Here is a 70,953-nt window from a genome sequence, read left to right on the forward strand (position 1 = left end):
GAACCTGGATGGGATGCTTTGACCACATGATCCTCCCTCAGGAGCATTTAGGTCCTCACCAAAAGTGCTCTTCTGGATAACACACCAGAAACAAAGGCACACACTGCCTATTTCCCAGTTAGGGTTGGCCCCACCTGGCCCTCAGGAATCTCTTCTGGGACCTTTTAGCCCCTTTGTTGAATTCCTCCAGTTGATAGTAGAGATGCCCCAACTACCATCTTATGCTCCAGACCTCCAATCCTGGCTCCCTGGGCCCTCATTTTCTTCATCTGTCAAAGGGGTCACATGCAGCCTTGGGTTTGAGTCCTGAGCACAGTGTTCAGCGCAGTCTATGCTCTGTGCTGAGAGGGGCCAACACCTTTGTCATGCCTGCTTCCAAGACTATCTCGAGCTTCCTTAACAGCCACTCACATATAAAGACAAATTTGTCATCATCTGCGTGAACATTTTTGAGTATGGTCTGAAACAGCAGGAGAAGCGGAAAATAGAGCTGGACACCTTCAATGAGTGCATCCAGGAGGCCATCCAAGAAAACCAGGAGGAGGGCAGACTCAAGATTGCCAAGTTCGAGGAGAAGCACTTCATGGTAGGTCCTCCCCAACCTCCTGCTCTGAGTGCCTCAAGCCCCTCCTGCTGTAGACAGTCTGCAACTCCTGTGCACTCTGACAGCCTCTAAGGTCATGTTCACTCTTACATGTGCTGGGGATCATATTGCAGCTAAGTGGCAGAGTCAAGGTCCAGCCTCACCCCCTTACCACCAGCCTTAGCTCCCTGCTGCTTGACAACAGAGCAGTAGGTCATCCCCACTCCCACCATCTCATCATTAGTTTTATAATGATTATTTGTACCACTACTATGATGACTATGACAGTCTTCGGGTCATTCATTCATTTAGCAGAACTGTGCTAAGCCCCACCTGTGCCTGGTCCTGTGATGCTCAGCCATGATGTATGTGGTTCCTGTCCTTGGTGAGATGTTACCTGCTAATATGTGCAGACTAGGTCCCAGGCCCTCTCCCCTGAGTGAACCAAGTGGTCAGTGTTCTCCCAGAGGGCAGGCAGGGAGCCTTGGGGATTCCCTGGATGCCCCTTAACTCAGGCTGAAGAACCTAGGGAAGGCTGGGGGTTAATGGGACAAAGAAAGAGTTGGCCAGGCATGGTAGAGAAAAATTGTCCCACCCAGAGGATCAGCAAAGAAGCAGCCCTGATGTTTAGGACCTTGCCCAAGCAGAGCCAAGCAGAGACCATGATTTGTACTTGATGGCAATCGATTTTTCAAATTATTGTTATTGTCATTATTTGAGATGGTGTGTTGCTGTGCTGCCCTTGAACGCCTGGGATCAAACCATCCTTTTCCTGCCTCTTGAGCGGCTGGAACTACAAGCACACTGAGTGCCCAGCACAGACAGCATCATTTTTTTTAAATATTTATTTTTTTGTTGTAGTTGGACACAATACCTTTATTTATTTTTATGTGGTACTGAGGATCAAACCCAGGGCCTTGCACGTGCTGGGCAAGCACTGTACTGCTGAGCCACAACCCCAGTCCCAGACAGCATCATTTTTAAAGACAGTATTATTAACTTCTTCTAAGTCACAGATCTCCATGCGACTCTAAGGAATGCTATGGACCTCTCTCCTTGAAAAACTGCAGGTTTACCTACAACTTCAGAGGTTTCAAGGAGCCCATAAAGTCACTCCTGGCTGAGAACTTAGTTTAAAGTAGAACAAAGTCCCCCAATAATGCCAGTTCAGATACAATGGAGGTGGCAACTGACTCCCATATGCTTCCCAACCCTCGGCTACCCCAACCCGCTTCTTACCTCATAAGCCTCTCATATGGGGCCTCGTGTTCTGAGTGAATTCTCAAGACCCTTCTTTTTACGTTCTAAGGAGGGGGGTGTCACTGCATTCAACCAGAAATTCAAAACTGCCAGCAGGGGGACACATTTGGCTCACATATGTGTTTTATTTGGCCTGAAGAGGTTGCAAACCATTTTAAGCATCCTGACATTGGAAATGTGAAGACTTGCCAGGAAAATCATAGCTGCCAGCTTCTTTGGAGGCAGTTACCATCAGGGTTGTCCTCTTTGGACTGGCCAGGTCATGCTTCAGTTCCCCTAGTCATTCAGCTGCTTCTGACATTTCTCTCTCTTTCTCTCCCTCCCTCCCTCCTCCCTCCCCCTCCCTCCATCCCTCCCTCCTCCCTCCCTCCATTCAGCTGCTTCTGACATTTCTCTCTTTCTTTCTCTCCCTCCCTCCCTCCTCCCTCCCTCCGCCCTCTCTACCTTCTCCTTCCTTCCCTCCTCCCTCCCTCCTCCCTCCCTCCTCCCTCCCTACCTCCTTTCTCCCTCCCTCTCTACCTCCTCCCTCCCTCCCTCCTCCCTCCCTCCCGTGATACTGGGAATTGAACCCAGGGGCACTCTACCACTGAGCTATAATCCCAAACCTTGAATTTATGATCCTCCTGCCTCAGCCTCAGCCTCCAAAGTGGTTGATATTATAGGTGTGTACCACTAACATTTCCTACCGGGTCCCTATAGCCACTAGGTTTGGGACATCAACTAGTAGCTCTTCCTAAAACCAGGGGTTCCTGACCCTCTTAACAATTAGTCTCTTTGGAGAAGCAAGACATGGGCCCATGGGCCCAGCCGAGCCTGACTCAGAATATGCCCCTCACTGTCTGGCTCCTCAAAGGCCAACTAAGCTGAAAAAAAAAAAAAAAATATATATATATATATATATATATATATATATATATATAATTTTTTTTTAAATTTAGTTGGATTACAATGCCTATATTTTATTTGTTTATTTATTTATTTATATGTGGTGCTGAGAATCGAATCCAGGGCCTCGCACGTGCTAGGAGAGCACTCTACCGCTGAGCCACAACCCTAGCCCCCTGAGTGCTCTTCTTAGAGTCAAGAGCAGTGATTCTCATCCAGTCTGCACATCAGAGCTCACAGGGCCTGGAAACAAGCTGATAGCTGCGCCCAGGTGCACCCAGTTAGGTATTTGGCCCAGCACTGGGCTTTTCCAGAACTCCCCACATGCTTCCAATGCTCAACCCAAATTGAGGTCACTGACTTGGAAGTTCCCAAGATCCCATGGTCCCTGAGGGCCTCAGCTTCCCCTCCCCTCATAGGTCCCCTCCTATAGCTTTGTCCTGCTCTTCTCCAGCTTCCTCATCATACATAGCACCCAGCAGAGTACATCTTGAGGTCACAGTGCAATCAGTTAAGGCTTGGGGCTCATATAGACCCCTCACTGGTGACCCAGAGAAATATCATTGACCAGCTACTAGCATACATATCTTAATTGTGAAATGGAGATAATCCCTCACAGAAATGTAGGGGGAGCTGGGCACAATGGTGCACACCTATAATTCCAGCTACTCAGGAGGCTGAGGCAGGAGGATTACAAGTTTATGGCCAGCCTCAGCAATTTAGCAAGACCCTGTCTCAAAATTTAAAATAAATAAAAAGGACTGGGGATGTAGATTAGTATTGAACACTCCTGGTTTCAATTCCCAGTACCACAAATAAAATAGAATAAAATAACAAGAACTGCAATGAGAATCCATCAAGACAGAGAGAAAGCCCTCGTGTAAGCAAAGTCAGCATGAAATAATGACCAGGCAGGTCCTTGTGTCATCAGATTCACTTTTGAAAAGGTGATACGTGCACATGGCAGAAAATGGAAATTATCCACCAGAGGGTCCAGTCTCCTGTGTGTGTGTGTGTGTGTGGTGTGACATGAAAACATAGCATGCACTGTTATGCACTTTGCTAGACTATCCATTTCAGAGAGTCTACTAGGACTGAATAATTTGCCTCATTTTCTAAATGGGTATAAGATATCTCAACGCCTAAATGAGCTGGAATTAGCCAGCTTGATAATTGATAATGGACAATTAATTTTTCCCCAACATTTTGCTCTTTGAAACAGTGTTGCTATGAATAAATTGGTGCAAATCTGACCTTTAGAATGAAATCCTAAAAATGCAACTATGCATTGGGTCTTTTAGTGGTTTCTGCCCAAATGCACCACAGAGCCTGTTCCTTCCAAGGCTGACAGCCAATACCACAAGCTTTGTCAACCTGGTGCACCCTGCTTATTTCTCTTAAGTGGGTATGAGCAGCTCCTACTGAGCTGTACCCTGGCCCATGAATTTTTTTTTTAATGTAGTAGAATTTATCAATCTTTTTTCAGGTTGTACCTGGAGAGAACTTCTCCACTCTGAGATTTTTTATTAAAAATCTCCCATGTTTTCTTCTAGTGCTTTTTTTGGTTTTACTTTTCACATTTCCATCTTCACTCCATTGGGAATTTGTCTTAATGCAAATGAGGCAGGGATGGAGCCTGGCTTCTCTCCAGATGGGAAGCTATCATCAGTGTCCTGCATCCCACTGAATCACACCCCTTTACCCCATTTACTTCATCCTTCATCATGACTAATACCAAGTATTGACAAAAACAAACTGACATTGTTCGTGTCCCCAGACCCTTTGGTGGTGCGCAGCTGGTGTTCAGGGGCTGTGCTGGCCCCAGGGCTGCTCTCCAGCTCCTAAGCACAGTCTCATTCCAAATGGTTCAGCATTTTACCACTGGCTTCCATTTGCTCCCTGGGATTCTATGTGGGTCCCACTGATTCCCTCAAAGACTGGAACTGTCTTTCTGCTCTGGTTTGAATGTAGTCTGTCGGTGCTGCAGTTCATATTGAGGCATGGTGTTGGGAGGTGGTGTCTTTAAGAACTGATTAGTTCAATAGGAGGGATTAATGCTTTTCTCACTCACATGGGATGGAGTAGGTACCTTGAGAGGCAGGTCATTATAAAGCAAGCTCTGCTTTCCAGCTCATTCTCTTGCACCTGCTTTTCCTTGTGACCTCTTCTGCACTTTTGTCACTTGCCAGTCTTGCATGCACTCATGCTATGTAATGCTATCCACCATGATGTCATGCAGCCAAAAGGCCTCATGAGAGGTCGAATAGATAGGGTCACCCAATCTTGCACTTTCAGCCTCTAAAACTGTGAACTAAAAGACATTTTTTTTTTTTTGGCAATGTTGGGACTCAACCCAGGGCTTCATGCATGATAGGCAAGCACTCACCACTGAGCTAATTCCCAACCCTAAACCTCTTTTCTTTATACCTTATCCAGCATCAGGTATTTTGCTACAGATATACAAAATGGACTAAGACACTTTTTTCCCAGTGTCTTTCCTGACTCTCATCTATTATAGTCATTTTATCAGAGCCTCTGTAAATCAAACCCCCACTTGTTTTCAGGTGCCTCATGTATAAAGCCTCTGTTTCCTGGGACTTTGTGAAGTTCAGATTCTTCTTTCCACTAACAGGGAGGAAACTAAAGCTTAGAGAACAAAAGTAGCTCTCTCTTGCTAATAAGTGATCCAGGACTCAAATTCAGGCTCACCTGACCCTAAAGGGCAGGTACAATTTCACACTTAGCCTGTTAGTGTGTTCAACTAGAACCAAGAATGAAATTGACTTACAACAGATTAAGGAGGAAAAGCATACTTTTTTTTGCAGTGCTGGAACCCAGAACCTTATGCATGCTAGGCAAGTGGTCTACTCTTGAGCTAAATTCTCAGCCTACAAATTTTATTTAGTAATTCACTGGTACATGGGAGCACTCCAAGAAAAGCTCCAAAGCAGCATTTAGGGCTATAGGGTTAATACATAGTCACATATCACTTAATAGTGGGGTCTATTCTGAGAAAAGTCACTTGGTGATTTCATTATTGTGAAATTAAGACTGCTATGACGTCACTGAGTGATAGGAATTTTTCAGCTCCCTCATAATCTATGGGACCACTGTCATGTATGTGACACATCATTGACCAAAATGTCATTATATAGCATATGACTATACTAAATGGGAAAAAATTGTGAAAATATGACAAGATTGGGCTGGGGATATAGCTCAGTTGGTAGAGTGCTTGCCTTACATGCGCAAGGCCCTGGGTTCGATCCCCAGTACCAAAAAAAAATGTGTGTGTGTGTATATATACATGACAAGATAAAAGGGTTAGGCTAGGCTATGGTAGAGAAGCAACTAAGCAGACAAGGGATAGTTTAACAAGGTTCAATGGCATGGATTTCCCTTGGCCTTTACTCCCCATCTTTAGTGATAAGAATGTCTTCCCTTCTTCTGGTACAGGAAGGGCACCATTCTTGTGGGATTTTAATCTCCTGCTTTTAGGGAAGAAGGGTCAGCATTCCCTTCTTGCATCTACTATTTTTCAAGCACCTATCCCCAGCACTGGGTTGGATCCAGGATTCAGCGGTGCTCTACTACTGAGTTATACCCCGGCCCTTTTTAAATTTTTTACTTTGGGACAGGATCTCACTCAGTTGCCCATGCTGGCCTTGAACTTGCAATTTTCCTGCCTCAGACTTCCAAGTAGCTGGGATTATAGGTGTGTGCCACCATGCCAGGTTTCTAAAGCACCTTTCACTCAAAATAATATGCTAACGTCACAAGCTCCCAGAACTGGCAAATGACAGAAGTGAGACTTGAACTTTAGGCAAAACCAAATTGCCACTTGCCATCAACTAATTATGCTTAACTGTTGATTCCTAAAGCACAGGCTTTTGTTTCCAGAATTTAAATAGCATCCGAGAAGAATCTGATCTGCTCAACATTGAGAAGAAGATAATGGAGTGCAGTGAGGATATCACTGAGCTATTCAACGTGCTCATGACACTGGAGATGCAGCTGGTAGAGCAGCTGGAGGTGAGGTTGGGCCTGGGTGCAGATGCAAGAAACTGGTGGCTCAGCTGAGAAACCGCTCCATGAGCTGCAGCCTCCATGCGTGTTGGAAAGGTCCAGTGTGATCTAGAGTGTCACACTGAAGCCTTCTTGCTCATCATTCCTGTGTTCCCCCTGGCCTCCCCACCCCCTCACCGGGGATGGAACCCAGGGCTTCATGCAAGCACTTTGCCACTAAGTCGCACCCCCAGCCCCTGCTTTTATATATTTTTAATAATTTAGATGGTAAGTGACTCTTGTGGAGAATGAGAGGTGAGCTCATTCCTCTGGAATGTTCCTCTCCTTCTGAAAGAGCCCAAAGCCTCAGCAGAGAGAGGTTTTTTTATTAGACCCAAAAGCAGTCCCAGGGCTTGCAAGACAAAGTAAACCCCCACTCCAGGACCAAACAAAGGCGCCTCCGCATCGCAGCCTGTGGTTGCTGTCTCCCTGGCGATGCGAGGAGCCTGCAACTCAGTAGCAAGATGTGGAAATGAAAAGCGCTGCTGTCTAAAATTCATTAGCAGCCAGGGTGACTTGTGTGTTCGCTGGCAGCAGAGGCCGGGAATCGGAAGTGGTGTGATGAATTGAACCTCATCTGATGCTGCCGTGGCTGGGCCAAGAGATAGCGCCTAATCAATTCCTCACACGTCAAGTGACACCTCAGACATGAGATAGATTTCGCCATCACATCCCGCAGCAGCCACTCGCTCCCCGCTGGGAAATGCTCAAGCACTGCAGAAGGAACACGCAGCGCCAGGGGAGGGCCCGCCAGCAGCCCACGACCTTTTCAAGCAGGGAGATCGCTTTTCAACATCCAAACGTTTCCCAGAACCGTGCACTGTCCTACGTGTATTACCAGTGACCAAAAGGCGGGGAGGACACTCATGCTTTTCAATGACCCTATTTTTATTCACCACAGCAGCACTCATACACACATTTGGAAAATGTCTCATTTGCTGGGCCTGCAGGCAGTCCTTGGCTTCCTGTAGATACCCTGTACCCCTAGCCTACCTTGCAGCCCTCGGAGTGTGGCAGATCAGGGCAGGGGCCTCCCAGAGCAACAGGCCTCACAATTGCATCTTCCATTATTCCCTTCATAACACTAACTTCCATTTAGGCCACAGGTGCTTTGCTAAGCACCAGGAAATAGCAACTAACAGTAACAGCTAACACTCCCTGAGGGTCTCCTCTCTGTCAGGCACCTTGCAAAGTATTTTGTGCAAAGCAGCTCATTTAACCCCACCCCAATTCCAGGAGACAGGCACCAGCCAGGAAACCCATTTCACAGATGAGGAAGGAGAGGCCCAGAAGATTAGGTGACTTTCCCAGAGTAATACACAAGGGTGGGGCTGGGATGCTGATACAGGCAGGCTGACTCTTTATAGCTCCCTCACTGTTTCTTTGGAAGTTGATAGATGACATTGAGAAACCCTAAATAAGGGTGTTAGTCTGTGGAGATAGTGGGGGTAAGAGGAATAAGACCAGGACAGGTGTTTCTGGCAGAGGGACCAACAGACAAAGCCCAAGAGAGCATTTAACCTTTAAAGTGGGGAGTTTGTTGATAGTGGAGAGTAACAAAGCTCTGGAGAGAGGAAAGGTCATTTCTCAACCATCTTCCCAGGGAGGTCAAGGTGGATAGTGTCCACCCCTAAAGATATGTGATTAAAGGAAGCACCTGCTAAGTTCTGAGCACCACCTTTTGCTCTGATGCAAAGTATCTAAATATACAAGTTAACTTTATCCTTTCCAGGAGACCATAAACATGTTTGAAAGGAACATCATTGACTTGGTGGGACTCTTTATCGAAAATGTCCAAGGCTTATATCCTTTTTGTGATGACACCTCCACAGGAAGATACTACATAGTTCCTAGGGATGTCCTGGCTTCTTGGGGAGATAGGGAAAAGGTGTCTGCAGTTCTAACAAAAGGTAAGGAAGGGGCTGGGGATGTGGCTCAAGTGGTAGCACGCTCGCCTGGCATGCGTGCGGCCCAGGTTCTATTCTCAGCACCACATACAAACAAAGATGTTGTGTCTGCCTAAAACTAGAAAATAAATATTAAAAAAAAAAAGTAAGGCAGGGTAAGCCTTCTTCAGAATCTTAAGCAAGATGCAAATAAGTGGGTTTCTCTTCCAGATGGCCATCTGCAGATCACCACTGCCCCTCCCACTGCCCCCTGTGCCCTAAACAGGTTGGCAGAGGTAGTAAGAAGTTAGCACTCCACATCATATTTCACTTTTTACTGGAAATACCTATTTGCCATTTGATTTGGAGAAAGATCTACACCTCCACCAAGAGGATATTTAAATTCACTATAGGATTCTATTTAATGGGGATCTCCACCTTTGAAATTAGAGGAATGTAAAACATTCAGTTTTCCACCAACAAAAAAGCTTCAAAGGATGAAGGCTTAGAACCACATAAAATGTTCAAAAGAATGTTCTTTAGGGTCCAAGGTGGTTTCCCAACCTTTAGGACAACAGTAGTCTTGTTAGAGTGACATTCAGATGCCCAGAGTGACTGCCGTACAATAGAGTCCTTGCCTGTTTTTTCTCAAGGTGGGTGATGTTCATGGGAAGATGACACCCCAAAATCACCATCTGCTCCTGTGTTGCAGCCTAACACACTCTGGGGCTTAAGTAACATCTACATTGAAGACACAAATTACTTACATTGTGTTTCTCAGGTTGAATGTTAGGGTCAGAAATTGACATATGGAGCATGTCAACCCTTCAGCCACCTGAACTAAGGGCCCTGTTACACTGGGGGAGGGGGGGGATGGCAAACTGTATGCAAGCCCTGGTTCTGTCCTCTTGGGGCTCAGATCCAGCAAGTGGACAGAAGTTATGGCAGTAACAAGTGGTACCCAATGCACAGGTGAGTAGCAGCCAACTTGGAGGCCAGGACCAAGTGCCTCCATGAGAGAGGGTCCACTAAGGCTCTTACTAAGTGGCCAAAGGGACCAGGAGAAAGGGTAGGGGAGAGTATACAGGTAGAGAAGGTAGCATGCACGAAGGTCCTGAGGGTGGGCCAGAGGAGCTTGGTTCTTAGGCCATGTCAGAGAACTGGAAGTTCCCAGGCACTTTAAGCAGGGGACAGATGGGTCCTGGCTACCCTTGTCCTTAAGCTCACTATGGCTGCTATGAGAAGAAGGGGCAAGAATGAGAGATTAGCTAGGAGTGGCAGTGCATGCCTGTAATCCCAGTGGCTCAGGAGGCTGAGGATGTTCAGGGGTTAAACACTCCTAGGTTCAATCCCTGGTGCAAAAAGGAAAAAAAAAAAAAAAGAGGAAAAGAAAAAAAAGAGTGGGGGAATTGGGGAGTGGCCTGGGGTTTGGTACGCATGGGTGACATCTGTGAGGATGATAATGCTTCCTGACATCTCAAGAGTTTGCCTTGAGCCTTAAAGTCTGCTCTCCTCTAGTTGAGATGAGATGGACTTTTGCTTGACAGAAGTTCAGCCACAGGTCAGGAAAGTGCCCGTCCTGCCCCAAACCTGGCTTTGCTTAACTCACGGTTGCACTATGGCTCAGTGCCGGGACCTTGAAAATCACCACCATGAGAAACTCCTGGAAATCGCCATCAACACCCTAGAGAAGACTGCTAAGGGTGAGATAGGCAACGACCTCCCTGAGGATGTGCGCGCGGTGAGCACGGAGAGCGGGGCTGGGCGCTCTGGGCGGGGCTGGGTGCTCTGGGTGGGGCTGGGCATGGAGGGCGGGGGTGAGCGCGGTGGGCGGGGCAGAGCGCTCTGGGCGGGGCTGGGAGCAATGGGCGTGGAAACCAGACAGCCTTCCAACTCCGCTTGGTGCCTCGGGTAAACTCGACAACCTCCCGGAGCCTCAGTTTCCCTATCTATAAAGGGAGGCAGTAATCCACTTTGCAGGGTTGTTGGTGGATGAAATAGGTTTACCAAATAAAGCACTCAGTAGGGCCCATTAAAGAGGAGATCCTGACGATTAGGTGGTTTCAACTTTCCAACAGTTTGGTTTCTGAAAGTTCAATTCTGTAGGGGCTTCTGACGCTTTCTCAGAGAGGCAGTTACAAATAGAAGTTAAGAACTGAGATTTCCAGCCGAACGTATCTGTTTATGAAAACTACTGGGATGTGGGAATCACCCCCCAAAGGGTGATGCAGCCCCAGTTCCCACCAGCATGTCCACCATGGGTGGACCTCCGGGAAGCGGGGTGGATAGGGCCCAGATCCAAACACTTTCTTATCAAGGGCTTGTTTTTTCTAATGCTTGTTCATTAGCAGCCAGCTAATGAACCTTATGGTGAATTTGTAGATAGGCTTATTCAAACAGCTACCAGAGTTTTTGGCAAAGCAGACAACTGAGCTAACCGGCCTCAAGAGCAGGAGGATTGTGGGAGGTGGAGAGAAGCTTGTGGGAGAGAGAGAGGCTTGTGGAAAGCCGGTGGTGGCAGTTGAGGCTCTGAGGATTTTTCCTGAGAGGCTGTTTTGTTTGGCGTGTGTGGTTCTAAAAATAAAGTTAGTTTCTTTTGACAAGTGGCTCCTGATTGTTCCCAGCCAGACTGCGGCAATTCCACTGCCATTCCCTTGTTTTCTTTTCATCACCATGTTACCATGAGCCAAACCACTGCTATCCGTTACCTGGCCCAATAGCCTCCTTGCTCGGCTTGCTTGTTTCCTGTGTATGTGTGTGTGTGTGTGTGTGCCTGCGCGCGCACACCAGGGCCTTGTGCATGCTGGGCAAGCCCTCCATAGTTGATCTATACCGCCAGCACTTTTTCCTTTTTTTAAAAAAAAATTGAGGCTGCGCCTCCCTAAGGCTGGCCTCAGCCTCCCAAGTAGCTAGGATTATACCCCAGCATTACTGTGCACATGGCCTCGCTGTTCTCTTATGGGCTGCTCTCCATACACAAAGGGAGACTTTGAAAATCCAAACCACATCATTTTGCTCTTTTGCACAAGCCCCCTCCCCTATGGCTCCCCATAACTCTTAGGATTAGTTCCTCCCCATAGTCACCCATGCCTCAGGACTAGGCCTGCCTACTTCAGCAGTATCCCCCCACACCACCCTGAAACTCCTGATGCCGGGTGCCCCAGCCTCTGAGCTGTTCCCCAGTCTCCCAGGCTTGCTCCTTTCAGATGATACTCCATCTGGCAGATGTGTTCTTTCCTTAGGTCTCCATATACCTGGCTAGTCCTTGTTATTCAGATCTCAGCTCAAATGTCAGCTCCTTTGAGAGGCCTTCCCTTATCACCTTCTTAAGAACCTGTTGTCTATCAGGCACCTCATTGTCTTATCAGGGCAGAGACTTATCACAGTTCCAAACTCTCTGGTTTGTGTTGATTTTCTTATGTGACTATTCACATTTATATAAGTTCCTGGGAGTGGGGACAGGGATGGCCTTTTCACCACCATGTGCATTCCAGTGCCAGCAACAATGTAAACTGTCCATTGTAGATACCAGGAATTGCCAGAGGGATGAGTGGGTGAAAGCCTGTGTTCACCTAGCCTCTGCTCCATCAGGTGCTGGGTGACGATTGGCAGTCCTGACATCCACAGCCTCTGTTCCGGGGCCAAAACAAACACCTACCACAGCAGGACCACTTGACATCAGCCTTTCTTCTCTATGCCACAAATGTGGCTAATTGTGGATCAGTCACAGAAAAGTGCCATCTTCCCCAAGCCAGAAAGTAATCTCCCCTGAGGGAGTCCATCCTCAAACACCCCAGACAGATCCTCACGGTGGCGTCCCAGTCTCAGGTCTGGGATACTCAGTGGATATAGGACTGCAGTGTGCTCACTCTCCCGTGCCTGGGACACATGGTGAAAGAAGGACCCTGGAGGTCAATAGCAGAGAAGCAGGCTGTACTAATGCTAGTGGTCAACCTTCCCTGCTACCCAGCTGGCCCTGCCTAATGCCACCTGACACCTATTCCCTATTGCTACCCAAACCGAGAACCTGCTGACTAAGCCCCAGCTAACTGTAGTGACTAGTGACACAAGAGTTCCCTCACTGGGGGCTTGCCACTGTCTAGGCTTGATGGTCACAAATCTCCTTTACTTCACCAAAGACTCCACAAAGGAGGGGCCATAATCATTCCCAGGATACAAAGGACAAAACTGGGTAAGATCTGTCCAAGTGGTACAGCCTATGAGGACTGGAGACTGGATTCAGACTCTGGTCTGACAGATGCAGAGCCCAGACCATTACTATAGAGCCAATGCTGTGCCCCTCACTGTAGATACAAGATGGCAGACATTCTGAGACTTCCACGGCTCCAGGCACTTGGCCACAGGGTTCTGCCTCTGAGCTAAGGGGTTGCTTGGGCTCACTGGCAGGGCCGTTGTGGAGAACTCTCCTCAAGGCCTCATAAGGGACAACCAGTGTGAGACTGTCCTCTTGGGAATGTCTGCAGTTACAACAGGGCTATTGCCTAAGATTCCTTCCAGGTAGGCAACAAAATGTGGCTGCTTGTTCTTGGGGCAACAGTATGCCCTTGACTGTAAGTGATAATCACAACCAGTAGCTGACATTTACAGTGGGCCTCCCTTTGAGAATCACTGGGCACCAACTGCTCTTTTAATCTCATTACCATGGTAAAATAGATACCATTATGGTTCTCGTTTTATAGATGAGGAAATTGGGGGCTGGGATTGTGGCTCAGAGGTAGAGCGCTCACCTAGCATGCGTGAGGCCCGGGGTTCGATCCTCAGCACCACATAAAAAAATAAAATAAAATAAAATAAAGATATGTGTCTACCTATAAGTAAAAAATAAATATAAAAAAACAAACAGATGAGTGGGGCTGGGATTGTGGCTCAACGGTAGAGTGCTCGCCTAGCACGGGCGGGACCTGGGTTCGATCCTCAGCACCACATAAAAATAAAGGCATTGTGTTGTGTCCATCTACACCTAAAAAATAAATATTAAAAAAAAAACAGATAAGGAAATTGAGGCTCAGAAATTAAAGCAAACTGTCCAAGCAGTAGAACTATGATATTAAACTCAGGCAGTTTGACTCAAAGACTTTGACAAAATATCTACTGAGCCTGAGGGAAGTGTTCAAAGGAAGGAATAGGGTCTTGGGTAAAAAAATCTGACTGCTGTTACTTGATGATCAATGAGTGGATCATGATAAAGTCACACTGATGGAGTTATCTCTAAAACTCTTCTCATTCAGTTTGGTGATTATTATCAGCTCCGGCCATACGTGGGCCCCAACATGTCACACGCCTGTATGTTCAAGTCCTTTCCAGCTTGGACAGGAAAAGCAGAACATAAGTGCTGAGAGAGCCTAGGGCTGGCAGTAAGCGATGGCCTCAGAGTGGTTCTGGCAGACACAGATGCCTATTTGAAGGGTAGAAGAATGTCAGATGCACTACCTGGCAGGACAAGTGCTCAGACCATGGCCATGGGGAGAACTTTCAAGTCCCCAGCATCTGCTCTAGGGTGGCTGCGATGAGATTCCAGCCAAGGGCTGCTCCTTGTCTGTGTCACCAGTATGACAGGATGATCTGATCCCACACAGCTGGGGCAGCAAATCCTTAAGCTACCAGCACCACAGTGATCCTGGGGAGGGGCACCACCTGTGCCTTTTTAAAAGTCCTCTTCAAGAAATCACTTCGAGGGGCTGGGGTTGTGGCTCAGCGGTAGGGCGCTTACTTAGAACGTGTGAGGACCTGGGTTCAGTCCTCAGCACCACATAAAAATAAATAAAAATAAAGGTGTTTAAAAAAAAAAAAGAAATCACTTTGAAAGAAACGTGTCTTTATAGCTCCTGGGGCCACCTCTGTGAAGTCCAGCAAGGTACACAGAATGGTTTTGGGGGGGGACAGCTCAGAGAGCTGTTGTTCCTCATGGGGTTTGCACAGCCCCTGCCTCTACTCCTGCAGAAACTGGAGGGGAATACAGAATATTCTTTTCTTTTTTCTTTCTTTCTTTCTCTCCTTCTTTCTTTCTATTTTGTACCAGGGATAGAACCCAGGGGCACTCAACCACTGAGCCACATCCCCAGCCGTTTTTTTTTTTTCTTCAATTTTTTTGTAGTTGTAGATGGACAGTATGCCTTTTTATTTATTCTTATGTGGTCCTGAGGCTTGAACCCAGTGCCTCACCTGTGCTAGCTAAGTGCTCTGTCACTGAGCTATAGCCCCAGCCCCTCCCCAACCATTTTTTATATTTTATTTTGAGACAGAGTCTCACTGAGTTGCTCAGGGACTCACTAAGTTGCTGAGGCTGGCTTTGAACTTGCGATCCTCCTGTCTCAGCTTCCCAAGCCACTGGGATTATAGGTGTGCGCCACCACACCCAATGGAATATAAAAGATTCTGCCCATAAGAATTATTTCAAGAGAGAAAACTGAAATGACCACCACCCTAGACCACCCCAAATCCAGAAAGAACTTGCCATTTGAATTTCTACAGAATCTCTCAGCTAAGCACGTTGGTACATATCTATAGTTTCAACTGCTTGGGAGGACAAAGCAGAAGAATTGCTTGAGCCCAGGAGTTTGAAGTCAGCCTTGGCAACATAGACCCCTTCTCAAGAACAAAAACAAAAAGAAAAAGCCATAAGAATTTCTTTAAGCCAGATTCTTTCTGTTTGCATTTTGCAAATGGCACACCAGTTTTTGATCACCAATTCTAACTCATGTTTCTAAGCAGACTTCAATTTCTCTTGCTTCTCAGAGCCTCCAAAGCCATTTTCTATATGTTCAAACTCAGGAGGATTATTTTCCTGTGTGGCCGAAGAAAATAGCTACAATTCAGACTGGGGATGTAGCTCAGTGGTAGAGCACTTGCCTAGCACATATGAGGCCCTGGGTTCAATCCCAATCCTTAGCACCAAAAAAAAAAAAAAAAGAGAGAGAACCATTATAACTCACTTTTATTTTTTTATTGTTATAGATAGACACGATATTTTTTTAAGAGAGAGTGTGTGAGAGAGGGAGAGAGAGAGAATTTTTTAATATTTTTAGTTTTCAGCGGACCCAACATCTTTGTTTGTATGTGGTGCTTTGGATCGAACCCGGGCCGCACGCATGCCAGGCGAGCTCGCTACCGCTTGAGCCACATCCCTAGCCCCTAGACACAATATTTTTATTTTGTTTATTTATTTTTATGTGGTGCTGAGGATCTAACCCAGTGCCTCACATGTGCAAGGCAAGCGCTCCACCACTGAGCTACCAACTCCAGCCCGACTACAACTCACTTTTTTAGAATGTTAGAGTGAGAAAATTTTAATGAGGAGTTGATATGGCTATTGCTATTTCTAAAATACCTGGCCTCTAACTCTTGAGCACACTGACGGAGGCTTATTGTAGGCAAGTTTTACACATCTCTGAGCCCTTCCCAGAGTCTGGCCTAGGACCTTGTACAAACAGGGTAAGAACTTAATAACCGCTAGTCATTTCTCCCATGGGACTATGCCAACTGGTCCCACAGTCACCTCTTTCCCCACATTAGCTAACCTGGCTTTTCCCACATGGGATTCTGTAGAAAACTTGCATCCCATAGACATTATTCTGAAATGGGGTTGGTGGTCAAATAAATAGGAAAACCAAGAAAAACAAAGTTAAAATGGTTTATTTTCTGCAGGCCTTTGCAGAGCCTTCAGGATACTTTGTCTCCTGTAAAATCTTCATTTGGGGCCTAGAGGTATTGGCTTTCTCATTTGTGTTTGACCAAAAAATACCTGCAAAGAGCAGAAATATTAATAGCTCAAGATTCCACAGAACAGTCAGAAGTGACGGCACATGCCTATAATCCCAGTGGCCCGGAGGCTGAGGCAGGAGAATCATAAATTCAAAGTCAACTTTAGCAACGTAGTGAGACCCTGTCTCAAAATTTAAAAAAAAGGGGGGGGGGCTCTGAATGTGGCTCAGTAGTTAATTGGTGCTGGGTTCAATCTCTGGTACAAAAAAAAAAAAAATTCCACAAAACATAGTTTGGAGACCATTATGTTAAATGCTACTATGGTGGTGGTGGTGGTGGTGAGAGGAAACAAAAAACCCAGTACAGGTTGAGCATCCCTGATTCAAAAATCCACAATGGGTTTTGGAGCATTTCGGATTTCAGATTTTCCAAGTGGGAATCTCAAAATTCTATGCAAATATTCCCCAAATCTCCATAACTACAGAATGTAAAACATTTCAGACAAGAGATACTCTGCCTGTATGCATTCCATCTGAAGCCCTCCCTATAACAAAAATTGAGGTCCTTTGCTATTCTTGGCATCACAAAGTACCTCTGATTCAAAATGGAAGCAGCTGCTTACTAAGTGCTTCAGCAACCTTCTCCCTGCTCTGCGCTCCATTTTCAACCACTCCAGGCACAGACAGCTACAGTTGTTGACACCGAAGACCAGCCAGGCCTTCTAGAGGATGGTTGGTTGTAACAACTTTTTACAAGGCAGTGAACAAGGTCAGGAACAAGAGAAGGCAGAAGGAGACCCCAAATAGTGTCCAAGATTTGCTTTTATTGACGCGAGAGGCAGTGAAATGACAAATAAGGGGTGAACGCCCCAGGTTTGCAGGGCCTGCTGTCCTTGGAGCAGCCTCAGGATCTCTGGCCAGCCTCATACTTCCCAGGGGTTTGGGGCAAGTCAGACTTGAAAACCCTGAGAGAGATGCTTTGTGAGAACAGATGTCCTGAGTGGGGTTGCCCTGGGCAGCCATCTGCCTTCTCCCTGGAGAAAACATGCTCCCAGTGAGGATTGCAGAGTAACACCTGCCACTGTCCTGGTCAGGGAAGTGGCTGCCACCTGAAATGAGCAGGCACAAAGCACACCGATACAAAGGTAAGGTTCTCTACCAGGTGCGGCCTGCACAGCCAGGAGACTCCCAGGGGTCCCTTTTCTATTCAACCCCCTCATTTTGTATTTAGGACATAATGACATGCACAGTTTCATTTGGGCCTTCTCATTCACCAGCTTTTTATCGACAAAGACACGGTTGTTAATGCTGTTGGGGCATCGCATGACATCCACCTCCTGAAGATTGACAATCGAGAAGATGAGCTGGTGACCAGGGTCAACTCTTGGTGTACACACTTAGTAGACAAAGTGAGTAAATGCCAACCCATCCTAGCAAGCTGGGCCAACTTTTCTAGCTACCAGCCAGAGCGAATGGGGATCTTACTGTTTTCTATGAGGAACAAAACGGACAAAGAAATAGTTAAGGATTACAGATTTCCACAGTGAAAACTTAGGGTTGCTCGGTCAGAGACTTTCAAACCCACGTGCTTCATCATTTCTCTAACTCCTACATCGAATATAGAGAGATCAGCTGAACACAAGGAGGCTCTGAAGTAAATGAGGCATGGAAACTATGGAGATTTCAAAGAACAATTTTTCTTTCCCTCAAACTCACTTCAGTAAAAGATATTAACCAATTATCTGATTGAAGGCCCTGGGCTTTGATTTCTATCCCCAGATTCACAAGGATGAGATCATGAGGAACCGCAAGCGAGTGAAAGAAATCAATCAATACATTGACCACATGCAGAACGAGCTGGACAACCTGGAATGTGTCGATATCGTAGATTAGATGCCAGGGGTCCTCTTCAAAATACGCGACAGCCCTACCTGAGGAGCGGGCTCAATTTACCAACCGTCTGGGGAGAGTTACTGGGAATTCCTAACCCAAGTCTCCTCTTGACATTACTCCTTCCCCACCCGTGGAAAAAGTTCCGAATACAGAGAAAAATAAAGGATTTATGTCACCTTTCTCCTATTCTTAGAGAGAGAGAGAGAGAGAGAGAGAGAGAGAGAGAGAGAGAGAGAGAATATCCACATCTATATGTGAACAAGAAAAAAGATGAGGGGGAATAGCAGTCTCTGGCCAGTCAATAAGAGTGGGTCCCAAGATGGCCAGTGGTTAGCTGGAGGTATGATTGTGACAGAATAGCAGATGTCTGTTGAGTGCTGTTCCCTTATTGGTACCCAGAACAGGCTGCAGATGTGCACATAGCCCTCCCCTCTTTGGGTGCTGAGGACCAGGGAGGCAAGGGAGGCCAAGGTTCCCACCACAATGCTGGGGGCTGGGCCAGCCCTCCAAGGCAAAGGACATGGCTCCCTATGGCTCAGTGCTTGGCTATAGGGACCCAATGACCCTCCAGGAGTTAAGGGTGCAGGCTGGCCATCCTAGCCCTATGACGTCACCTTTGCTGCCTGACCTTCATCTGTGACAGTACCTCCTTGGAGTATCGTTGAGGGGTTCAGAGTGTGTGTGTGTGAAATAGAGGAGCATGGGGTCAATGCCCTGTGACCAGGGGTAATGACATTTTATTATATAAACACGTGAAGACATGGAGCTCAGAGTCTGCTATGAGGCCTAAACTCTCCCTACTGCTCTTCCACTGAACCTGGTACCAGGAAATGGTACCTGCTACCACTCCATGGCCTGCTAGGACCATGGAGGTGGCGGTGTTGGGGGACACTCAGGACTACCATGTGGAAGATGAGCAGAAATGTGCATAGTTAGCTCTCTGTCACTATAACAAATAGCTGAGATAAACAATTTATAAATAGAAAAGGTTTATTTTGGCTCACAGTTTCAGAGGGTCCAGTCCATGGTTGGTTGGCCTTATTGATTTGGAGCCTGTGGTGAGGCAGCACATCGTGACAGGAGTGCAAGGTAGAACAAAACTGCTCACCTCTGGCCAGAAAGCAAGAGAGGAAGAGGAAGGGGCTGGAGTCCCACACCCCTCTCAAAGGCACATCCACAATGACCTAAACACCTCTCTCTAGTTCCCATCTCTTAAGGTTCCACCTCCCAACAATGCCACTCTGGGGAACAAGTCTGGAAAGCACGGGCCTTTGGGGGACATTCTAGAACCAGACTAAAAGCAGTGTATATCAGGTGGCCTTGCCAGAACCATCTGACTTTTAACCCAGAAACCACTATACTTTCTATTTTCAAGAGTAAATCTTTTTTTTCCCCCTAGAACAGTAGGAAAAAATGGAAACAACCAGTTTAGACCAAGAAGAACTCACTTTCAAAAGACTGTTTGATGAAAATGAGGGGGAAAAAAGCCTTTAGGCTGAGGACTGAAGACACAAATAGAGTTGTCTGTTGGTGACATGATTGTTTCCCCAGCATGAAGCTCCTGACCATGGGCAGCAGATATTAAAATGTGCCATGGAAGATAAGCTGTTCAACCTTGGTGACAAAACAAGAATGGAGAAATGTAGAGACGCAGATGAAAATGGGTGAAGAAATTTTTAATAAACTCAGGATCAAGAGAAAGTCATTTGTACAATTCATCCCCCTCACTCACAGCTGGCTAGGTCAGGGGCCCCCCAGGTTGCAATCAGGCTGACCTTCAGACAATCACTGTGTGTCTCGGGGACATCTCAGGGTGATGCCGAGCAAGGTTAAGCCCCAAAGGTGAGGGGAGCCCTGTAGGTGTGGGCCGAGATGTCCCAGGCTGGGGAAATGTGAACACGGCAGGCTCCATCCAGTAGTCCAGGCCTCACTCCTGCAGGAGCTTGTGCTTGACCGTGGAGCTCTCGGAGCAGAGGTGGACGAAGAGGGTGCCAGCAGCAGTACGGGCCCTCAGTTCCTGCAGCTCGTAATCATGGGCCCACTCAATGTTGCCCCATTTCTGGATCTGAGAGGAGGACAAGACAAGGCTGGGTAAATGGCTAGACCTGTAGCCTGCTGACCTAAGCCACATTTCAATCCCATCTCTGGGCTGAAGGCAGCAGGCTCTAATCTTACCAAAACAAGTGGATGCATGGAGTAACACCCAGTAAGCCAGGTGTGGTGGTGCACACCTGTAATCCCAACTACTCTGGAGGCTTAGGCAGGAAGATCACAAGATCAAGGCTATTGTGGGCGACTTAGAGTGAGACTCTATTGCAAAATAAAATGAATAAAGGGGTGGGGAGACAGCTCAGTGGCAGAGTGCTCCTCAGTTTAGTCCCCAGTATGGAGAAAAAATAACACCCAGGTGGCCAGGGCAGGCCCTGTTCTCTCTGGGGTGTGGGTGGTCTGGGAGTAGTATATCCAGTCCTAGGGCCAGTGGCTAAACCAGACCACACAGGTCCCGCAGAGGCAGCCTGACCTGTGTACTATCCCTTATCCCACACTTCCTACTAGGAGGTTTATGTGAGGTGGCCTGCCAACTGTCATCCTGCAACTCCCCCCCCTACTTCTTTTGGTCTGTGATGCTGGAGATTAAACCCAGGCCCAAGGCCTCATGCATGCTAGGCAAGCACTCAAACTGTCATCTTCTATGAGCTGTGTTGCCATGCAGGGCTGCAAGTATCCTCCATGTGGGTGGCATAAATAAATCAAGCAAGGCCACATGTAGCCTCAGTTCTGACTCCTGGAGAGCTACTATACTGCAGAGGTCTCTGCTCTGTACATGTTCTCCAGGACTCTGAAAAGAGGGAGGAAACTCTGGGCACACTGGGGCTGTCCAGACATCAATGTGACTCCAATCTGAGCCTGCTGGCTCCTTCCCGGCAGAATCTGCCACTCAACGCAAGCTATCTGCATTTCTGGCTTATCCAATCGCAATTTGCACAACTATAATATAGTAGCTGAAGGGCATTTTTACCTTAAATTTATACCATCAAATCCATAATCCTGGTTATGCAGGATTGCAAAATTCAGGACGATAGGCTGGCATGGGTCCCATGGTCAAAAGCAGAGCCCAGACAGGAACCCAGGTTTTTGGCTCCCCAGCAACCCCACAACCCTTACAGGTCACCCCTTTCCCATGAAATTGGTTCTGACAGCTAGAGAATGAGTAGGCTTTTCTGCTATACAGAAATGGCTTTGTCTCTGGCATTTATCCGAGCAGAAAACTAAACATTCCAAAAAGGTTTTTATCACACTAGGAACCAATTCATAATAGCAATTAACCTGAGGTTTGAGGAATAACATCATCAGGAACAAAACGACTACAAGGACCACATAATTTTCAGTTAAAAAATGCATACAACAGTACAGCAAAACCTTAATTCTGAGCCCATTAAATGAAAACTTGTGTACAAACAGTGGCTACCCCCATGCTCCTTTGTTGGTCAGATGAAATGTCAAGATGTAATTGCTTCACTGACTTAAGAGCACAAGCAGGTCCTCAGTCATTTCAACAGGGCCTGCTCTACAGGGCATATGAGGCCTATGAACTCTCAGGCACAGAGTGAGAGCTGAGGCCTTGGTCCTATAGTCACTCAGTCCTGGGTTCAAATCCCAACTAGAACATTTGCCAGAGGTGTGACCTAGTGCCTCAGTTTCCCCATATGTAGAATGAGAGAAGCACAGCCAAGCACAGCCTTCACCTAATCAGACTAATGAGAAGGGGATTCGAGGGGAATGCTGAGCATTTTTCACATTTTTTCCTTGTGGTGTAGGGGATAGAATCCAGGGCCTTGAGCATGGTAAGCAAGTGCTCTACCACTGAGCCATAAACCTAGCCCCAATAATGCTTTTATTGGTCCTTAGTTTTGATTTCTGTATGTACATAAAAATAATAAAGCCCAGGTTTACATAAAAATATTTCAGATGCCTGTAATCCCAGCTACTCAGGAGGCTGAGGCAAGAGGATCGCAGTTTAAGGCCAGTCTGGGAAATTTAGCAAGACCTTATCTCAAAAAAAAAAAAAAAAAAGAGGAAGAAGCAGGTTGGGGATGTAGCTCAGTAGGAAAGCACCCGTGGATTCAATCCCCTCTACTGTAGAAAAAAAAAATTCAGATAGGTTGGCCACACCCCACATAGGTTGGTGTGTATTAGGAAGGGGTGAGATGGGGACCCAAGATGTGGCACCTCACCTGGTATTCCTCCTCTAGGCGTGACAGCAGCACAGCCTGCTCCACAGTCAGGTGTAGGTCAATCAGACCCAAGGTCAGCACCATGGACTTGAGTTGGGCCACTACAAACTCAATCCCTGCAGGGACACAAACCACATCAGGATACAAAACAGGGCAGTTGCTACAGCCTAATTCCTTGTGAGTCCTTGCACCTTTTATAAGAATAGGAGTAAATGGGGCAAAGGTGCCAGGAGTGGGAGATCGACCCAGGGCCCACCTGGGATTTAGCCCACTCTTCTGGCCTTCCTCGAGGTGACCCACCTCTGCTCGTCCCTGGGTGAGAACATGACCTGATCCTTGCTAATCAGTATATCTCCCCCAAACTCCTACCCAATGACTTGTTTCACAGATGGTCGGGCCAAGGAGATGAGAACTTGAGGCTTCTGTTGGAAAATAGAAACCCTACTTTCTGCTGGAAGGGTGTGAGCCTGGAGCTGAGCTAACGGGGTGGTATCACTTGTATCACACCTGCCCTCAGGCCCATGGAACCTCAGTGCATACCTTGTAAGGCCCACATGTTGTAAGATGCCAGGTGGCTGGTGAGCACCTCCTGCGTCTGTGCAGGGATGCTAGGTCCCATTATGCTGGTGGAGGAGCCAATCTTCACACCATATCTGAAAGGAAAAGGCTGCAACATGTCCCTGGCATGCTGTGTCCCAAAAGTAGCCCAATTTTTCACTGCAAGCAAACTACTGAGTATGTATATACCCCTTCAGGGCATGTGGTCAAGGGGCTAGTCTTAAGGACTCTGGAAGTAACGTCCCCTATGTGGCCTCCTGGCCTAATTTTCTAACCCTCAAAAGCAAAGAAAAGCAAGCAAGAAACGACCCTAAATGAAGTTGCATTGCTGATTCCTGTGAACAGGAGCTCAGTTAGGTGCAGGGACCTGAAACACTAACTCAATTGCCTGGAATCTTCATCAAACGTGTAGGTAACCTGTTCTTTAAATCTTTAAAAAAAAACTTTTGCACATTTGAGGCCATAAAAGATTTCTTTTAAATAGCATTTTCCTTAAAATAATGTTTGTATATGTCCTGTATCGCTCAATTATTTTTTCCATATATTAAGACTCTACAGTATTCAAGGCTTTGGTTTTCATCTGTGATTTCGGAGTCATGAACTGACTTCAAGAGAAGAGGCATGTTCAGGAATAATCAACAACAGGCTGGGGTGTGGTTCAATAGTAGAGGCAGCACCTAGCATGCATGAGGCTCTGGGGTCCAGCAAACACACACACACACACACACACACACACATCATAAATATATAGAACATAGGAAAAACATACATAATGGAGTAAAAATAATTTTTGTAATTCTTTCATATATCACTGGATTTTTTCTATTGTTTAAAAAATATCCCTACAAAATTTCTAATAATACAGACTGAATGTAGGAAAAGGCTAGATTTTTCTGGGAACTATTAAAGATTGGATATCTCAACTGCCACAAACACTTGATGATTCTGTACTACTGCAAAGATCTCCAGGCACCTCAATTAGTGTTATTCTAAAATGGCACTATATTGTCACATTTCTTTTAACATAACTGCTACATTTTATCTGCTCCTAGAGAATTCCAGTTCTGCCTTTCCCTTTAAAACCTACTGTGAGCACACAGGAAACATGTAGCAGATGAATGTGACAGACTGGTGGAATGGGACAGACTGCTGAACCTCATCAAAAAAATACAAGATACTATGGATAAGGCCGTGCCATGGACATCAGCCCTTCCACATGTCTCTTGAAATGAAATGGAATTTATTTTGCCACCACATCAATATCTATTCAATTTTGCACTCAAGAGTCTTCCTGTCAAGAAAAAATATTGGGTATCATCAATTCCAAATCCACAGGATGTTACCTATAATTTTGTAGAAAACTACCCTGATTTTTCTCCATGTGTATACATAATCTTACAAACAAACTGTTTAGTATAGTATATACACATAAATGTATAGTAATTGCATTTACTGTGTGCCCTGCAGGACGCTAAGCACTACCTTTATCACTGACTCTTCCTGACACCTTGAGGTAGGAAAGACTAACCCCATTTACAAACAAGGAAATTGAAGATCAGAGAGATCAACTTACTAGTCCAAAGTCAAATGGCTAATAGTGGCAGAGCTGGGACTCAAACCAACACTGCTGGTCTGACATGTGTAGGAAGGGGGCCTGGGGTCTCTGGTACTTCCTAAGGACCCAGAGTTGCCCCTATGAGATACAATATGCTCTGTAATAGGTGCTCAGTGAATGGTGACTGACATGAATTTGAGGAACATATTTTTCCAAGGGGACCCTATCCCCAGACATCTAATGGGAGCTGACTTCTAAGGCACTCTGAACTCAGAAAGCTGGCTAGCTAAGGGCATTGGGTACCTGGGACACCTGCCAGCATGCTGCCCAAACCAGGCCCACTCAATGTTCTCTGTGGGGCTGTGCATCTTACCTTTTCTCGGCCCATTCTATGATTGGATCCCATTCATTCTTTTGAAGTTCCACTAATGTCTCTGGCTCTTCCACTCTGTAGCTAATTCATTGTAAAAAATCACTTAATAAAAAAGTACAATTCCGACATTCAGTGATAGAAAAGGAAGAACACAGGGCAACAGCAAAACCATTTCCACCACCAATCCAGTGCCCCAAGTCTTGTCCCCTAAAGCCGTGGTTCTCCAAGTGTGGGCCTAGGGCCAGCAGCATCGGCCTTCCCTGGGTACTTGTAAGCAAAGTACATTCTCAGGCCATTTCCCATATCTACTGAAATCAGACCTTTGGGGTGGGGCCCAACATTTTAGAAAACCTTCTAGGGCATCCTAATTTAAGTTTGAGTTTGTGAACCACCGTCCTGAATACTCCCCAATATTTTGACAGGTCCAAGTTTGCAGTACCACATTAGTGTTAATGGAAAACAGATGCAACCTAATAATTGCAACCTGGGATCCAGAGCCACTGGATATGAACACTATGCCAGCAACTCAATAACAGCATCCCTGCCTTCCCCCTTCCAAGACACCGTGCTCTTGGCCACAGGACCACAGGAGCCCACCCACCTCTTGGCATGGAGGCTTGACCAGAGAAAACCAACCTAGAAGCCAGGCTGTGCCACTTGTTTAAACCAAGGGATGCAGAGATGAGTCAGTTGAGGGGAGCTGAGCTGCAAAGCCTCATGGGACAGGAACCCCAGGGGGCACTATGGAAAGTCACATTCTCATGTAAGCAGAGGGAAGCAAAGAGGTCATGAGTGTGTGGAGGAGCTGGGCTTCTTGCTAGGAGGTGCAGATGAGTGGAGGGACTTTCCTGCCTCTACCCAACCCACAACCAGCAGGAGATGGTAGGAGCTCTGGCTTCTAGGATCCTCAAGCTGTTTCCCTGGTGGTTTGATATTCCTTCATTTCTGTCAGGACTCCTGTACAGTTTTCAAGAACCTCCCTTTTGGGGGGTCTGAAGATTATATCCCTAGCACCCCACACACACTTTTTTTTTTTTTTTTTTTGGTACTGCAGAGTGAATCCAGAGGCACTTGACCACTGAGCCACATCCCCAGCCCTTTTTGTGTTTTGTTTAGAGACAAGGTCTCATGAGTTACTTAGGGCCTCACTAAGTTGCTGAGGCTGGCTTTAAACTCGTAATTCTCCTGCCTCAGCCTCTTAAGCCTCTAGGATTACAGGCATGCACCACCATGCCAGCCATATTTATCCCTTTTTATTTTTGAGACAGGGTCTCGCTAAGTTGCTGAGGCTGGCCTCAAATTAAGTGATCCGCCTGCCTCAGCCTCCCAAGTCATTGGGATTACAGGTGTGTGCCACCACACCTGGCAAGAATGCTTTTTTTCCCTGAGCTAAGTTGAATGTTTTTGTTCTGCTTCCTGCACAATTAGCCAAATATCACTGGCCAATTAGTCAAAGAACATAGACACAAATGGAGAATTGAGAACTAGAGGAGTTTAGATCCCGACTATCACCATCTGTAATGGCAGGGAAGCCAACCCAAGAATGTGCTAGTGGGCACAAGTCAGGGTCAGAGACCCTGGTGGGGACTGGCAAGCGAGCTATGGTGCTGGAACCTGTAAGAGCTACATGCACCTCCTCCCTGCCGACCCCAACCCAAGGAACACTCCATGTTCTAGTAGCCTGAGAAGTCTTCCTCCTAAGGATCTGCAGAGCAGCTGGGGCCAGTCAAATAAGCTGGAACAGGAACCTGTCCACCTTGTGAGGATACAGGAAAGGGCCTGCCTCTTCTACCAAGAACTCTCTGGGCAAATGAGTCAAAATAGCCCAGGGGACTTGCATGGCCCAAGGGGACTGCTCATCTAAATGTCAATTACCAGAGGGTGTCAGTGTCCAGAAACTTCACAGCTGCCTGGATCAGCTGATCCTTGTTGCGTTGGGTTGGGTTGTCCAAGGATGTGTTGCACAATGTGGTCTGAATCAAAAGCAGAAAGTGCCCCATCACCACCTGCCAGTCCCAGACAAAAGCTCTGCTCTCCTGAGGACACTCCATATGATGCAGCAGAGTGAGAACCAAAGTGTTCTCAACCCCAAGTGTTTTCAGAGGCCTGGCAGCAGCATATTCATAGAGAGCATCCAAGAGCCAGGACCCATGCTTAAAGCTATGTGTGTGCTCAAAGGGACTCATGGGACTCTCATAGCCCTGGATTAGGGAATGTCCCCAAGGTCTCCTGCTCTTTATTGCCAGGCTCTGCTATGTTTAACTTAATCCCACAACAACAATTTGGAGCAGGTACTATTATACCCATTTTAAAAATGTGAAAACTGAAGCAAAGAGAGGTGAAATACATCCTCAGATACAATAAATAAGACATGTAAGCAATCAGAAAACTCAAAGCATTTACCAGATGGCTCCCATAACACCTTAGAAAGAAAAAAAAAATGATCCAAACGGGGATCAAGATTATTATGCCAGGTTTGCCTTACCAACAATAGGTTTCTTAAGTTACTCAAACTATTTGTTTGTAGCCCTAACACCCTCATTTCATCAGACAGCCAGAGAGCAGGTGCTAACTCAGAGGGCTGTGATGTTGCGGGGAAGCCCCCTGAGTTTGTATGTCAAGCAAACAATGACCACGATGAGAACAACTAACTCATATTGACTGAGTGCCTGCCCTACTTCAAGGACCATGCTAAGTGTTTTCTATGTGTTATCTCATCACAATCCAGCCCACAACTCTGGGGTGGGTTCTTTTACCACTCATCTTTTACAGATGGGGGACATGGTGCCCAAGGTCACAATGTGGGGGCTACAGAGGCTGAACCTAATGAGTCTGGCAGACTCTGTTCCCTCCTCTGCCACCCTTGTGCCTCAGTGATCCACCTGTGTGTGGATTGGGGGCTATCTCTACACAGAGTCTTCCTCGTCTTACCTACCTGCCTTTCTGGTTCCTGCACCCAACCAATATTTTTTGGTACCATCTAAACTTCCTGTTGGAGCTCGTGAATAAAAGAGACATGGCCCCTGCCGACGTGCAGCAGAAGAGAGAGACAATAAACATGCAAACATAAAGCAGATCATTACACACTAAGTGCTGAGGAAACAAATGGCCAGCTGCTGTAATAAATGGCCAGCTGCTAGAATCAAAAATAAGAGAGCTGGACAGTCAGCAAAGGTGACATCTGTCCTGAACAGAGGAGGAACAGGCCACCTAGCATGGTGTTCCAAGCAGAGGGAACCGCAGTTGTCCAGGCCAGATAGAGAAAGAGGTTGGCCTATTCGATGACTGAGAGAAGGTGAGTGTGGCTGCAGCCCAGGCCCACAGAGGCCTATCCCCAGGGACATGTCACAATTTGAAAAGGGGTCTGAATCTTGCCAGGTAGTCTGGAAGCCCCTCACAGGTGTCAAGGTGTAAGCTGGTGCTGTGAACTTGTTACCAGGTGCATGGTGTAGAACTTGATGGTATCCTGCTGGGAGTCCCATTCGGTGGCCACTGCGATAGCCAAGGCCTCATTGGGGACCGTAAAGAGCTTGGCTTGGGGAGTTTTCAGCTTCCTGTGGTCCAGATTTATCTCAAAGCCACCTTGAAAGATCAAATAAAACACTCTCAGGGATTGTGAAGTGGAATCGGGTAACCATTCCTAATTTTAGCCACTTGAATTGATGCAAAGACAACTCTGAGTCCCTTACAGAAACGTATCTGACAAAAGTGCGAAGGATAATCTCGCCACTGAACCAGCTGGAGATGAAAAATGTTTCCAACCATTCACACAAAAAAAAAAAAAAAAAAAGGAGGCCGTCAAAATTTTAGACACTCACCTTCACCCTGTGTGATGCTGACATTCTGATAAAACCTCTTCCTTTCTGTAAGAAAGATTTTTTAGAAAGGCATTTAAAATAACGTCAAGTGGGCTCACAGGGCTATAAGACCAGCTTGCACCATTACTGCTAATGCTGATTGATTGCCTTGATTTTCATATCACCATTCAAGGTCTGCCCTACTCTGCAGTGTAATCAACGACTTCTGATTAAAGCTGGGGGGGAGGGAAGCATCTGCTCTCTAGAGATGAGGAAGGAATGGGACATGCTGGTCATGCCTCTGCCAGTCTCCCAGCCCAAGGGCAAGTCTGATCAGGGGCTTCTTGGAGCTGCAGACTGTGTGACCTGACAGATTTCCAACACCTTCTGCTTTAGATAACAAGTACGCTCACCACCACCTCCCGCCCTTCTGGGACCAGCATAACACAACCAAATCTAAAGTTGGTGTCTAAAGCCAGAGTCTTTCAGACAAGACTCTGATGTCTGTAAGAAGGAATAACTGAGAAGCCAGAGTGTGTGCACATGTGCGTGTGTGTGGTACGCAGGCAGAAAGTAAAGCTCCCAGGAGCATTTCCCATCTTCCCTCTCCAATTAATTAACCTAATTAACCAGCTTGCTTGTGTATTCAACAGGAACTTTAAACATTTCCTTCAAGAATGGGGAAAGTCTGTGTTCTATGTTTTCTTTATGAAAATTCTGAAAAACCTGGTATGTATGCATACTAGGGGGAAAGGGTAATGGAGAGAAGGCATGTGGTTTTACTCCAAACATATTATTTTTAGGTTTTCCACATCATATTGGTTATTTAATTACATCTCATTTGTCATTGTTAATCCTTAAATATGGAAAAACCAAAACTGCATTTCCATTGTGACTTATAGTAAACTTAAGGGCCAAAGTTTTTCCCACAAAACTATGTCCACTATGTGTCAGATGCTATTCTAGGCACTCAGGATATAATAATGACTAACAGATAAAAATCTTTGTCTTTTTTTTTTTTTTTAAGTTGATCAGATCTGGCTGCCCAGGTGATCTGGCACAATTTACCACTCATCTGAAATCATAACACTGATCCTATCACACATTTGACACCAAAATAGGATTCTACCACCGCAGAGTTTTTTAGTTTCCCTATCTTATCTGGTGTCTGGTCTTATTCAAATTGCAGGTTAGACATGGGTCTGAGGCCTTCTTTCCTGTCTTTGGTCTGTATCAAGGTATCTAGGCTATGTCCCTTGTGTTTTCTGATGCCCTGGCTGGGCAGTGCTCTGACTCAACACTGGGAAGGATTTTCCCTAAGTAAGCAGGAAGTGCCAGCTGACAGTGCCACATGCCAGTGAGCACACAAACACACTGCCCAGTGCAGGTCTGGGAAATGGGCCTGAGACTGGCACTAGAGGAGTAAACCGGGGCAGAAGTTGACTGAACAGGGCTGAACCTCCAAAAACTGCTAGGGCATCTGAGTTTCACATAAGAGAAGTTTTGTTTTGTTTTTTTTTAAATTTTTTTAAAAATATCTATTTTTTAATTGTAGTTGGACACAATACCTTTATTTATTTATTTTTAATGTGGTGCTTAGGATCAAACCCAAGGCCTCGCATGTGCTAGATGAGCACTCTACTGCTGAGCCACAATCCCAGCCCAAGAGAAGTTTTTTTTTATTCTGTTCTGCTGTCCAGCTTTGCTGTATCTGAATGAGAAAAAACTGGAATGGAGTAGGATGAATTAAGGGCAGGGAAGGAAAGACCAAAACTGCTCAACATGGGAGAAAACCACACAGTAAAGAGATGGAAGAAGGGCAAAAGGAGCCCAAAGGCTCCTAGTCCTCAGATTTGAAGACAGGTACATGTGTGGTCATGTTTCAGATGGGGTTCTTCTGAAAAAAGAACTGACATTCAGAGAGGCACACTCCAGTCTTGAAGTATACTTCAGTGAGTACTGATCACTGTCCAGGATATGAGACAGTCCTGGGGATGGGATGTGCCCTTGAGGCTCTTACTGTCTAGTGGAGACACTAAACCAGGCACAATGATGAGAGCACATGGGATGACAGACACACAGACTGAGGAAGGCTGATCTTATCCTGGGCTGCAGGAAGATCTCCAAGCAGTCAGATTTCATCTGTGACCCAAAGAAGAAGCAGGAGTTACCAAAGCTCTTGACTGATTTGTTTAGGGAGGACGTGTGTGGAAACAGTTTCCAAAACTAGAAATAACTTGCATGAAGGTGCAGACCTTCAAGATAGCACCGAGGTTAGGAGAACTAAAAAGATGATCAGAAGAAGACTGGAGCTGTCCAGCAGAGAATGGTTAGAAATGTCCAGAGAGGGTGGTGGAGGCCAGACTTGCAGAGACAAGGGGACTTGTAAGTCACAGTAAGGAGAACAAAGACAGCCAAGTAAGGAGTTCATACAGGCAAAGATGAATGGAATCTGGACAATTCATCTGGTGGGATTCATGAGACCCAACAACGTCAAAAAGACAGAGACTATTCACCTAGGCTCTCAAAGGCCATGGGTCACATAAGACAAGCTGGGAGCCTAGGAAGCTTCCAAATGCTCATTGAATACATGATTAGCTGCCATCAACAGGAATGCTACCTTTAAAGACAAAAGAAACAGCAAAGCTTTGTAGGATCCTACAGAATCAGGATATACATTGAGTATGAAAGGTCCCTTTACAGACATCTGTGGCAAAAACATACACACTGCTTTTTCAGAGACAGTTTTGTGTACTATGTAGATGCAAAGAAATTGGTATGTGAAACAATGCTGAATTTAAAAAGATGGCCACAAGAAAATAGGTTAGTTAAGCAGAGAATAACTGTTAAAACTGCCCCTATGAAGAGGGATGAATGGGAGATTATTGTCCTTTTGGGTTCCTCTTTCCTGTGAAGTTGCTGTAATCCACAGAGAGACAAGCAGTCTTCTGTGTCACTTCCCCATACAAACCTCTTATCTTAGTCTTTATGGACCAGTGAGTGATCTTTCTGCGAGTCACAATTTCCAGGATGGCCTTTTCTTCAGAAATATTCAAAGCCTCAGGAACTACAACTACCACAATGCCCCAAGAAGAGGAAGTGCTGGTCTCAGAACTGTGGCAACATCTTTTATCTTTTAAAACAGTGCCATCTGGTGGGCCTTAAGCCTCAAAGCTGAAATTTTAAATCTAGACATCCCTCCATCTGTAACCCTGGGACAGTTCCAACCAGCTGTTTTCAGGTATCAAAATTCTTCAGTTAAAATTATATAAAGAAATCCTTCAACACAATAACAAAAACGTAAATAACCCAATTAAAAATGGCCAAATGATTTGAATGGATATTTCTTCAAAGAAAATACACAAATGGACAAGTACATGAAAAAATGCTTGCTCTCATTAGTCATCAGGGAAATACATATCAAAACCACTTCACACTTTTATGATGGCTATAATAAAAAATTATGCAGGGGCTTGGATTGTGGCTCAGCGGTAGAGCGCTCGCCTAGCATGGGTGGGACCCCGGGTTTGATCCTCAGCACCACATCAAAATAAAGGCATTGTGCTGTGTCCATCTACACTTAAAAAATAATTTTTTTTAAAAAAAAGATATGCAATAACAAGCATTGTCAAGGATGAAGATAAATTGGAACCCTAATATTGGAGATGTAAAATGGTACAGCCACTTTATTTTTTTTTATTTTTTATTTTTTTAAAGAGAGAGAGTGGGGGGGGGGGAGAGGGAGGGAGGGAAGGAGGGAGGGAGAGGGGGAGAGAGAATTTTATATTTATTTTTTAGTTTTCGGCGGACACAACATCTTTGTTTGTATGTGGTGCTGAGGATCGAACCCGGGCCGCACGCATGCCAGACGAGCACGCTACCGCTTGAGCCATATCCCCAGCCCGATACAGCTACTTTACAAAACAGTCTAGCAGGTCCTTAAAAAGTTAAAGGGTTACCATTTTACCTCGTAATATACTTTAGGTATATACCTATGAGAAATAAAAACTCACACAAAACTTTTACACAAATGTTTACAACAGCATTATCCATAACAAATAAAGGACAGAAATAACCTACATGTCAATAAATGGATGAATGGATGAAAAAAATGTGGTATACTTGAACAACAGAATGTTACTTGTCAATAAAAAAGAATGGAATATTAATATGTGATATGACTCAGATAAGCCTTTTTTGAAAGCATGCTAAGTGAAAAAAGCCAGTTAAAAAAGACTACATTCTATTTATATGAAATGTCCCAAACAGGGAAATCTACAAAGGAGGGAACAAAAATAGTGGTTGCCCAGGACTAGGGGAATGAAAGGGGTAAAGGCAGATTTCTTTTGGATGTGATAAAAATGTTCTAAAATTGTGGTAATGGTTGACACTCCATGAATACACTAAAAACTACTGAATTTATACTAAATGATTGTACTATATGGTGAGTGAATTATATCTCCATATAGCTGTTAAAATATTCTTCTGACCAAATGTATAAAAGTACCATTTTCCACACTTGTACATTGCTGGTGGGACTGCAAATTGGTGCGGCCAATTTGGAAAGCAGTATGGAGATTTCTTGGAAAGCTGGGAATGGAACCACCATTTGACCCAGCTATTCACCTTCTCGGTCTTTTCCCTAAAGACCTAAAAAGAGCATACTACAGGGACACTGCTACATCGATGTTCATAGCAGCACAATTCACAATAGCAAGACTGTGGAACCAACTTAGATGCCCTTCAATAGATGAATGGATAAAAAAAAATGTGGCATTTATACACAATGGAGTATTACTCTCCATTAAAAAAAGACAAAATCATAGAATTTGCAGGGAAATGGATGGCATTAGAGCAGATTATGCTAAGTGAAGCTAGCCAATCCCTAAAAAACAAATGCCAAATGTCTTCTTTGATATAAGGAGAGTAACTAAGAACAGAGTAGGGAGGAAGGGCATGAGAAGAAGATTAACATTAAACAGGGATGAGAGGTGGGAGGGAAAGGGAGAGAGAAGGGAAATTGCATGGAAATGGAAGGAGACCCTCAGGGTTATACAAAATTGCATACAAGAGGAAGTGAGGGGAAAGGGGAAAAAAAAAAAACAAGGGGGAGAAATGAATTACAGTAGATGGGGTAGAGAGAGAAGAGGGGAGGGGAGGGGGAGTAGAGGATAGGAAAGGCAGCAGAATACAACAGACACTAGTATGACAATATGTAAATCAGTGGATGTGTAACCGATGTGATTCTGCAATCTGTATACGGGGTAAAAATGGGAGTTCATAACCCACTTGAATCAAAATGTGAAATATGATATATCAAGAACTATGTAATGTTTTGAACAACCAACAATAAAAATTATTTTAAAAAATTAAAAAAGAGAAAAAAAATAAATAAAAGTACCATTTTCCAAATTGCTCTCAATATAGCAGAGGTTGTCAAACGTTTTCTGCAAAGAGCCAAACAATATTCTAGGCTGTGCAGACCATATAGTCTCTATTGCAACTTAGCTCTGCCACAATAGTGAAAGCTGCCATAAACAAGATGTGAAGGAAAAAATGTGGCTGTATTCCAGTAAAACTTTATTGACAAAGGTGGCAACCTGGACCTCTGACCTAGACTACAAATCTCCCTTAATCCACATCACCACCCTCTGCAAATGACAGGGCAGGAATGCCTATAAAGTGGTAGAGACTCAGAGGCTGTCTTGTCCAATGATAAACAACTTATAAATGGTAGAAGCAAGACTTCCAGCCTTGACATCACTGGGTGTTTGCATGAGCTAGAAATGCTGCTTCTCCAGAATATCTCTCCCTCCAGATAGTCACCAGATCTCTGACAAACTGGTACAGATCTGATGGGCCACAAGAGCCTCACAGAGGTCTCTTCCTCCAAAGCCTCAGGGATCCTTGTCTAAGCCCTCCCTCTCTTTTTTTTTTTTAATTTTATTTTTTATTTTTCTTTTTAGTTGTAGATGGACACAATATCTTTATTTATTTATTTTTATGTGGTTTTGAGGATCGAACCCAGTGCCTCACACATGCGAGGCAGGCGCTCTACTACTGAGTTACAGCACTATTCCTAAACCCTTTCTCTTTTTGATGACTTTCAATGGTACAAACATGTCTAAGGTACCACATTCAAACACCTTGTCAACTTCAGTTTTCATCAAAAAGGACCCACTTAGGTTTAACCTTCCACCAATCCAAAGACACGCAAAAATCTCACAACTGGTAAAGCCTTTGCAGAGCATGAGGCCTGGTTTATGTACCCCTCTCCCTGGGCCTCATGAGTGCCTTCCTGGGATGCCCTTCCTTTTTTTTTTTTTTTTTTTTTTTTTTTTGACATTCACTAAGTTGGTTGTGTAGGCTGGCCTTGAACTCCTGGACTCAAGTGATCTTCCTACCTCAGCCTTTGAAGTAGTTGGGACTAAAGATGCATGCCACCACACCCTTCTTCCTCTTTACTAGCTGTGCATTGCCCATTCTAGGTCCTTCGATTAAGGATAGATGAAACCTCAGCTTCCTGCTACATCCAAACTCCTTCCCCATTTGTATGAAGTTATGGAACTAACAGACAGAAGGATCCTCACAGGCCACTACAGCTTCAACTCACTGAAAAAAAGGAGGAAGTAGTTACATGCCCAAGATCACAGTACTTCATAAGTTAAACAAGCACCAGACCCCCAATTTGTATTCCTGTCACAATGCCAAACTGCCTGTGAAGTTCTGAATTTCCTAAAGCAGGTAGTGTTAGGGCAAGGTCTCATACAACCTGCTGTCACTCTGGATATGCTATAGACACCCAACACTCTTCCTCCTTCTCATCACTGAACTGTTTCTCATAGAGCAATGCCCAGCTTAAATGCCCTTTCACCCCAGGCTCTTTCTAGACTCTGAACATCCCCAAGACAGGAAGAGGTTCTTCTTTGTGTTCTCACAGCTTCTTTGTACTTCCCTTATCAAGTATATTATAAGTCATTGGGTAGTCAGGATAATGTAGCCTTCTGCATTTGACAGTGAACATCATTCAGGTAGATATCACATCTGTCTTGAAGATCATGGTGCCTCCTGCCCCCAACACAGAAAAACTAATCAAATGGAAGGAGAGTATTACTATTTTTCATTCACTAAAATCAGTCACTTCCTTTCTTACCCTCAAGTCTCTTCTCCAGCGGCAATGAAAGAGCCACTACTTTCTTCTAGGCCTTATCACAGTCACAGGTGGACAAAGGAGGCATGGTGTCAACTCCCACTTAAGAGAGAAGGCTCCAAAGAAAGCAGGGGTTGTGGCAGGGCACTAGTACAGAGGACCTGGAAACTGCAGAGAAAAGTGCATTGGATGGGGTCCATCTGCGCTAGGGACCCAAAGTACAGGCCAGCCTTTGCCCTACACAAAATTCAGAGTCTGCTCCGTGACCTTGGGAGTTCTGACCCAGAGACCAAATTTCCTGAGGGAAAACAAGAAAGACACCTACTTCCCTCATTAAAGAGAGGAAAGCCATAAGCTCCGAGAAAAGCCGCACAGGCCAAATGTCAATCGCAACCTCTGCCCCGACTGCGCTGCAAATCTTCGGGCCGTCTCCTTTCCCATCTACAACAGGATTAGATTAGCCTGAATGACCTCGAGGGCCTAAGCCCTGCCTCAGTCACCCGACACTGCCCGGCCGAAGACCTCAGCCCAGTGTAGCCCGGCTTGGCCACTGGCCAAAAGGTAACGTCCTGGCCTCACCTGTCGGGGGAGCGTAGGTCCGGACCGGGGGCTGGGGACTTGGCCCCGGACTCGCTGAGATGATAGGGTCACTAGGGGGCCGGTTCAGGAGGTAGTGCCCACGGCCTCGCAGCCGAAGGCAACTCCTCCACATCGCGCCGCGGGACCTGGGAGGACACGCGCAGCGAAACCAGAAAGCAGGAAACAGCGAAAAAATCCCTAAGCCGCAAGCCGCTGGGGCTGTACGGAAACCTTTCACCACGCTCCCAGAGCCCTCAGCCTCCCCTGGACGCCGCCATCTTCCATATGACACCTACGGCGCGCCGTCGCAGCCGCGCGCCCCTGGCGCACACCCCCAGTCAATCAGCATCACAAACGCACCTCGCCCCGCCCCCTTCGCGCGCGCCTCCGGAAGAAGACTACAAGTCCCAGAAGGTAGCTCGCGCACCTCGCCACGTGTTTTCTCCGCCCGCCAATGGGCGGAAGCGCCGCGTGAGCCTGCTCCCGCCCCCTCGGCGATCTCGAGCCAATCGGAAGGGGTAGTGTGTGTGTGTGCGAGGGCAAGTGGGGAGGGGGACCCAGCTCAGGACAGGGGCCCTGCTCGCAGGTCCCGGGGTCCGGGTGCCGGCCCGAGAGCTTGGTCCGCAGGCAGCGGGCGGGTGGTGCCCCCTCCTGCCCCCACCCCGCGCGTGCGCGCCCCAGCCCCTCCCTCCCCGTCACCCTCCTCAGCTCCCGCGCGGCGGCGGCGGTTCCTCTCCCCCTCCCCCCAGCCCTGGCTCCGGGGGACCCCGCGATGCCGGTCCGCACCGAGTGTCCCCCGCCGGCCGGTGCCTCGGCCGCCTCCGCGGCCTCGCTCATCCCGCCGCCGCCCATCAACACCCAGCAGCCCGGCGTGGCCACCAGCTTGCTCTACAGCGGCTCCAAGTTCCGCGGCCACCAGAAGAGCAAGGGGAACTCGTACGACGTAGAGGTGGTGCTGCAGGTGAGCGCCGGGCCGGGCCGGCCGGGGCCCGAGGGCCTCCTCGCGGCGCTCACGGGCCTTGCCCGCCCTCGGCTCCTCGAGCCCGCAGCCGCGGACCAGGCCTTCACCGCCCTCACCGCCGGGGCCTCCTGCACCCGGCGCCTCCCACCCGGGACCTGCTCCGCCGGTGTCTCACACACTCCGAGCCCCAGACCTGTGCTGCCCCTCGGACCCAGAGCCTGTGGTGACCGGCTCCTGGCAGACCCTGAACACTGTCCAGACTTGAATCCCGGGGATCCGGAAGCCCTGCCTTGTCTGGCCTTCCTCTGGCCTGGGTCCTTCCTCCCCAGACCTGTCGCCCTACACCAGTCCCTCTCAGACCCTGAGGAACTCTCCATTGGTTTCCCCAGACTTGGGGCCCAGGCCAGATTCTGCCAGACCTGAGACACGATCCCCTATTCTCAGACCCTGGTGGTTTCCTCTGTAGGAGAGGTTGATCAGCCTCCTGAGACGGGGGAGCATCCTCCCTCCTTTGGCTGAGAGCCCCGAATCCACACTGATCCCTCCCTCGTCCCTGTCTCCAAATAAACCAGGTATTCACACCCTGGGTGCCAGAGTGGAGCTCTTCACCAGTCTGTTAGGATCTTACCCCTTGGGGTCCCTGATACCACCTCCTACTTCAGTTTCTTAATGGTCCAGGCACCCAGCTGCCCTCTTCCCCCAGGCTTCTCATAACTTCCTACCCAGTTCTGTGGCCACTTCCCATCAGCTCCAAGTCTTCACTGGCCTCTACCCAGACTTTCATCTAGCTCATTACTTGGTCCAAGGGACCTTCTTTCAAAGTGTTCTTAACTTTATCTACACAGGCATAGGGCTTCCTCCGAGTCTCTGATACCAGTATACTGGGAAATCTAACTCACCCAGTTTTTATTTTGTGTCCACTCACCTCCCCCTGTTTGACCTGGATTTCTGAGTACCTGCTGCCAGTCCCAGATCAGCTTTGGAATTACAGCTTCACCTGCCCAGGGCCTTTCCTATGCCTTACCTCTCTCACCCAGATGTTGGCACACTTGACAGTTTTTCCTAGCCAAAGGAGCTTGGTGGTGATAGATACTCCCTTTTATCTCCCTTCCGCACAAACTATTCTTCCTCAGTTTTCACCCCTGCCTACTTGAGGACCCACTTTCCCCATTCCTTTACCCATTCTTTCTGATACCAAAAGCCCCTCCAAACACCTGTCCTTTGAAAACCCTCCCAGAAGCTTAGAGGCCCTATATGCTGCCTCACTGCCCTCCTTTGTGAGGGTGGACAGTACCTGTTCCTCATGCTCACTCTTTGCCCTCTTAGTCTCTCTTCTGAACAAGTAGACTTTCTACTCAAAAGACAGTAAGGGTGCCTCTTCTTTCTGCTAACTGTAGAGCATTCCTTTTTTTCTTACTGCTTTGTGAGAGTAAATAGTTTTTCTTCTGGCTTTGGCTGAGAAAGCTGCATCCTCTTGTTAATTGTGTCTTTGATCTGTAAATTTAAAAGTTCTATCATGAGCTGTGATATTTATTGTAATTAAAAAGCTACTGTAGCTGGGATATTTTAGTCTCATAACTCTATGCCTAATGTGATTCCCTTTTTTTTGCTTAAAATGTGAGACTTTATGAAGGTCACACTGTTTTTGTTTTTTCCTGGTGTTGTTTGTTTTGTTTTAAATTCAGCTAATCATAAAATTCTGAAATGAGATCCCTGGGTCATGTTTGGACAGTCCCAAGTTTGTGCCCATTTGATGTTTTCCAGTGTGGTAGTCTACCGACAGGGTAGCTAGGTGTCTAAAGGAGTCTGCTTTGGTTACTTCAGTGACTATTCCTTTCTGTGATTATTGTGTTATTTCTGAACTCTCGTCAGGTGCCAGTCTCCTTGTGAACCAATAAAAGCCGTGATTGAGTGATTGGTAGGTCTCAGGCCTCCCAGACCATCTGACTGATGGTTGGAAGACACTTAAGTAGGATGTCTGATGGTGGGGGCAGTGGCCATGCCAAGGAATGCCACCCTACATCTGGATTGGTGAGCTGCTTATTCACATCATTGCGACTTGTTAGTGGCATGTGAATTGCCCCACCATCTGGTTTTTCAGCCAGGACAAGTTTCTTAGACTTAGCCTTCTCAGAATATTTCTCCTGTCTTTCATAAGCCTCTTTCTTTTTCTTTTCAAGCACCTTTATTCACATATAATTCACATACTATATAATTCACCTATTAAAGTATACATTTCAGTAATTTTTAATATATTCAGAGTTGTGCAGCCATCACCACTACCAAATTTTAGAACATTTTTATCATCCCCCAAAGAAACCTTCATACCTTTCGCTACCATAGGCAACTGCTAACTTTTTAAAATATATTTGCCTGTTCTGGCTATTTCATATAACTAGAAACAATATTTATCTTCTTGTGACTGGCTTATTTAACTTTGCATGATATTTTCAAGATTCATGAAATTCATCCATATTTTAGAACGTGTCAACATTCATTCCTTTTTATTGTTCCAGTGTTCATTGTATGGATGTAACAACCTTTTGTTTATCCGTTGATAGACATTGATGTACATCAGTTGGTAAACATTTGGGTTGTTCATACTTTTTGGCTATAACAAATAATGCTGCTATGAACATCTGTGTACAAATTTGTTCATTTATGGTTGTTTTTGAGATGGGGTTTCACTGTATTGTCCAGGATAACTTTGAACTCGTGTACTTAAGTGATCCTCCTGCCTCAGCCTCCTAAGAGCTAGAATGTAGACTTAGCACTGTGCTCAGCTCATGTACAGATTTTTATGTGGACATGCTTTTACTTCTTTTGGGTGGGTAGACAGACCTAAGAGTGAAACTGCTGGGTCATATAGTAACTCTATATGTAACATTTTGATGAACTACCAGTCATTTCTAACGTGGCTGTCATTTTACATTTCCACCAGTGACATATGAGGATTCTAAATTTGCACATCCTCTCCAACACTTGCTATTGTTCATCTTTTTGACTGTCATCATCCTGATGAGTGTGAAATAGTAGCTCAGTGTGGTCTGTGTTTGAATTTCTCTGGTGGCTGGTGGTGATGAGTATCTTTTGTGTGCTTTTTGGAGCATTTTCTATTGGGATATTCCAGTATAGTGTTCCTCAAACCTTTATGGGGTTCTGACTGGATCTTTTTTACCCTTACTGCGACTACTTTTTCCCTCTCCTACCATTCTAGAAGCCACCAGTAGAGTGAAGCCTGGGTCCCTTTAAAAGGAATATTAAAAAGAGCAGCTGTTGGACACAGCTGTGCTGTGAGACTTCCTTGCTGAACATTTGCCTTGTTATCTTTCTCATTGAGATTCTGCCCCCTCATTTGGTGAAAACTGTATGTGTTGTGGGGTTATTTTGAGTTCATCAACCATCATCAAGATCAATTTGGACAGAATAGGAGAGACACGTGGTTGAACGGAGGCCAAACAGAAATTCTGATTCTTGAGCATGTGATAATCCATGCAAATACAAGCCAATTTACAGTTCAATTTTAAATCTTATTAGCAAGTATCCCTGCCACCTGATACCCTTTCCAGCAGCTGTGAAACCCCAAACTATACTGAATTCAATGAGAATTGCATACATGAAATTTAAGGCCTCAGGTTAGAACTTTTAATAAAAGTTCTTTGCTGAACCATATTAGTGTGAATCAGCTGTTTTCCATAATGTCCAATGCCAAGGTCAGCAGATGAGGACACATAAAATGCTTTGGCAGTTTTCACATGGAATACCTTTGTCACCAGCACCAAACTGTGAAGGCACTTTAGCTTTATTGAAGCTCAATTGCTTCGGTGCTGACATCATCTGGCTGACCAAGATCATTACAGTTTTTAAGGACTGCCTTAGTATTTCATTTATGGTATAATCGACCAATATCTGATAAATGCCACAAAACTTTGCAAGTTTCTTGAAATGAGCCTTAATTTAAAATGAAAGTCTTATTGTGCTACAGGTACCACTAAACCTTGTTTTGCTTTGATTCAAAGGTTATTAGGCAGAGTTCCAGAGTTCGTGACAATTGGATTCATTTTAAGTCACAAACTCACACTCTGCCTGTTTAGGGTGAGTCTGTATAGATTTGGATAAATGTACTAGTTAGTATGCTTTCAGCCATGAGTAACCATATTTTGCATTTCAAAATAGTTTACAGAACAAATGAACCTATTATCTCACATTGTAAGGCGTTTAGAGGCGACGTGGTCCCAGGATAGTTAATTAAGGGGCCAAAATTCTTCCATCTTACTGGGCTGTCATCCCTAGCATTGTGTGGCCTGTTTCTCCTCCTGATCTCTTCTTAATGGCTGTTCTAAGATTGGACTCTGCATACAGATACTACCACCACCAGGGGAATGAAAAAGGCCATTTCTTCCTCATGTGCCTCTTTGAAAGCCAGTGCTCTTTTGTGGGTGCACCCAGGAGATTTTTCACACCCATCTGATTGGCCACAACTGAGTCACTCACCCCTAAACCAATGACTTGTAAGGAGAATGGGGGCTTGTGCTTATCCTAGATCCATCAGGGTTGACCAGATCTTTTTTTTGTGGGGGTAGGGTATGGAGGATTGACCTCAGGGGCACTCGACCACTGAGCCACATCCCTGGTCCTATTTTTTGTATTTTATTTAGAGACAGGGTCTCACTAAGTTTTTTTAGCACTTCACTTTATGCTGAGGCTGACTTTGATCCTCCTGTCTCAGCCTCCTAAACTGCTGGGATTATAGGTGGTGCACTACTGCACCCGGCAGTTGACCAGGTCTTTCAGGATAGGGTAGCTGCCAGAACAAAATCTAAACCCTGCCTGCCTGAAAAAAGAGGAAATTGGTTGTAGGCACTCGGCAGAGTCTCAGCAACCAAAATAAGTGGTGGCTACTAAACCTCAAAATTTACTATGTCTGTTATTCCTGTTTATTTTCGGCTCATGACTCTTCTCATTAAGAAACTCAAGCATCTGTATGTGAATAGACAGGGCAGAAATTTACAGTATAATCGGAATTTTGATTGGTATTTTGGTTCAAAACTAAAATTATACCATGTAAGTCTTCATAAGGTTCTGTTCCTGAATATTATTCTCATTTCATAAAGAAATAGTGCAGCATGGTATTTTGGATAAATACCAGGGCAGGAGTACATTTTTTAGACTAGTGATTGAGTAGCAAGGAAATAAAGGGAAACTAGTTAGACATTAGAAAGTCAGACCCAGGTTTAGGGATGATACCCATGTGTACAGGTAAATAGACCTGGTGCTCAATAACACACAGTGTAGATGAACTTGTGTTGGAGACTGCAGAAAATGAGATTTGAGAAGTGGGCTCACTGTTCCCAAAAGGCACTTCAGTCCCAAGATTCCAGCTTAAGGAAGTTGAGAGGGCCCTGAGATCAGTTTGCATTGTCAGAACAGGCACATGTGTAGTGGTGCAGTCCCAAAGGCTGGTAGAACCTTTGGCTACACTGTCCTTGCACTGACCACCAGGTCTACCTCTCTATCCTAGCCTCACAGGGTTTCCAAAGTACTCTCCCAGCATTTCAGGGTGTATTCATCTGTGTATATAATGGTCTGTGTGTCCTTTTCTTTTCAGCACGTGGACACAGGGAACTCTTATCTTTGTGGATATCTGAAGATTAAAGGCCTTACTGAGGTAAGCACTTGCTCACTTGAGCTAGAACTGGGAAGTGGGTGGCATGCTCAGCAGTCCTGCAGGGTTGAGGGCGGGCAATCTCAACTCCATTTCTAAGCATTGTTATCATACAGGGAACATACAGTGCAGTTCTGATGTGTCCTGCAGAGAAGTACACACATCCACAAATGTTTCCCCCTTTGGTGGTAAGGATAGAAACTAGGACCTGAGGTGTGCTAAGCACACATGCTCTACTGTAGTTCTGCCCCTCATAAATCATTTAAAGAAAAGTTTGTAAATATGTCACAGTTTGATCAAAACTATTCATTTTGTTATATTTTTTAAGTAAAAATGTGTGTATATATATGTGTGTTTAAGTATATACATACACATAAATATATACATGGTGAGAATATAGGTACTATAAGTACCATAAGTTTAGTAGTCTCTGAGGTAAGCATCAATCATTCAAAAACTGAACTTTATTGGAACATTGAAAAGTGGCTGTCCCATCTTCAACCTGATAGGTAAAAGTAGAGTGTTTTCCTTCCTTAGATCTAAGTTTTCAAACTTCAGAATTCCTGGTATTTAGAAGGTAAGAAAGAGCATCCCTTCTTTTCCATTAGTGGGTAAACAGGAAGAGGAAGGAAGGACTGACTGACCACTGAGCTCTGCTGTGAGTGCCTGGATGTGACCTTTCTGCAATGTCCTGTGGCCTGTTATCACTTCTTATAGTTTTGATGACCCAGCAGTATTGGGCTGTGTCCCTTTCTCCCTTAATTTCAGTTTCCTCATTTGAAAAGTAAGGATCAAAAATCTGCTCTACGTTTTTAGTGAACTTTCTAACAGGAGGAAGCCATGTTAGAGTAAGTGGCAGGCAAGAATATGTGAATAGAGGATGATTCCCTCTGGTTCTCCTGCTTTACTTTGCTTTTCTTTCTTTCTTTTTTTTTTTTTTGGCCATGCACTACCACTGAGCTATACCCCCAACCTCTACCTACTCTTCTATATTAGGAGATGAATTGAGGATTTCCTGTGAAATTTGTTGTCTTGACAAAAGGTATCATCAATCAAGTAGGGGTAGAAAGTGACAGTAAAGGATTTTAGCCTAAAACAGAAAATGCTCAATTTGTAAGGCAGTAGGTATGTTTGTTAGTGGAGCACAGAATATAAATATTTAACTTCATAAAGAATCCAGCAAAATGTATAGCACATTGGAATGTTAACTCCAAAGCCAGTCATTTGGGTCATAGGAAGCTGCACAGAAATGATAAGTAACATTAGAAATCTAGACACAGTAGAGAGAAATGCTAACAACTGTGATCTCTCCATTGGAAGCAAGTTGCCTGAGTAAGGGACTTACTGAGGGAAACCCCTATGAGTCAAGAACAGCAGTGCTCCTTTAGGAGCAGGCACTAGCATGGCCCTTCACTGGGGCAGCCAGCCCACTGGGAACTCTAGGCTCTTTTTCCCCCCCATACTTTTGTGGTATTCGTTGTTACATATTCATACATGCACACAATTTTACAGTATTTTTCCCCAGTATCTCCTCTTTCCCTCTCTTCCTTCCTCCCCCTGGTAACCTTAGGCTCTTAATAGAACTGTAGGGACTCATTCCTCTTGGCAAAACTGCTCTTCAGATAGAATGACCTCTGAAGGTCACAAGTCTACCCCTATCAAGGTCAAGCGATGGACCGATGCTTCCAGTTAAAGAAAGGTCCATCTTTTTCCTAGGGTTTGCAAGTCCTGCTCAGGCCTCAGATGCTTACAATTATTATTATTTTTTTTTTTTTTTGTACTGAGAATTGAACCCAGAGTTGCTCTACCACTGAGCCACATCCCCAGCCCCTTTATACTGTTTATTTTGAGACAGAGTCTCATTAATTTGCTGAGTGTGTTCTTGAACTGCCATCCTCCTGTCTCAGCCTCCTAAATCACTGGGATTATGAATGTTTACTACTGTACCTGGTAGAATTTTTGGGGGGTGGGGAGATTTTTCCCCCCACATTTTTTATATTGGTGCATTATAATTGTACATAATCAGAATTATTTTTTAAAATAACTTTACTAGTAGCTTTATTGAGCTATAGTTCACATACCATATAATTCACCCACTTAAATTAGAATTCTAGATTTCTAATGTTACTTATCATTTCTGTGCAGCTTCCTATGACCCAAATGACTGGCTTTGGAGTTAACATTCCAATGGGCTATACATTTTGCTGGATTCCTTATGAAGTTAAATTTTTACGTTCTGTGCTCCACTAACAAATGTACAATTCATTGACTTGGTATATTCACAGAGTTGTACAGCTACTTGATAACTTGTAAAAATTACATATCTGATGTATGGTTGCTGTAGATTATTAGTAAAATGCAGAAAAAATGTAATTAATACGAATGAATTTTTTACCTATATTTTTTGTTTGTTTTATCATTTATAATTGTTAGAATATCAGATTTGTCCTTTATTTGAGTTAGACCATGTAAATGGTATGGGTCTTAGTCTTAATAGTCACAATGTGCAATATTAAAAATTAAATTGAAGATAATGTGCCTCACATTTACAAAAGCACAGCTTTATGGTTTATTCTTGTGCCTTTTAGAAATGAAATCCCAGTATCATAAAGAATGTGTGTTAAATAACATCATGCATGCCTGAGCCAGCCACCATTATACCTTTCCCAGGAGCCCAGCAACTGGCAGGGTCCATGGTCAGCCCCTTTACTAACTCCTTAGATGAGTTTGGAAGCTTCAGTCAAGGTTATGCTCGACTTTTTGGAAGCAGAGAGATGGATCACACACTAACCAAACTCACAAGACACTGTTATACAAACAAAAGTGCCCATTTACTTTTGGAATGAGGTGCTTGCCTATTCCAGAAGTGCTCATTGACATACTGGCCAAATGAATGTTAATCCCTCAAAAGACAAGTCTGCAGGAAAGCCAATGCACACATGATCTGACAGTTTTAGGTGAGCCTTGAATCAGTGAGAGCTGTTGGTTGATGACTTCCATGACTGAAACCCATTGCCTGCCTGGGGTTAGGGGCTGTTGCTGGCTACCTGTCTCCCTCTTTGATTTTTTTTTCCCCCTAATATTCTTCCTGCTGGTATGTGTTTTTCTTTGCCTCTGTAAATTATCCCCCATTAGGCTACATAGTCAAATGCTTGAGTTTCCTGTGCTGATCCTGAGAATACTCAATCTTTTTTTTGTAGCTTCTGTACATATTGAATCTCATTCACTAAGCATTTATTTAATTTACCACAGTTTGCGGGTATCTTGTAGTTACGCTGACACACTGCCTAAAGTATTTTAATATTCTGTCAGTGCAGAATCATTCCTTAGGAAAACTAGTAGTTTAAATCATAAGGTTTTTTTTTTTTTCCTTTTTTAGTGCTGGAAATGGAACACAGGCCCTCATGCATACAAAGAAAGCACTACAGTACTCCTACCCCTAATCTATAGTGCACACACAAAAAAAAGGTCAAAATGCTCATTTTGGGTCTGAGGATGTAGGTCGGTGGTAGAGCAACTGCTTCAGTGTGCTAGGCCCTGGATTCAATCCTCAGCACAAAAGTATTTTTTAAAATAAAATCACAATATCTTATTTTGATATTTTCCTTTTGCCATAGGAGTATCCAACCCTTACGACCTTCTTTGAAGGAGAAATAATCAGTAAAAAGCATCCTTTCTTAACTCGCAAGTGGGACGCCGATGAAGATGTTGATCGGAAACACTGGGTAAGTAGGACTCTGCTCTCAGCCGTCCAGAGTCGGCTGGAGAGCTGAGGGACTCTAGGAGCCAGAGACCTTGTCCCTTACCAAGAGGCATTTGGGGCTTTGCAGCCAGAGGGTAACTGATTCCCACACACAAACTCCAGTTGTTTCATCTTCCTTTTTCTCCCCCCCCCCACACTTTTTTTTTTTTTTAATGGTGGCGATGCTGGGGATTGAATCCGGGGCCTTGTGCATGCTAGGCAAGTACTTTACCACTGAGCTATCTCCCCAGCCCTCTATCTTCCTTCTGAAAAGTTTAGCTACTGACCAAACTCCTCTTAAATAGCACACAGCTAATGATGGCAACCCCTGAGTTCCATATACAGCTGTGGATAGCTGTCAGAATCTCAGCAGTATCCCTGTTCTTTACTACCTGTGTCCATCCTCTAATTACCTCTGCTTGGAACACCCCTGTGAAACAGACAGCAGTCTTCTCTGATATTGTGGTTGACCTGAGATAAAAATACCAGTGATGGAAATTTAGTAGGAACTTAACCTTATATTGTTTTGTTCTGTATTTGCAGTACTAGGGATTTAATTCAGGGGCCTTTTACCATTGAGCTACATCTCCAGCCGTTTTTTTTTTTATCTTGAAACAGGGTCTGGTTAAGTTGCTAAGGCTGGCCTCAAACTTGCAATCCTCCTGCCTCAGCCTCTTGAGTTGCTGAGATTACATACAGGTGTGTGCCATGGCACCCAGCTAGAACATTGTTTATTTTCATCCTGTCAGGACAGATACAGAGCAAGTTTAACCTAAGGACCAGCCAGACACCATGGAAAAATCCAGGCTCCCCACTTTTTATCTGCCAAGCATACCATGTTCTTATTCCCCAATAGTGAACACTTAAAAACAACATAGGACTACTGTCCTGGCATCTTTTCTCTGGTTGTCAAGTCTTGTGTGTTCAGAAACTGTTTCTCAACTTATCATTGAAGCCTTTGGCTTAGTTGACATGGTGATGATACGTTTTTGTTTAATATGGAGAAAGTCCAATGTTCTTATCCATTGTAAACCCACCAGAGATGACTCGGTCAGTAAAGAGGATTCTAGAACTCATTCCTCCTGCTGCCACACAACCCCAGCAACTAAACTCTCCCTGATTCTGGGACCACAGCCTATGGCAGGGACTGCTGCAGACTCTTGTCTGTGTCAGCCTCACTGTGCATCACCACTTTGCTTATTGATGCTTTTCAAAATTTTGGGTTTCAGTTCAATTTAACTTTAAACTTGAGCCTTTTAAAACATTTTTCTGAAAGTTATATGTTTTGAGTACAGCAAGTGAACACCAAAAGCTAGATAGTCACTTATGTGTTTTTAAAATATGAAGAGAAGAGCAAGATTCAGATATCCAAAAGGTTGGGGGGAGCCCAAGTAGTGTGTGATGGTGTCCCTCAGAGTTGGTAGGCTCCTGAACCCACCCTTGCCCAGGGCTGGGCTTGTCTTACTTGGCTTACCACCTCACCAGATGGCTCCTTCCTCACCTGGAAAACACCAGTGTACAAAGTTTATCCTTGTAATAAACCATACTCTCTCTCTCATGCAACTTTGTTTGCTATTTAAAATTGGTCCTGCAAAAAGCATAGTCTTTGAGGCCGGTGACGATTCAGTCCTCGGCACAAATCAAATACCTGGAAGCATCTGTTAGTTGCCACATTAATTTCCAGTAGAACATTGGACCAGACTTTGCTAGACTGGATTGAAATATTCAGGGTGAGAGAGAAACGAAGAAGGCCACGGGTCACCCCGGCCTGAGCATGGAACCCAGAACTTCATACACAAGAGGCAAGTGCTGTACCCCACTGAGCTACATCCCCAGCATCAATGTGATATTTTGATTCATGTACGCATTAGGTAATGATTAATTCAGGATAATTAGCATAGCCCTCACCTTAAACTTTTATCACTGGTTTTTTATTTAAGGTGTTTTTAAAAAACAAAATAATACATGTTTATTTAAGACAAAAAACTACAGGGAAAAAATTGTGTATAATGACAATACCTAAAGCTAAAACAGCTGTTAGTCTCTTCCTGAATCTCTTTTGGGTATATACAGTCAGTCTCTCTATATGTGGGTTCTGAATTCATGGATTTAGCCAACTGCAGATAGATTTGGAGAAAAAATTACATCTGTATTAAATACGTGCACACTTTTTTTCTGGTTGTTAATAATGACCTAGTTAATACAGTAAAACAACTATTTGTATAGCATTATATTAGGTATTAGAAGTAACCTGGCTGGTGCATGTCTATTATCCCAGTGACTTGAGAGGCTAAGACAGAAAGATCACAGTTTGATCAGCCTTGGCAACCTAGTGAGACCCTGCCCCCCACCCCCCAAAAAAAGGACTGGGATGTATCTCTGATAAAGCTTCCCGGAATTCAATCACCAGTACCAAAAAAAAAAAAAAAAAGGTAATCCAAAGATGACTTAAAATATATGGGAGTATATGTGCAAGTTGTATGTAAATGCTATCCCATTTTAAATAAGGGACTTGAGCATCCACAAATTTTGATATCTGCAGAGGGTCCTGGAACCCATACTCTGCAGATACCAAGGGATGACTATACCTTCTTTTGTCTTTTTAAAAATGGCATCATAAGATTCAGTTTTGTAACCTGTTTTTAGTCTGTTTTTTCTTGGGGACTGGTAGGAGAAAGGGTCTCACTATGTTGCCTAGGCTGGCCTCAAACTCCTGGGTTCAAGTAATACTCTTGCTTCAACCTCCTGAGTAGCTAAGACTAAAAACATATGCCTCCTCACATAGCTGTACAGTCTCCTTTTAAAATTTAACCACATTATATCTGTTTGCAATTTCTACCTAAATTGCTGTCCCAAATTCCTATATTATGTCAATGGACCAATTTTACTATATCCTCTCTCCTTTGTGGCTATGCTGTCTAGTGATTCTGCACAGTTCGTTTTGTTCCTGTGGATTTACTTTCAGAGATCTTCTCATTAGTTACTGGTAGCTTTCCTGTGTTTGTGATAGGGTGTTCTAAGAGGCCCTTGAAGTTGCAGTCATTTCCCATCCTTCAGCCATTTCCTCAGATTATGTTAACTGGGCAGGTGTAGTTCAACTGTGCCTCAGCTGGAGACCTGGTGTCTGCCTCTAGTTCAGGTCTCTGTTCACTGAGGATGAACACAGGCTCCTTCTCTACTACCTGGAATTAGTTGTCCTTCAAGCCATTAGTTCTAATACCAGCCCCTCCCTCTGTTGATCAATATCGTACTCTGTTTTTTTGCTTTCAGGGCAAGTTTCTGGCTTTTTATCAGTATGCAAAATCATTTAATTCAGATGACTTTGACTATGAGGAACTGAAGAATGGGGATTATGTCTTCATGAGGTGGAAGGTAAGGTCCTATCCAGGCCTCTTCCAAAACTTCCATGTGTGCTCCATATACCTCTCTGCAGAAGGCAGGCCTCCCAGTCAGGGGCCTCTGTGCCCTGTGCTTGTAACAGTGTCTTCATGGCAGGGTCTTTATACACTTGTAAAAAGCAGCCACAATTCCAGAGCACACACTGCTGAGGCCCCAGCTGGCTTTTCCGGTCACACTGACAGCAAGTGGGCTGTGCCCAGGTGGGTACCCTCTGACACTGTTGTTTGCATCTTCTTCCTTTCCCTTCTCCCACCCAGGAATCCCTTTGAACTTCCAGGTTGAATCATCCAAGTGTTGTGTGGGTTCAGGGCAACTTTCTTTGAACTTAGTCATCCATTGCACCCTGTACTACCACAGGCTTAAATGCCATCAGAGTGACTGGTCTCCTTACCACATCCCTTCCCCAGGGCCCTCTGCTTCCTGCAGCTCAGGAAATGAGGGACCAAGAATGGAATGTAGATTCTCCCCTCACTGCCCTGGTTGATTCAATGGTTTGTCCCTTGCCCGAGGAGTCCTTTTGCTCCCTGCTCTGATAGCAATATAGGTATAGACACAGGATAGCAAAATCCTGGAGTAGATCTATTAATTTACTTTGGGGACATGCACCACTCTCATCCCCTAGTGCCTTATTGTAGGAAGAAAGCTATTTTAGCATGAAATCTTGTTGACTTTCCTAAAGACAAAGCATCTAGAATAGTGGTTCCCCATTTTTATTTTGTGAAGTCAATAGTTTGCGGGATGGGGATCATGACTCTTTTACCAGACAGGTACAAGGTTTGGTGAACAAATGCTGAGCCCTGCCCTCCCAGCTTGCCATCTAACAGGACGCAGGCCAACTAAACCTTTTAAAAAAAGCATATTTTGTCCTAATTTGAAATTAAAAAAAAAAAATTGGCAGGGCTAGGGATCAAACTCAGGGTCTTGTGCATAATAGGCAAGTGGTCTGCTACTGAGCTACATCCCCATCCCTAAATTATGTATAACTTCAGAGGCTGAATAAGAGTGTCTTTAAATTTGGAGGTGGGGGCGGATTTGGGAGCATAGCTTAGTGGTAGAATTTGCCTAGCATGTACAAGATCCTGGGTTCCATCCCAGCACCACCAAAAAAAAAAAAAATTGAAAGCAATGGAGTTGTCTCTGAAGAATTTCTCAGGGTGACTCACCAGTGAGCCTTTGGTTGATATCCTGAGGTCCTGGGGCTTCTGACCTAGGCTTTCCAGGAGAATAGTAGCAAGGACATGGCCTTTCAACTCTTGGTGCCAATACATTAGCAAACTTGCCTCTCTTCGTAATGCACCTGGTCAAGATCAGTGCTGTTCTGGTTGTTTGGATGAGGTGTAGAGCTTTGGAGATGTCACAGGGTCTCCTGGCAATCAATCCACCCCCAGAACTATCACAGACCAGAAGTGACTCACTATTCTAAAGCTGATCGAGAGCCCAGTGACAGTTCATGGGAACTGGAGCAGAAACATACTCCTTCCAGGTCATTTCTGTCTGTGGTCTCTGAAATATAGTTGAGCAGGTTGACTGTCATTGATTTATCTATTAGGTGCTTGGGGCTGTGGTACTTTCTTTAAGTCACTAATCCTGGTGAGCTCAAGACAGTTTGCCATGTAAGTACATAAAATGCTCCAGCCTCATGTGGGCACTATCCAGAAGTCAAGCCAAGACCCAAAGGCTTGCTCTCACCCAACAAGTCTGGCTCAAAATATAAAGGTCATACTTTTTTCTCATGTGGTCCTTAGAACCCCTTGATGCTTAACAGGGAGGCCTCAGGGATGGTCTGAGAACACTGTTACTGACGGATCCCTCATCTGTGTGCAGGAGCAGTTCCTGGTCCCAGACCACACCATCAAAGACATCAGTGGTGCTTCCTTTGCCGGCTTCTATTACATCTGCTTTCAGAAGTCAGCAGCCTCCATAGAGGGTTACTACTACCATCGGAGTTCAGAATGGTAAGGCCCCCAGTGGCCAGGGGCCATGGCAGATGCTGCCTGCCTGCCCTGGCTCTCCCCTGGCTCTCCCCTGGCTCATCGCACCCAAAAGGAAATCTCTCACCCTGCCTCTGTATGGATTTCATGCTCTATTTGGGTGCTGAGGCCCTATTTAATTGACTTCAGTTGCTCAGAATAGGGCCTTATTCCCAACACAGAGCAGACTAAATGAAATAAGACTGAAATATTATATGAAAAAGTTCATTTCTAAAATGCCTTCCTTTTTTTTTTTTTTTTTTTTTGGCAGTGCTGGGATTGGAACCCAGTGCCTCATGCATACTAGGCAAGCACTCTACTTTTGAGCTATACTTCCTAAATACTTTTAATACTTTAATTTTGGCAATATTCATCTCATCTTTCTGACTTTACATTTATTCCTCCCAAATTTAATCAGTAACTAAAATGTAAGTTACTCCTTTGTGAGTTTTTGGCAGCCAGTATTCATCCTACATGCACTAGAGACCATGTGACTTGACAGTCCTGCTCTGTGTTCCTCCAAGGTGAAGCCGGAAGAGCACCTCAGTTGCTTGCTTTCGCTACCTTTTGGGGGACCCTCCTGCCTCTTTGCTGCTTCTTTAAGTACCTTGCTATACCTGGCTGGTGAGCCCTGTCATGAAACACCTGATTTCCTCTCAGAGGGTGGAAGCATTTTATTTTCTTCGAAATTTTTCATTCTTTGGTGACTCGAGAGTGACCCTAGCCTAGATAGACTGAAATTCTTAGTTCAGTGGCCAATCTTGTAGTCATGATCACTGGGTTTTTAGTAATCGTTGCTTTTTAAAATCAGATTGATTGATTGATTGATTGATTGATTGATTGATTTTTAGTTGTTGATAGAGGTTTATTTTATTTCTGTGAGGTGCTGAGAATCAAACCCAGTGCTTCACACATGTCAGGCAAGTGTGCTACTGCTGAGCCCCAGCCCCTGCCCAGTAATTATTGTTTTCATATGAGTTTATAAAACTTTTCATAATCCTTTTTATTAAATAACAGCTTTATTAAGATTATTTGCATTTCATACAATTCACTCTTTAAAGTATACAAGTCAGTGATTTTGGAATACTAACAGTTGTGCAACCATTAACTTTAGAACACATTCATTCTAGTGGGGCACAGTGGCACATGCCTGTAATCCCAGCAGCATGGGAGGTGGAGTTTACCACTTGGGAGGAGGATCACAAGTTGAAAGCCAGCCTCAGCAACTCAATGAGACCTTATCTCAAAAAGGGCTGGGAATGTGGTTTAGTGGTTAAGCACTCTAGTTTCAATCCCCAGTACTAGGGGGATAGGAGGGACATCCAATGTCCTTCCTTCCTTCTGGGGATTAAACCCAGGGTCTTGCACGTGCTAGGCAAGTGCTCTGCCATTGACCCTTATGTTCACCCACCCAGCCTAGAACATTTTCATCACCATAAGGGGAAACCCATCCCCCTTAGCCATCACCCCCACTCTTTTTCCCCTCCCAGCTTTAGTCAACCACTAATCTTTCTCTGGGTATAGATTTGCCTGTTCTGGATATTTTGTATAAATGGAGTCCCACAACATGTATTCTTTTGTTTGGTCTCTGGCATTTTTTGCTAAGAATAATGTTTTAAGGGTTCATACATATTGTAACATGTATCAGAACTTCATTTTTATTACCAAATAATTTCCCATTGCATGAACATACAACATTCTATTTATCCACTCCTCAGTTAATGGACACTTGAGTCATAGCCATCTTTTGGCTATTCTGAATAATGCTGCTATAGGAGTATGAGTGTACAAGTTTTTTTGGTTCCTGCTTTCAGTTCCTTTGATTATATACCTAGCAGTGAAATTGCTGGGTCATACAGTAGTTCTATATTTAACTTTCTGAGGAGCCGCCAGACTTCTCCACAAGCAATGCATGAGGGTTTTGGTTTCTTCACACCCTCCCTAATACTTGTTATCATGTCTTTATAATTATAGCTATCCAGAAAGCCGTGAAGCAGTATCTCATTGTAGTTTTGATTTGCATATTCCTGATGGCTAATGCATATTCTTTTTTTTTTTGTTGTTTGGCAGTGCTAGGGATCAAACCCAGGGCCTTATACATGCTAGGCAAAAGCTCTTTTATTATTATTATTTCATTTTTTTAATTGAGGTTTTGTTGTTGTTGTTGTTTGTTTGTTTGTTTTGGGGCTTGTGGTACTGGGTATTGAAACCAGAACAGTTTACCACTGAGCTATTGCTAGCCATTTTATTTTATTTTATTTTATTTGGGGAGGGGTACCAGGGAATGAACTCAGGGGCACTTAAACCACATCCCCAGCCCTATTTTGTTTTATTTAGAGACAGGGTCTCACTGAATTTCTTAGTGCCTCACCATTGCTGAGGCTGGCTTTGAACTCTCGATCCTCCTGCCTCAGTCTCCCGAGCCACTGGGATTACAGGCATGCTGCACCACACCAGGTTTAGGGTGCTTTTTTTAATAAGACATGCTACAGTTGCTTCATAATTAGAGCAGAATGTCTAAAATCTGTTCACCTTACACATAGTTCAGGAGAATTAATACATACACACACAGAGATCAAATAGGTTCAGCTTATGAACTGTAAATGAATTAGCAAAGCCAGATGTTGTAGTACCCATCTGTAGTACCACTACTTGAGAGGCTAAGGCAGGAAGATCACTTGAGCCTAGGAGTTCAAGGCCAGGCAGAACAACACAGCAAGAGCCCATCTCAAAACAGAAACAAAATGAATTGGCTTGTTAGGCAGAATTTGATTTGTCAGGCACTCTGGTTTAGAGGTTTTCTAATATCCTTTGCTCAGTGGGCATGAAGTAACTACTTCTCATCTTGTCTCTTTCTCTGTTACAGGTATCAGTCCCTCAATCTGACTCATGTCCCTGAACACAGCGCGCCCATTTATGAATTCCGGTGACAGCGGTTCAGAGCGGCAACCAAATAAAACTGAACTTGGCAACAAAGAGCTTTGCCAAGAAAATTGTGTACCTGCCAGAATCAGGAGAGGTGTGTTCCTGTTTCTTCACAAGCAGACTTGCATCAGAAAGCATGAATGTTAACTCACAGAATCCAAGGAGTGTGGCTGACCGGCGGGGCAGGTGGAGGAAGCCACCTCCCTTCCTCCTCCCTCTCTGTGGCAATTTGGTCGTCATCTGTCTCTAAGCTACCTTAAACGCACTTTTCCTTCCTGCACAGCTAACTTCTACATCACTGAAATGCCCATCCCTTCCTCGGCCCTTGCCTCCAGCCGAGTAGAAGGTCAGCTCCCGGGTCACCCTCAGCCTTGGTGCTCAGTGGTCCCCGCCCAGGCCCCTGTCCCTCCTCCAGTTGCTTGTCCGGTAGCCCAAGGAAAGGCAGAGCCCCAGCGCACTTCTGTGCCCCCAGAGCTCTGTACAAGGAGTTGGCCAGCTGTGGCAGCATTTGCTGCCAATGAAATGAGACCTCATCAGTCTTCGGTCCCAGTGCTTCGGGGGTCAACGGGCATTCCTGAGCCCTGTACTGTTAACAATGCAAAGCTAGCGCGTGGCTGTCAGGTTCCCTGGGCCTGCTGTGGGGATCACTAAATTTAAGGCTTCCAGATCCCTGGCAGGAACAGATCCCAAACCTGCTTACTCAGTACGTTTGCTCCAAACTTTTGAACTTGAGGGCAATACTAAACTTAAAAATAAGAGTTTTTTTATTACAAAATTATTTTTATGGTCCCTTTAATGAGGACCCAATGGCAAATGCACAATTATTCAGAATTACATTTTATCGTTTTCACATTGAAAACAGCAAATGTTGACTTAGTAATTTTTATATCTATATCTATATGTATATGTATATTTAATCAACCAGCAGTTTTGAAACGAGTCATCCTGGTACAAAAGTTTTGCAGTATCGCATAAATTATAGTGCTAAACACAAGAGCTGTTTTGGGGCCAGTTTAGCCTTTGTACCTCCTCCTTTTGCTACTCAAAACAACAGTGCTTCGTGTTGACCTTTCCACGAGGCCAAAGGGGTCTTCGTTCTCCAGAAACAGTGACTGAAATGGTGGGATGAGGGAGGGGTGGGAAACATGAACATGCTCAAATAACTCGAGGCTCATGTGCCAAAGTGTGTGTGTGCGCGCACACGTGTGTGTGTATATGTGTGTGTGTGTGTGTGGTATGTGTGTGTGTTTTGTTTGTTTTGTCTTGTTTTAATTTTTCTAAATGTTTAAGAAGCTTAGTGTGTTGGCATCAATTGTAGCCCACAAACATGGGCAGGGCTTTGAGGAATTGGCATTTTTCTGGTGATTTATAAGACAGTCTGAACACAAGAGGAAAAGCTTTAAAAACAAGATAGCATTGGAGCCGAGGATGTGGCTCAATGGTAGAGCACTTGCCTAGCATGTGCGAGGCCCTGGGTTCCATCCCCAGTACCCCAAGGAAGAAAAAAAGCATTATAACCCATAGGAGCAGAGCAACCTACAGGTTGCATGTCCATAGGCAGCATAAAAGAACGCACAAAGCCCTTCAGTAGGATGAGTGGTAGGGAACGTTTTTTATTCTTAAGAAGTGACTTTCCTTTTAATGACTTATGTACTGTATGTTACTGAGACTGAATGTTAGGGGAAGCCTTAAAGGAGCAGATTTTGGGAAAGTAGCCAGTGGGCACTTGTGACATGTAAATTTGTAGTCCTAAGACCATTCAATAAGATCAGGACCTGGCAATCCTAAAAAGTTACTCTGGTAACTTTGATGGAAAAATCATTCACATCTATTTCCATAAATGAGTCCAAAATATTTTTGGACCTTAAAACTCAAGCTAGGTGCAGTGGTGTGCACCTGTAGTCCCAGCTGCTTGGGAGGCTGAGTTAGGAAGATCACTTGAGCCCAGGAGTTTGAGACCAGCCTGGGCAACATACTGAGATCCCATCTCAAAAAAATAAATTAAAAAAAAAGACCTACCAAGACTGGCTCTGGTCACACTTGTGAAATGCTTACTGTCATTTCAGTTAAGCTGAGGGACATCACAGAGTAAAGGAGGACAAGGGGCTGCACTGGCTTTCCTCATGTGACACACCATTCCTCTTTGCCTCAACCCTCCTCTCCCAGCATCCTCGAGGGATACAGACCCCACTCAACCTGGTAGGAGGGGGTCATCCCCAGAGCTGGGGCTTGTGTATGTGGCTCATTTACAGGAACTGCTGGTGTCCTTTTGTAGACCAGTCAGGCCAGGTTCTGTCGTAGGGATTCTTCCTTTTTTTTTTTTTTTCTTAGCTAGGTAATGAAGAACTCCAGTTGTACTGGGGGAAATAAAGATGTGATACCTTTACCAGACTCTTCAGGCATGTCTTTAAGGAAGATTTGTCCACTAAAAGTCTGCCCACTGATCACAGGGACAGGACTAAGCATTTTTCCACCTCCTCTTAGTAACTCCCAAATGTTCAACATCAACTCCTTTCTCTCTGTCCTTGAGGGACCTGTGGGGAATCATCTCCACCTGTAGTTATTCTTTCCTCAACCTTCTCAGTGGTTTACATGCCTCTGATACTATGTGCAATATTTTTGGTTGACACTTGTAATCCATCATTAAAAGATTAGTGCAGATTTCCTACCAAGGTCTTCCCCTACCCCAAATGAACCTGCCATGAGGTGGGGTCCTAGGGATTTGGCCGTTCTTACCCCACTGCTCAGAAAGCTTCTACTCTGCCGTCCCCAGCCTCAGCCCTATTATGTCCTGACTTACCCTTCCACCCACCCATCCTTCCAAGGTTGATAGTGTTTCAGCTGCAGTCCAAAAGCAACTAGACAATGCCTAATGTTAAGTAGAAAGTCAATCTGTGTGCTGGTTCTGTTGGCAATGTTGAAATCATAAACTCCAGGGGAGCAAAGGGGTTTTTCAATGTCTTTTGCTTTCAGAAACAGGGAATTTATATTCTAAGGCCTTGAATTGATTTTTTTTTCCTCATAAAATAGTCTGATAAGCTAATTTTTAAAAAGAAATGCCATTAAGTATGTTGCATTGTGGTTTAAAATTACTAACGAGTTCTGAGAAAGAAAAATATTTGATTTTTGATCTTAAATGTTTTTAAAAATTAGATTTGAATGGGCGCAAAGTATGAATATTTTGTTTCTTTATGGAGGACATGTGGAAAGGGTTTAAGGGTTTGGGATGAAGTATTTTGCAGAGCTATCAATGTCCAAATAATTTTTAAAAAATAATAAAGGTATTTAAGCAGTGTGTGTGTCGTATTTTCTAAATCAAGAGAGTCCCATTAGCAGAAGCCACTCCTTTTCTGGCCCTTTGGCTGCAGAGCTCTCCAGGGCTGGCCAGAGACCTGTGTAGCCGGGAATGGGCTGAGGCCCTTTCAGGGGAACTATTACAGTGGTCAGATTGCGCCGGCCTTCCATTCTGGAAGTTTTCAGCCAGCCACTGCACACTTCTATTAGAACTCCATTTTGTTAATTCTGTATTTCTTCAGAAGTTTTTTTTTTTTTTTTTTTTTTTTTTTTTTTTAACAGAGAAAGGCACAATGGCTTACTCCTGGTGCCTGAGGACAGGAGGATCACAAGTTTGAGGTCAGCCTGGGCAATTTAGTGAGACCCTGTCACTAAAAGTGGGGGAGCACAGTGCTGGGGATATACAACTCACTGGTAGACATCCTGGGTTCAATCAGAAAAAAAGAAAATATGCAGATGGGCTGTCCATTCTCAGCTTTGCAGTCTGGTGTTGCAACAGGTGATTCATTTGCCAGGGTCTATAGGCCATTCTTGCTACTGTGACCATGGTCCTCTGAGGGAATGCTAGAACTCCAAATCATAGGTACTTAAGTTCCTAAAAGGCATGGTATGGTGGCACATGCCTGTAATCACAGTGGCTCGGAGGCCGAGGCAGGAGGATATCACAAGTTCAAAACCAGCCTCAGCAACTTAGCAAGACCATCTAAAAATATCAATTTAAAAGGGCTGGGGATGTGGCTCAGTGGTTAATTATCCCCAGATTCAATCCCCAGTACCAAAAAAAAAAAAAAAAAATGCATGGCTGTGATGGCAGCAAGCTTTGGCCCTTGATTGTGCTGCATCCTGGTCCTTAACACAGCAGTCACACTTGATATCACCTTCCTAGGCATTGCCAAGAAACAACTGGAAACAACCGTTTTTAAGAAAATATTTCAAGTGGAAGAGGTTTAAATTTTCAGCAAGTTGAAATGATAAGGGAATTTTCATCAATGACTGAGCAAAGTTCACTTGTGTGTGTAAAGTTTTTTTTTCTCCCATAAAATAGGATTTTAAGAAGGGAACAGACTCAACACAGTGCTGAACTCATGATTAAAGACACCAGATTTTGTTGAGTAGAAAAGGCATGGGCAGCCTGAGTTCTCCCCATCCACCTGTAGGACTAATGTGCCCCCGTATGCATCAGCTAGTATCTCTGAGCTCAATTTCTCTCCTGTGGAAGGTGCAATTGTAAAAATGCAACACACGTGGGCTCGGGTTGTGGCTCAGCCGTAGAGCACTTGCCTAGCACGTGCGAGGCCCTGGATTTGATCCTCAGCACCACATAAAAATAAACATAAAGGTATTGTGTCCAACTACAGCTAAAAAATTTTGTAAAAAATGCAACACATGAACTGGGGTTGTGGCTCAGCGGTAGAGTACTCACCTAGCACATGTGAGGCCCTGGGTTCTATTCTCAGCACCACATAAAAAAATAAAGTTATTGACAACTACAACTAAAAAATATTTTTTTAAAATGAAACACATATAAAATGTTCTTAATAACAAAAAGCCAGGTGTGGTGGTGTGTGCCTGTAGTCCCAGATACTTGGGAGGCTGATGCAGGAGGACTGACCAGCCTGGGTAACAACAGCAAGACTCAATCCTCCCCAAAACAAGAAAATAGTTGGGCACGGTGACACACCTTTAATACCAGCAACTCAGGAGGCTGAATCAGGAGGATCTCAAGTTCAAGACCAGCATGGGTAACTTAAAGAGACCCTATCTCAAGATAAATAAGGACTGGGGATGTAGTTCAGGGGTAAAGTGCCCCTGGGTTTGATCCTCAGTACAGCCACCCCCCAAAAAAGAATGCTATAAAATATTTACTAAGGCTTGATACAATGCACTGTGCTAGATAGACATTAGAACAGTTATTAAAATCCTCTTTGGTATATGAAACTTTTTTTTCTTGTTTTTGGAAATGGAGCCTCCCTATGTTGCTGAGGCTGACCTCAAACTCCTGGACTCAAGCAATCCTCCTAATTATTCCAATCAGCTGGGACTACAGGGCCCAGCCACACATCCAGCTAAGACTCTCAATTCTTTTAATGCCCAATTTGTGAGTGTGTGTGTGTGTGTGTGTGTATATACACTAGGAATTGAACCCAGGGTGGGGAGTTTACCTCTGAGTTACACCTCCCCCCAGCCCTTCATATTTTTTCATTTTGAAACAGGCTCTCTAAGTTGCTGAGTCTGGCCTTTAACTTGCAATTCCCCTGCCTAAGGCTTACAAGTAGCTGGGATGGCAAGTATGTGCCACTGTACCCAGCTTAATGCCCAATTTTTAACCTTTACTTTGGTTTTAGACCATTCATAGGAACATTAGAAACAATAGAAAATGTGTAGATTTTGTTAAGTGGGAACCAATTGAAAGACAGGACAAAAGGAAAGTTATAAACATGAGTGCTGTCTCTGCTGACCTGAACTGCACTGAGAAGAAAAGCATTGAAATTGTTCAGTAATAACATAAGGCAGCTGGCTTTGATTTAAAAAAAAAAAAAGTGCCTGAAAATTGGATTGCTGTTGAGCAGATTTTTCCTTCTAAAACATCTCCAGTTTGAAGCTTCCTATTTGTACATAACAGGAAAAACACGTAAGGCTTTTTATTGTAGAGAAGCATATGCTGAAATTGAGTCTATTTTTGCCATTTTTCCCCTTCTGATTTCTCAGTGAGCTTCATTTTTCAATGCACAATTTCCCGACAGCCCCTACATCTCCATACCTTCTCTAGCTGGCGTGACTTGGAACTCAAATGTAGCTGCACCTGTCATCTTGGAGTTGACTTAAACTTTTCATGTCAAGGCACGGCACAGTAGCACCGATCTATAATTCCAGTGACTCTGGAGGCTGAGATGGGCAGATCACAAGTTCAAGGCCAGCCTCAGCAATTTAGACTCAATCTCAAAAAATATAAAGGGCTGGGGATATATGTAGCTCAGTGAATGCCCCTGGGTTTAATCCCCAGCAGGCATGTACACACAGGTATGCACACACAAATGGCTTCTATTCTTGTGGATCAGATGCAGAATGATAGACCTAGTAAAGAAGTTACATTCCATTAACTGTCATGTTAAATGATAAGAAGTATTGGAAAGCAGAAGGCAAGCAAGGCAAAGAGGGTTCAGAGTGCCAGCCTGAGGCAGGGTAAGAGCTGCACCTTTTAAAAAGGTGGTCAGGCTGTGTACCTCATTGAGCAGGTGATGTTAAGCAGAGACCTGGAGACAAGGGAGTAAACTAAGAATATGTGCAGGGACAAGCATTTCAGGCAGAGGGAACAGCTAGTGCAGAGGTCCTGAGACAGGAGTGAGCCAACTGTATTAGAGAACAGTGGGGAGGTAAGTAGTAGGAGGTGAGGTCAGAAGTGACAGCAGTATGAGATGTGCATTTTGGAACAAGAGAGTCAGATCCCACGGGACCCTGTTGATTGTTGCACTGATGTGGACTCACTGGCTTTTACCCAGAGAGAGATGAGAGCCCATTGGAGGATTTGAGCAGAAAAGCATTGAGACCTGATTTAGGTTAAAGGATCCTGCAGACTGCTGGTAGCAGACAGACTATAATGAGGCCAGAAGACAAGTAGGGAGACCCCTGTGAAGCTGCTGCAGAGCCCAGGGGGAGGGCATTGGTGACAACAGCAGAGTCGAGCAGAAACACGCACAAATCTGTGTGTATGTTTTTTTTTATTATTATTTTAATAAATTTTTAGTCATAGATAGACATAGTACCTTTATTTTTTTTTATTTTTATGTGGTGCTGAGGATAGATCTCAGAACCTCTCACGTGCTAGGCAAGCACTCTACCACTGAGCCACAACCCCAGCTCCCCCATCTCCACCCATGTGTGTTTTGAAGATAGAGCCAAAAGGATTTGGCAACCAACTAGGTATGCAGTATAGTGGCATAAGAGCAGTCAAGGGTGTGAGTCCAAGGTTATTTGTTTTGTTTTTTACTCCAAATACTGGGAATTGAACCCTGGGGCACTTTCCCACTGAGTTACAACCCCAACCCTTTTATTTATTTATTTTAAATTTTGAGACAGAGCCTACCTAAATTGCCTAGGCTGGCCTTGAACTAACAATCCTCCTGCCTCAGCCTCCCAAGTAGCTAGGATTACAAACATGAACCACTGTTCCTGGAAAGTCCAAGGTTTTGGGCCTGGAGACTGGAAGGATGGGATTGCTATTGTTGTTAGTTAACATTGTGTTCGCTTGTGGAGGTGACTGAGCTACAATATGGACAGGCCAATGACCAGAGAGAGTCTAATCATTTAACCGAACAGTTACATACACCTACTTCTAAGGAGGTCAATCCTTGACTCTCAATGGCTTGACCTAACCAAAACTGATTTCTCATTCACATCAAGTCCCGTTGGCACAAGGCGGCACAGAGCTCTGTTCCATCAGACTGCGGGCAACTTGGTGGACACAGCTCTACCATCTTTAACTTTCTATGATTGCCTTGAGCATGTGCAGGATCAAGCATGCTAGCTCCTTCAGGCTAGTATGGAAAAGGTGACATTGCTACTGGCCATTTGTACTGCCAAAGAGCTCTGGGAAATCAGACCTAGCTGGGTGTCCCCAAGGAAAGGAAAACAGATTTGATGAACAGCAGGACAGTCTCTGAGGTGCAAAGATCATGGCTAGAACAGAAGAAAACAACAGTCCGGCTATGAATGCTAGGATGTGTGAAGCTGAGACCAACGTGCACTGAACTTCCAAGGGGTGGCAGATTAGGCACTCAGGAGAAATTCACCAGGAATGTATGGACCAGAGATAAAAGGAATCTGGCTGGGCGCAGTGGCACATGTCTGTGATCCCAGCGACTTGGGAGGCTGAGGCAGGAGGATCACAAGCTCAAGGCTAGCTCTGGCAACTCAGTGAGACCCTTTATTGAAATAAAAAAATAAAAAGGGCTAGGGATGTAGCTCATGGGTAAAAATGCTTCTGGGTTCAATCCCTATTACCAAAAAAAGAAAAAGAAAAAAGAAATCTGGGATCTGTCAGTACCTAGGGGGTATTGACAGAAGAAGTATGAGATCACTGAGGGTTGAGTGTTATTACAAGGGGGACAGGAATCTAACCCTGGGGTTCTCCAACATTAAAAGCTCATGGAAGGGGCTGGGTTTGTGGCTCAGTGGTAGAGCGCTTGCCTAGCATGTGTGAGGCACTGGGTTCGATCCTCAGCACCACATGTAAACAAATAAATAAATAAAGGTCCATCAATAACTAATAAAACATTTTAAAAAGTTAATAGGCAAAAGCTCATGGACAAGAAAAGCCTGCAGATGAGCACAAGGCACAGTCAATGAGGCGAGGAACCAGCCAGCACCCTGTAAGGCACATAAGGCACAACTTACAGAACAAAGAGGGGTCATCTATGTCAATTGATGCTTACCTTCATGGTGTGAAGAGGTTTTTTTAAAATTTTTTTTTATTTTTTAAATTTTAGTAAGACAGGGTCTTGCTAAGTTGCTTAGGGCCTAAGTTGCTGAGGCTGGCCTCAAACTTGCAATCCTCCAGCCTCAGCCTTCTTAGTTGCTAGGATTACAGGCATGAGCCACCACACCTGGCTGAAGGTCATTTCTGACCTTTTGATAAGAGAAACTTCCATGGGACAGTAGGAGCAAAATGTAAGGGATATATTTAGGAGCAACAGCAAGCAAGAAAGGAGGGAAAGCAGAAACCATGAAGATAGGCAACTTGCAGAGTTTGGGTGCATAAGGAGAGCAAATAAGTGGGGGAAGAGCTGTCAGGGATATTGGTCTAGAAGTGGGTTGTTGCATTCTGTTTTTTGCTCTTTTTTTTTGCATCAGAGATTGAACCCAGGGGCGTTTAACCACTGAGCCATGTCTCCCAGCCCCTTTTTAAAAATTTTATTTAGGGGCTGGGATTGTGGCTCAGCGGTAGAGTGCTCACCTAGCACATGTGAGGCCCTGGGTTCGATCCTCAGCACCACATAAAAATAAAATATTGTGTCCAACTACAACTAAAAAATAAATACTTAAAAAAATAAAATAAAAAATTTTATTTAGAGACAGGGTCTCTCTGAGTTGCATAGGGCCTTGCTAAATTGCTGAGGCTGGCTTTGAACTTGTAGTCCTCCTGCCTCAGGGATTACAGGCATGTGCCACCATGGTTGGATAGGTTGCTGTTTTTTTTTTTTCATTTTTTCTTTTTTAAGTTAGGGAAGTTGTTTTCTGCAAATGATATGTAATGAGGTTTTTTAAAAAATATTTGTTTTTTAGCTGTACTTGGACACAATGCTGCTATAAACCTGGGAACATAAATCTCTTATTTATTTTTATGTGGTGCTGGGGATCGTACCCAGGGCCTCGCACGCGCTAGAGTGCTCTACTGCTGAGCCACAACCCAGCCCTGTAATGAGGCTTTTTATTGTGGTAAAATATACATGATACAAAATTGATTAACCATTTTTAAGTCTATATAGTGCAGTGGCATTAAGTACATTCACAATGCTATTACTATCACTACCATATATTTCCAGAACTTTTTCATCACCCCAAATAGAAGTTCTGTGCTTATAAACACATGTCCATTTCTGTTTCCCCTAGGCCCAAACACCTCCCATATGAATTTTCCAGAAACGGAATCACAGTATTTGTCTTTTTGTAAATGGCTTATTTAATTTATTTCACTTAGCCTAATGTCTTCAAGGTTAATCTGTTTTGTAGCGTGAATCAGAATTTCTTTCCATTTTAAGACTAATATTTCATTGTATGTGTATGCCACATTTTGTTTATCCATTCATCCATCAATAGACACTTGTGGGGGCTGGGGATATAGCTCAGTCAATTGAGTGCTTGCCTTGCATGCACAAGGCCCTGGGTTCAATCCCCAGTACCACACACACACACACACACACACACTCACAAAAATAGACACTTATGTTGCTTCTGCCTTTTGGCTATTGCGAATAACGCTGCTATAAACCTGGGAATATAAATCTCTTTTCAAGGTCCTGTTTTCAAGCTTTTTGGGTATACATCCAGAAGTGGAATTGCTGGATCATAGGGTAATTCTATAGCTGTTTTTTTTTTTTTTTTATAGGAACTACCATAGAAGAATTCCACAGCAATTATAGCATTTTATACTCCCAACAATCATGCACAAGGATTCCAACTTCTCTACATCCTCACCAGCATTTGTTGTTTTCTATTTTGTTTTGCTTTTTATAATAACCACTTCAATAACCACCCACCTCAGTGAGGTGAAGTGCTAGCTAATTATAGCACAGATTTGCATTTCTCTAGTGATAAGTGATGTTGGAAATATTTTCATGTACTTATTGGCCATTTATATTTCTCCTTTGGAACAATATCTATTTAAATCCTTTGACCAGTTTTTGTTTTATTTTTCTGTTTTCTATGTGTATGTGTGGGTGGATATGATTTTTTGATGGTTTGTTTGGCAGTAGTGGGGACTGAACTTGCTGCTTTGCCACTGAGCTACCTCTCCAGCCCTTTTAAAAATTTTTAGACAGGGTCTCAACTAAGTGGCTGAGGCTGGCTTTGAACTTGTGATCTTCCTGCCTTAGACTCCAAAGTTGCTGCAATTACAGGCATGTACCACTGCACCTGGCTTAGGCTTAGCTGTTTTTTAATGGGGGTAGTTCTGTTGTTGAGTTGTAGGTCTCTTTTGTGGGGGCTGGGGATATATCTGATAAAGGATATTAATCCTTTATCAGATATATAATTTGCAAATATTTTCTCCCACTCTGAGGGGTGCATTTTCATTTTGTTGATAGTGTCCTTTTTTTTTTTTTTTTTTTGGTACTGGGGATTAAACCCCGGGTATTCAACCACTGAGCCACATCCCTAGCCCTTTTTTATATTTTATTGAGAGACAGGGTCTTGATGAGCTGCTTAGGACTTCGCTAAATTGCTGAGGCTGACTTTGAACTTGTGATTCTACTGCCTCAGCCTCCTGAGCTGCTGGGATTATAGGCGTGCACCACCATGCCCAGTGACAGAGTCTTTTAATGCACAAAACAAATGTTTAATAGCCCACTAGCAGCATCTACAGATATGTCTAAATTTAATCTCAAGGACAATTCCTTGGGCAGCACAAAGAGCAAGATTCACAGCTGGCTTCCCAGGTTAGGGTTTTATAAGACCCCAACCTTCCTGAAAAGGCTGGTTGCCTAGAGAAGGCTTGATATACGGTCTTCTCCCCAGGGCCGTTGAGGTAGTCCCAATTCCCAGGCTATCAGTGAAGAAACAGAAGCCTTCATGGATTGTCACTGAAGCAGACAGAGCAGCAAAGATGCTGGGATCTTAAAAGGTGAGTAATTTTCCAAAGCTCTTCCATTTCCCCAACTGTAAACTGGAAGTGGGCCTCTGTGGGCACGAGGTTGGTGATAAAGGAGGCCCTAGGAGCCACATCACAAAGAAGTTGGAGGCACAGAGGACTTGGAGACCCAACCCTGGGCCCAGGCTCGTCAGGCCTCGACATTTACATGGACCTTCCCAGTTCCTTACATGTTCTCACCTCTGTCATGTCTTGAAACCGTGAAAAAAAAAAATCATACGTATATATTCTGCCTACGGTATACCATGTAACTTGGTGCAGTGGGGATGTTACTGGACTTGAAATTGATAGCTTTGGGTATAAAACTCAGTCCTGCCGTTCAACAACTTGAGTACCAGGCTAGGAACTTCGCATGGCTCACAACCTCAACTTGTAAAATGCAAACTGAATGGCAAGCTCAACGCTCCCCAAAGTCCCTATTTTGTCCAAAGCCTGGCACACAGCAGGTGCTCAATAAATATGGGCTGACTCTAAGGAGGTATCTGAGTCCCACAGAGGAGAATTGACTTCCACTGGCTCTGGCATTCAAGGAGAACCTCTCAGCAAGCAAATTTTACACCAAGTGCTCTACAGTCATTATCTTATTTCATTTTTGTTATATAGAAACAGTTTTTGAGAGGTTAAGAAATTTAATCAATCTCATGTGAGACTGAACACACAGATGATTTCCAAAGGCCTGATGCCCCCCTCCATCTTTTTATTAAAAACCTACAGAGGGTAGGCATGGTGGCACACACCTGAATTCCCAGCAGCTCTAGAGGACTGCAAATTTGAGGCTGGACTCAGCAACTTAGCAAGACCCTGTCTCAAAATAAAAAATAAAAAGGGATGGAGATGGGGCTGGGGTTGAGACTCAGTGATATAGCACTTGCCTCACAGGTGTGAGGCATTGGGTTCTATCCTCAGCACCGCATATAAATAAATGAATAAAAAAAAAAGACCATCAACAACTGAAAAAGGGGGGAGGGCTGGAGATGTTATTGGGAGGTAGAGTGCCCATGAATTTAATCTCCAGTAACACACACACACAAAGTTAAAAGCATAATTCAATAAATACCCATATACCCTTCTTCCAGGTTCAACAATTGCACATATGGCCACATTTACATTAGCATGCTTTCTCTAAACATATACATATCTTGAACTATATGTTTAAGGTGTGATAACTTTTCACCCATTATGTACTAAACGTGCCCCTCCATACGTTGAAACCTTGACTACTCCACAGAATCCTATTGGAGAAGGGGGCGGGGGGGAGCACAATGACTTAAATGAATTCATGATGGGATTAGTGCAATGATAAGAAAAGATACCACTATTGAGCTTGCACTAAGAGCATGCACCAAGGAAAAGGCCATGTGAGGATGAAACAAGAAAGCAGCTCACACACCCACCTCACCCACATCCAGGGAAAACCAGGAAGAGAGCCCTTACCAGGACCAGTGCATGCTGGCACCCTGATCTTGAACTTCCAGTATCCAGAACTGCGAGAAAATAAATTTCTGTTGTTTAAGCCACCACATCCATGGTATTCCACCACAGCCAGAGCAGACTAATACAACCTCTAAATACTGCCCTACATCTGCTAAGAATAAAGACATGATCACACCCCCCAAAAAGCAGCATATTCAACATCCAACACATATTTAAAATTTCCCAAAATTGTCTTCAGAATTCTATTTTCATAGCTGCTTTATGTTTTTTTTTTTTTTAACCAGGATCCAGCCAAGAGTCAAGGTCTTCATATTGTATCTAGAACAATCCCCCCCCCATACTTTCTCCCTCTCCCCCAGTCACCCACAATCTGAAGGGACCTGAAGAGCCCAGGCCACTTGCTTTATAAAATGTCTCACTTTTTACACATAGTTTGGTGTTTCCTCATGTTGCAGCTCAGGTACAGTTTTTTTGTTTGTTTGTGTGTTAAGAATTCCTTGTAGGAGTTGCTCCATACTGCGTCCCAGCAGGAGAGTGCTAGGTTGGAGAACCTGGTTAATTTAAGGTGATAAACGCGACCCGCTTGGAACCTCTTTACAAAATGAGGCGAGCCATCAACGTTCTCAGCTCCGCCCCTTCCCTTTAAAATACTGTCAAAACCAGCTGCGACGAGCTGGGGACATAGCTCAGTTGGTAGAGTGCTTGCCTCGCGTGCACAAGGCCCTGGGTTCAATCCCCAGCACCACCAAAAAAAAAAAAAACCCCCCAAAACAAACAAGCCCAAAAACCAGCTGCCACCCCCAGTAGAGGGCTCACCACCGGAAGTTCCCTCTCCCTTCCCATTCCTGCCGGTCTTCGCCCCGCCCCCTCTCTGCCCCGCCCCCGTCTAGCTTTGTCCCGGCCCATCCTAGCTGTCTGGTGGCCGGGCCCACTAAGCGGGCGGAACGGAAAGTATACTCCACTCCACATCGCCTGCCCGGGCTCTTAATCCAGGAGCACAAGGCGCCCAGGAGGACCCTGTTCGCAGTAGGCTTCCGGGCGCACGCTGTCGCCGCGCTCACACCGGAATTCCCGGTGCTGCGGCTGTCGGCGTCCGTGCGCACATCTCTGCCGCAGCCATGGGGATCTTGGAGAAGATCTCGGAGATCGAGAAAGAAATTGCTCGGACGCAGAAGAACAAGGGTGAGGGTCGGCCCGGAGTGGCCTCCCTTTTTGCCTACCTCAGTTTTTCTGTCTGTAAAATGGGGGAGGCCTCAGAGAAGTACTGCGGCCGCCCAGCGCGCCCGAGGCAGGGCCAGGTGGGATCGTGGTCCCAGTGCTCCTGACTAGAGAGTCCCCCATTGGATCTGATCAGTGCTAGACCAGGTGGCCGAGTGGAGAATTCCCTGGAGAGTTCGTAGTCTCCCCTCTTGTGCTGGGAAGTGCAAGGGAAGACCTCTCCCAAGAGCAGCCTCACCCTGCAGCCCCGAGCCAGTGAGGTATTGCAGGTAGTCAGGACTTGGAATCTGGAAGACCTGGGTTTGAACCCCAGTTCCACCGCCTACTAGCTCTGACACCCAGGAAAGTCATTTCCAAGTCATACCTTGGAGCCTCAAGGTCCCCATTTACAAATGGTGATAGTAATAACCCCCTGCTCCATCTCAGCTCCCAGATTAAGTTAAATTGGATAACATTTACAAAGTACTGAGCACAGGGTGAGCACCCAATGTTTAAAATAAATTTCCAACATAGATACCACATGAGGAAGCAAGAAATCTGGAGATTGAATAGGAGAGGGGAGGAGAGAAGAATGTGACACTGGGCGCAAGTGAGACTTGAGCTGGAAGGGTGTTACAGGTGAGGGGACACTGCTGAGGCAAAGGGATAGGAATTGAGGAATGCATGGTAGGACAGCAAGAACAGTCTAGATAAGGAGGATGCCAGGTAATGGGAGATGCAATTCCCTGGGCCAGTGCTGTGGGGTTCAGGTTTGCAGGAGCAGGAGGCAAGAAACCCAAGTCTCATTGACTGCCCTCCCTTGGCTCCATTTAGTCTGAAGGCTGAAGAGTTGTGGAGCTTCTATGATTCATTCATTCTGTAAATTGTTTCCTGAGCCTTTAAAGTGATGAACACACCAGGCACATCTCTGCCCTCACAGATCTGTCCCTTCTGTCATCGCCTGTAACCTAGGAATCAAATACACAAGATAATTTCAGTCACAGTAAATATGAAGACTAATCAGGGTAATATAGTGGAGTGGTGAGGGTATGGTGGGGACTGGGGATTGGGCCTGCTTAGGTGGAATGATAGAGAAGACCACAATGAAGTGGGTATTTGAGCTAAGGCCCCAAAGAAAAGAAGGAACCAGCCATGCAGGATCTGGAGGAAGACTGTTCATGATAAAAGGAACAACTAGTTCAGAGTCCCTAAGACAGGAATGAACTTTGAACATAACTCAAAAGGTCTGAGACTGGAGTACCGTGATGGGAAAGGAGGAATCCAATGATTTAGGGCTTCATGGGTCGTGGAAAAGACTCTGGGTAATGGGAGGTGGCTGAGAATGTTAAGCAGGGGAAAGCTAGTTTGATTTCTGTTTTAAAAGTTCCCTCTGGTTGCTGTGTGGAGTATCACCCCGTAAGGCCTGAAGAAAGTATCAGGAAGGCCTAGGGGAGGCTAGAG

General features: G+C 44.7%; 4 protein-coding genes across 4 annotated transcripts in view; 3 read left to right on the forward strand and 1 right to left on the reverse strand.

Moving 5' to 3' along the window:
- Window positions 1-403: 403 nt before the first annotated feature.
- Window positions 404-18,468, forward strand: Drc3 (dynein regulatory complex subunit 3; the record flags this gene model as incomplete). Its single annotated transcript, XM_046456689.1, has 6 exons — window positions 404-586; window positions 6,629-6,760; window positions 8,526-8,596; window positions 10,297-10,420; window positions 17,678-17,809; window positions 18,180-18,468. Coding segments are annotated over 6 exons (756 nt in total), but the record flags the coding sequence as incomplete, so codon positions are not given.
- Window positions 18,469-19,954: 1,486 nt separating this feature from the next.
- Atpaf2 (ATP synthase mitochondrial F1 complex assembly factor 2) lies at window positions 19,955-36,835 on the reverse strand. The gene is made up of 8 exons (XM_046456688.2): window positions 36,541-36,835; window positions 28,833-28,877; window positions 28,451-28,596; window positions 26,890-26,987; window positions 25,015-25,095; window positions 23,069-23,181; window positions 22,529-22,644; window positions 19,955-20,358 (listed from the first exon to the last, which is right to left on the reverse strand). The coding sequence occupies exons 1-8, from the start codon at window positions 36,671-36,673 to the stop codon at window positions 20,221-20,223; spliced, it is 870 nt and encodes a 289-aa protein (XP_046312644.1). The 5' UTR covers window positions 36,674-36,835; the 3' UTR covers window positions 19,955-20,220.
- A 223-nt stretch (window positions 36,836-37,058) lies between these two features.
- On the forward strand, window positions 37,059-58,497 carry Gid4 (GID complex subunit 4 homolog). Its single transcript, XM_046456687.2, has 6 exons — window positions 37,059-37,501; window positions 43,110-43,169; window positions 46,784-46,891; window positions 50,179-50,280; window positions 52,132-52,262; window positions 55,144-58,497. The coding sequence occupies exons 1-6, from the start codon at window positions 37,313-37,315 to the stop codon at window positions 55,205-55,207; spliced, it is 654 nt and encodes a 217-aa protein (XP_046312643.1). The 5' UTR covers window positions 37,059-37,312; the 3' UTR covers window positions 55,208-58,497.
- Window positions 58,498-69,314: 10,817 nt separating this feature from the next.
- Window positions 69,315-70,953, forward strand: part of Drg2 (developmentally regulated GTP binding protein 2) — a 17,370-nt gene continuing 15,731 nt past the window's right edge. The window contains exon 1 of the mRNA XM_046456684.2: window positions 69,315-69,477. Within this exon, the coding sequence (XP_046312640.1) occupies window positions 69,414-69,477 (64 nt within the window). The 5' untranslated portion in view covers window positions 69,315-69,413. The remainder of the gene's footprint in view (window positions 69,478-70,953) is intronic.

The sequence above is a fragment of the Marmota monax genome, unplaced genomic scaffold (genome assembly GCF_021218885.2).
Source record: "Marmota monax isolate L192 unplaced genomic scaffold, Marmota_monax_Labrador192_F-V1.1 WCK01_AAM20220418_F8-fsc00501, whole genome shotgun sequence".
Taxonomy (NCBI): domain Eukaryota; kingdom Metazoa; phylum Chordata; class Mammalia; order Rodentia; family Sciuridae; genus Marmota; species Marmota monax.

Excerpts from the sequence above, each read along its gene's own strand:
- Atpaf2 (XM_046456688.2), bottom strand. The coding sequence starts at position 36,673 with ATGTGGAGGAGTTGCCTTCGGCTGCGAGGCCGTGGGCACTACCTCCTG. Across the intron at positions 28,597-28,832 it reads CAGCATCACACAGGGTGAAG|GTGGCTTTGAGATAAATCTG; the intron begins GTGAGTGTCTAA and ends TGATCTTTCAAG. Across the intron at positions 25,096-26,889 it reads CTGGACACTGACACCCTCTG|CTACAGAGTGGAAGAGCCAG; the intron begins GTAATTGACATT and ends ACAATGAATTAG.
- Gid4 (XM_046456687.2), top strand. The coding sequence starts at position 37,313 with ATGCCGGTCCGCACCGAGTGTCCCCCGCCGGCCGGTGCCTCGGCCGCC. Across the intron at positions 37,502-43,109 it reads ACGTAGAGGTGGTGCTGCAG|CACGTGGACACAGGGAACTC; the intron begins GTGAGCGCCGGG and ends TTTTCTTTTCAG. Across the intron at positions 43,170-46,783 it reads AGATTAAAGGCCTTACTGAG|GAGTATCCAACCCTTACGAC; the intron begins GTAAGCACTTGC and ends CTTTTGCCATAG.